The 65,727-nt window shown below is 45.8% G+C and overlaps 1 protein-coding gene across 1 annotated transcript; it reads left to right on the top strand.

Annotated features, from left to right (window-relative positions):
• The first annotated feature begins 15,679 nt into the window (after positions 1–15,679).
• Positions 15,680–59,603, top strand: DCLK3 (doublecortin like kinase 3). The gene is made up of 5 exons (XM_045089091.1): positions 15,680–16,004; positions 35,595–37,426; positions 52,991–53,123; positions 56,692–56,859; positions 58,997–59,603. Exons 1-5 carry the CDS (start codon positions 15,938–15,940, stop codon positions 59,188–59,190), a joined length of 2,394 nt encoding a protein of 797 aa, XP_044945026.1. The 5' UTR covers positions 15,680–15,937; the 3' UTR covers positions 59,191–59,603.
• The last annotated feature ends 6,124 nt before the right edge of the window (positions 59,604–65,727 follow it).

Raw genomic sequence — 65,727 nt, 5'->3', positions numbered from 1 at the left:
ATTTTTTTCCCAGTAAGTGGATTTCTTGTGAATTCCCACGACACACCGACATCTGTCTCTGTGCTCTTGCAGATGGACTTTTCATTGAGAAATGAGAATTTTATGATGAGTTCCCACACTTGCATGCTTGGGTTTCTCTCAGAACTTCCTTTCAATCCAGATGTTTTCCTCCAGCAATTTTCCAAATGTGAAAAGAACAAAATTTCATCTGACGACATTTATTTGGAATCTAATCAGTCTCCTCCAGCTGAGGGCTTCTGTTGTGTCTCTTGAAACCTCAAATTCCCACTCAGCTTGTCATAGCCATTGTGACTCTAGGTAAGAGGGAAGGAAGATAAGGTGGGATACCAAGAGGTCTGAGTAATGATGGTCCTTCTGAGTACCAGTGCTTGATCATCAAGAAATTTCAAAGATATAGAAGTATAGTCTTCAGAGTTAGATCAAGCTGGACAAGAATGTCTGTGTGATGTTAGGTAAGTTACTTAGACATTGTATAAATGGAATCAGTAGTATCTAAAACTCATGTTTTTTTCAGGATCCAAAACCCCAAGTAAAATGTCTAACAGAGTAGGCATGAGGTAAATACTAGTTTCTTTCATCTTTCTGTATCTAAGATTATTTCTCCAACACAGAGTCTTAGAAAGGAAACTTCTGTGGAAAAGAATGCAAGTATTTTTTTTTTTACAGTCTCAAAGCTAATTATATTTCGAAGGCTGTACCACTATCAAAGCAATGGTTGTGAGCATTCATCTCTCCACATTTGTCAGCATTGAGTACTATGGTCAAGCAGAGGTTCTGTCTGCTGTTACATTGTTTTTTTCCCCACACTGCATTATGTTGCTTTGAGAGCAATTGTAGTTGAGCATTTTTTCACAAATTTTTAATACTCCACAGGCATCCCTTCCATATACTAGGACACCTTGCCTTCTGCATCCTGGGACTTACAGAAAACCTTCTCTTCCACAAGCTCTCATTTCAAAATTTTGTGTTCTCAAAACAGTCTCTTCATTTAGCTTTACTTCATTGACATACTTATCATTTTTTACCATAAATAAGTTATAAATTTGACTATATAAAATGAATCTTTAACAAGACAATTTTGCTATCGTGGGTCTTATGTATTAAGATTTCAGTAGAAAAAGGTCTTCTGCTTTAAAAAAAAAGAAGGATTGAAAAATTGCTTTCCTATCTACTATTATGGCACAACATTCAAAATACAATTCTCAATAGTTAATAGGTTAACCAGTAAAAAATCTCTAAAGATAATGTAAAATTTGGAAATACAGTTAACGAAAATAATCTAGAAGACACGTATAGAGAGTTGTATTCAGGAGTGAATGAATGCTCATTCTTTTTAAGGACATGTTGAATATGTAAAAAGTTGACCACATTTAAGTTCGTAAAGCTATCCTCAGCAATTTTTAAAAGATTGGGATTATGTCCATATACAATTAAGTTAGAAAATGATAATAAAAATGATAACTAGAAAAATTATGTTTGGAAATTAAAAACAAAGATTCCTATTTTTTTTTTTTAATTTAAGTAGGCTCTCTGCCCAATGTGGGGCTCAAACTGATGACCTTGAGATTGAGAGTTGCACACTTTACTGACCAAGCCAGCCAGGCATCCTTAAAGACTCCCCTTTTTAAAACAACTCCGGGGTTGAAAAGAAATCATGATGGAAATTAGAAAATACTTAGAATGGAACAAAACTTGTGAGTAGTACTTAGAAGAAAATGTGGAGCCTTCAAATGCTTATTTTAGAGGGGAATAAGGCATCTAAATTAATGAACTAAGCATTTAACTCTAAAAGACAGGAAAAGATAGAGGCCTGGGTGGCTCAGTAGTTAAGCATCTGCCTTTGGCTCAGTTCGTGATCCTGGGGTTCTGGGATTTAGCCCTATGTCAGGTTCCCTGCTCAGTGGAGGGATCCTGTTTCTCTCTCTTCCTCCACCCCTCCTTGCCCCCATGCTTGCTCTCTCTCTCTCTCAAATAAATAAATGAAAAAAATAAAAAAATTAAAAAACAAAGACAGGAAAAGAAAGATAGGATAAACCCCAACAGTAGAAGGGAGTAGAGAAAAAGGTAAGTGCAAAAATTAATGAAATATTAAACAAGCATATGATTGATGTTAATCAAGCTCAAAGTATGTTTTTAATGAATATAATATGCAAAAGAGGGAGGGCTCAAATAAATAATAATCAAAAGAATAACATAATGACAGTGCCACAGAGATTACACAGAAATTGAGAGTGTGGGATGTCTGGTTGGTGCAGTCAGTTGAATGCCTGACTCTTGGTTTTAATCCAAGGTCATGGGATCCAGCTCTGTCTAAGGCTCCATGCTGAGTGTGGAGTCTTCTTAAGATTCTCTCTCCCTTTCCTGCTGCCCCTCCCCCCACTCGTGCACTCTCTCTCTCTCTAAAATATATAAGTCTTAAAAAAAATTGAGAGCATGTTATGAATTAATTTATACAAATAAATTTTAAAAGTTAGATTAATGGATGAATTTTTAGATAAACACAACTTATGAAAACCAAGTCTTGAAGCAGCAGAGAATATATGTAGTCCTATAGCTTCATGATGACTCGAATCAAGCATTCAAAATCTTTCTACAGGGGCGCCTGGGTGGCTCAGTGGGTTGAGCTGCTGCCTTCGGCTCAGGTCATGATCTCAGGGTTCTGGGATCGAGTCCCGCATCGGGCTCTCTGCTCAGCAGGGAGCCTGCTTCCTCCTCTCTCTCTCTCTCTGCCTGACTCTCTGCTACTTGTGATCTCTGTCAAATAAATAAATAAAATCTTTAAAAAAAAATCTTTCTACAAAGAAAATACTAGACCTGTCTGACTTTGCAGGCAAATTTTATGAAACACAGAAGTAACAGCTAACTCTAATTCTATGTTTACTGCGATAGACAAAATAAGAAAATGGAATATGTTTCATTTTAAGAAGCAGTCTGGCATTACTGCTAACAAACTCTTACAAGGAAAGAATAAAGTAAGGTCAATTATAGATCAATCTCATTGATAAGTATCAATGCAAACATCCTAAAGAAAATATTATCAAACCAAATTCTGCAATATATGAAAAAAATCAATACATTATTATTTAGTTGGGTTACTCTAAGAATACAAAATTGTCTTAAAAAAAGATTGTCTTAATTCTAGGAGATTATTTAAGTTAGCATGTGAAATAATAAAAACCATATGATTGTTCCAGTAGACACAGAAAAAAATTACAAAAATTCAGCATGCTTTTATTATGAAAAGTTCTTAGTAAACTAAAAAAAGACAGGAATTTCTTTAACCTGATCAATGCCATCAATTAAGACTACAGCAAATACCGTACTTAATGAGGTAATAGGGAAAACATTCCCTTCAAGGTCAAGAATGAGTAGAGTAATCTAAACAATACACTTTACTTTTTTTTTTTTTAAAGATTTTATTTATTTATTTAACAGAGAGATCACAGATAGGCAGAGAGGCAGGCAGAGAGATAGGGAAGCAGGCTCCCAGCTGAGCCGAGAGCCCAGTGTGGGGCTCGAGCCCAGGACCCTGAGATCATGACCTGAGTCAAAGATAGAGGCTTAATCTGTTGAGCCACCCAGGCACCCTACACTTTACTTTTTAATAAAACTGTAAATTTATTTGGATTTCACCAGTTTTCCACCAAAATCCTTTATCTGTTTCAGGATCCAATTTACAAACCCACGTGACTGTTAGTTTTCATGTCTCCTTGATTTGCTCTACCAGTCTGTAACGGTTCCTCAGTCTTTCCTTATCTTTCATGACCTGGACACTTCTGAAGAACACCAGTCAGGTATTTTGAAGATTATTCTTCAATTTGGGTTCCTCCGAGGCTTTCTCATGTTCAGAAAAATGCTGTGGGTTTCTGGGAACAAAATCACAGAGGTGGTGCACGTTGCGGCTTTGCAGCTCCTCTCTTCAAGAAGTGAAGTCTATGTTTCCTCTCTTGAATCTGAGCTGGCATTGTGACTTGCTGTGGAAAGTAGAATGTGATGGAATGAGGTGATGTGCCTAGGTCTCAAAAGGTCTCACACACTTCCACTTGTTTTTTGGGACACTGAGAAGCTCCTGTGTGTGCAGGCCTGAGCTAACCTGCTTTATGACTAGAGACAACAGGAGCAGAGATAAGCAATGCTAGCCAAGGCCACCCTGGACCACCAGATAGCCTCCAGCCAACTCATCAGCCGGCTGCAGGTGTATGAGTGAGGCCAGCCAAGGCAAGAGGAACTGCCCATCAGAACCCAGCCTAAACCATTAACTCACAAATCATGAGCTGAATAAGCAATTGTGATTTTAAGTCCCTAAGTTTTGGGGTTATTTGTTACACAACAAAACTAACCAATATACTCATTTCCCAGCTTGTGATGTAGTGTGATATAGTAAGACTTTGGTGTCAGACAGACCTGGGTTCAAATCCTGTTTTTGTTGCTTATTAGCTGGTTTTGGTGAGTCACTTCATCTGATTCAGTATTGAAGTGGAAATAATTTCTACAAATAAGTTGTTGTGAGGAGTAAATAGGACAATTCATATAAAGCTAGCAACACAGAACTTAGTACATGATAGATGTACTATAACTGAGGTTTTGTCCAAGAACCAAGGTGATACCTTCTTAAAGTTCAAGGTGTGGGAGGTGCCATCTTTCTGGGAACCAAGTCTTCTGTCTTTAATAGTGTGTCATTCACTTTTGTTTTTCAGGGAAAACATTCTTTAAATCATATCTTGACTGTTTTCATTACCACTAATTTCCATTCGCACTTTTCAACTTCTGTTTTCCTAAAGACTGAAATACAGTGGCTGTTCCTGCAAGACATTTCCTTGGTGATAACCTTGTTCTGCACCAGAGATCTCTGGATATCTGAGGCACAAAGTTCTGTAGACACGAAGGAATAAAGCGAATCCCACCCATTCCTTTAAACTAAACTTATCATGCTGCCAAGTGCTGTGGAATTTTATAATTATCAGTTTTGCTTTGTTAGATAATTATGCTTTTTAAATGCTTTCCTGAAAATAGCTTAAAAAACTACATTATTCTACTTTCACTGAAACTTAGGGATAATGTGAGAAGGTTTTATCCAATTTTCTTGGTGTTAAATGTTGCAAGAAACAGTATTATTGAAGGTGAACCAAAACAAAGTTAGGACATTTTTTTCATCCTTTGTCTTTTCAGTGACACAGAAAAGGCTGTTTCATTTCCCTGGGTCTCATGTTCTCCACCCACTCTCACTGCAAGTGGGATGGTCTGAAGATTCATGGAAGACTTGCAGCATTCTTGAAATTTCAAGTCAGGAAGGTTCTATGCAACTGGAAAGACAAATTCAAGGACTACATACAAAAAAGACAATGGATATGCAGATGCAGCCGTGAATGCCCAGATTTCATATTGCAAGTATAATGATGCTTCAGTGGTATTTTTATTTTTAACATGCTTATTTGGGAACTTAATCTGTTTTTTACTTTGGACCACTCATGGGGATTTGGATCAGGCAACTTACCAAATTTAGGTTCAAAATATCATCACAGTTTTCAAATATGACAAAGCACGACATTAAAAAGTCAAGATGAACAGCAATAGTTTCAGATCACCTAGAAGAAGCATTTTTTTTTTTTTTTTCCTCACAAGGGTATCTACATCTGCCAGCATGAACAGGAGGTCAGGCTCACTCTCTCTCTGTTTTCTTTCCTAACTCCTTATTTCTGCTAAATCACAATTGCAGGCATTCAGGAAACCAGCAGGTGTTTGATAGCTCTATTAGTTTGTTTGGATATTGGAATTGGACTATCACTCAGAAATCGCATCCTGAAGACTACACTCAAAGTCGGTTAAGTTGACAGTGACATTGCCCTTTGAGCCCTGGAGGGTAAATGTTTGAACTTGGAAGAGATTCCTTCCTGCATTCCAGTTCTGCTATTGCTTGACTTGGCCCAGGAAAGATTTTTCTTCATGGTCTGGTGCAGTGTTTGAAAGTGGCCTTTAACCATGCTCAATAATATGGCAATGACATTTCTCTGATGAATAAAGAAAAGAAAATGTAGGGTAAAGGTCCTAGTCAGTGATGCACTCATCTGTGCCACAGCTCAACCCCCCTCTGGAATTGTCTGCTATCTCATCTTTGATATTTCCAGCTGTGATATATTTATTAGCTTTGAGGTTGTAATTTCCTGCATACATCACTGACACTTGCCACTTGGAATCATAGAAGAAGTCTTCTATGTATGTTATTGATGGCACGAAAAAGGCACTTTTGCAATCCCGTCTTCATCTCTGTAATTCCCTGTAACACTTCTTGAGCAGTCCATCCTTGAGGGTGGGAAAGCAGAATTGTTCTTCGTGCTCATTCCTTCTCACAGCATGCTGGGAAAGCAAACACTGACTCCTTTGCTGTCCTTTGATCATGTTCATGATTTTCACTGGCTCCTTCGATGTGGTACCAGAACTAGCAGGCATGCTGTTGACCTCTGAATATCCTCTGTTGATAAGGCTGTGTGTGGAATGGCCCCGAATCTTCCTTTCTGGTTCCCAGGTGGCTGAGTCTCCATCGGTCCTGACCCCGACCTTTGTTTTCCAGTCTAGAGCACAGCTGCAAAAATAAACTCTTCTCCCAGAGTGTGAGAGTCATCGAGGACTTTCCCCTCATGTTTGGGTCAAGAGCTGACGACATTTTGCGGTGCTTTGTCCAAATCCAGGCTGAAGTGACTTCTACCACACACACACAGTGCAGACTGCCCTTTCCCCTTGTATTCCACTGATCTGATGAGACTCCCCATATTGTCATTTGATAAAGGACTTTTGCTAATATCTCTCTCTGCTTTCTCTACAGGCATAATTCTGTCTTGATGGTTGCAGCTGATTTTACAAGGTATTCACTCCTGTTTTCGCTTAAGGAGTACAACATGGAGCCCCACACCTGTAGTCTTGCTTTTTCTTTCAGCCCTTAGTGAACAATTTAACAGTGTCACACTGGGGGCATGGAACATTCTGGAGAGAGGGGGGAGAAACTGATTAACCTATAACTGTGAGTGTGTCACTCTACTTCATTTGAAAATGATGAAAAGTGGAGATGACTTCCTGTCATTTTTTTCAACATGGGTTTAAGAAAGATTATTTTCCAGCATTAGGGTTCAGCAGATTGCCTATCAAGTGAGGATCAGATTTTACATCTTCGCTGTTGAACCTCCAACTTGCTTTTCAACTAAATAGCAAAAAACCCCACCTGTGTGTGTGGAACCACACACCAGTCCCTAGCATCATTCACTTTTCACAGCACAGACATCACGTCTGAGGCTTCTACTGGAGTCTTCACTATTTACATTTAAAACATTACTTAAAAAAATTATTTAGAGTGGCAATGTTTACAATACTACTCTTCCTTTACCCTTTTAGGTTTCGATGAAACACTTCATATGGCTATCAAGAGTCAGTGGAAAGAAATAAATATAATTATCTTAAGTACCCAGAGCTGCCATTGGAAATTTAAGATGCTCTATCAAGATTGTGGAAGAGGGGCACGTGGGTGGCTCAGTTGTTAAGCGTCTGCCTTCAGCTCAGGTCATGGTCCCAGGGTCCTGGGATGGAGCCGTGCATCGGGTTCCCTGCTCAGCGGGGGCCTGCTTCCCCCTCTACCTTCCCCTTGCTTGTGTTCCTTTTCTTACTGCGTTTCTCTCTGTCAAATAAATAAATAAAATATTTTAAAAAAAGATTGTGGAAGAAACTTCCAATATTTTAAGCTCTAGACAAGAAAGATTGCCAAATACCATATTGAAAGAATAATGACACCCAGGTTAGAGAGCACAGCGCTTGTGTCTGACTTACCACAATCTGGTGCATTCCATGCCAACAAGACATTGGAATTATGTCTGCGGTGAAGGTTAATAGAAATTCAAAAGCAAACTAGATAAAAGAAAAGCTGAATTGTCTTGAGACATTGTTTCAGATGTCAGGAGCTTCTTCTCCGACATCGTGCCAACATTCAATACATAATGGATAGACTTCAGGGTTATGACCTAATTACTCAACACTACATCTTTTAGAAAAATAAAATCATGGAATTAGCACAAGGATGGTCTTACTCTTAATTTTTAAAAAAAATTTAGATTGTGGATTGAGGGGGATTCTGAGGTAGGGAGTCACAGCAATTTTATTTGGAAGGTATCTTATTGTGGGATCCGTCACTCTTCATTGTTTTTGAGGATCTTTGTGTCCTCAACACCCGGCATTATGGTGACATAATGATTGAACATAGTGCCTGGTAATTATTTACTGGATGAGTAAGTGGATAAATTCATCAGGCAGCAAGACATGGTGGAAGGAGCATGGGCCCTGTAGTCAGACAGACCTGGATTCCGATTTTAGCTGTGCAACTGCTGCTGTGTGACTCTGGCTGTGTTTCTTAAGCTTTTCAATTCTCAGCTTTGCTAGGTGTTTAAAAACTGAGGGCAGCCTCAGAAAAATGCTAAGATGACCTTATCTCACAGACTTACGGGCAGTTGTCTGTGTCCCTTCGTGGTGTCCCTTCGTGGAAACTCCTGATAGTTTAGAAATACTTGGGGGTGGGGGGTTGGGAGAACCAGGTGGTGGGTATTAGAGAGGGCACAGATTGCATGGAGCACTGGGTGTGGTGCAAAAACAATAAATACTGTTATGATAAAAAGAAATTAAAAAAAAAAAAGAAGCCTACTGAAAATCCTCTATAGATGGCCTGAAACAAATTTCAAATCTCATGTACACAAATATTTGTTGCTCCCTTCTCCTCCCAATGATTCTTGTTCAAGTTGTACCCTCCTCAGTGGATGTCACTTAAATCAACAGCACTGTGCATATAAAATGTTGTAAATCTGAAAAAAAAAAAAAAAGAAATGCTTTTTTCCCCTCTTGTATTGGACTTCCCTCCTTGGTCGGGGTTGTGAGAATGTTCAGAGAGAGGGTAAATCTACTGAATGGTCGACACTGAAAAGGTTAGATTAAATCAGAATGACTGCCTTAAACCTGAGAATGAAGGGCTTGAATTTTATTTTAAAGATTTTATTTATTTATTTGACAGGCAGAGATCACAAGTAGGCTGAGAGGCAGGCAGAGAGAGAGAGAGAGAGAGAGAGAGAGAGAAGCAGGCTCCCCACCTAACAGAGAGCCCAATGCAGGGCTCGATCCTAAGACCCTGAGACCATGACCTGAGCCAAAGGCAGAAGCTTAACGCACTGAGCCACCAAGGTCCCCAAGAGCTTGAATTTTTTTCCAGAAAAATATTCACCGTTATTAAACATACAACAAATCAATACACTGTGGTGGCTTGCTCTTCTCCATACCATCAAAAAAACAGACCACAGAAATGTGTTGACAGTACAGCAAGGCTCTGCAAACTTTTTCTGTAAAGAACGAGGTAATGGATATTTTTGGTGTTGTGGAATACACAGTTTCTGTCATAACTCTTCAAAAGCAGCATAGACAATATATAAAGGAACAGGTACGGCTGTATTCCAATAAAACTTCATTTACACATGCTGGCAATGGGCCAGATTTGGCAGTGAGTTCCATACAGTATATGCGGATCCTTGCCTTACAGCAGGAACCCTTCAGCTCAATATAAGAACTGGGAGGGGTGTTTGGGTGGCTCAGTTGGCTAAGTGTCTCCCTTCCACTCAGGTCTTGATTCTGGTGTCCTGGATTTGAGCTCCCTGTCAGGCTTCCTGCTCAGCAGGGAGTCTGAGTCTCCTTCTCCCTCTGCCCCTGCCCCCGCTACTGCTCTCTTGCTCTCTCTCTCTCTCTCAAATAAATAAATAAAATCTAAAAAAAAAAAAAAAAAAAAAAAAAAAAAAAGGAACCAGGAAAGATCTGTTCACTTTCTCTCTGTTTCTTTTTGAGGATAGCACCCATATCCTAAGTAACCTATTCTTTATATTTGATATCTAGATGAACAAGAAAAATTCATCTGAAGCCAACGTAGTCACTGATAAATTCATTTTAAAATTTTATATAAGGATCTGAGCCCCACTTCCTTTATAGGGTTTTCAGTTTCATTGTGTCCCATACATAGGCATGAACCCTACATATGTATACATTTTGCAAATGTGTGTATATGTGTGCCTACATGTCTTCTCCTGGAATCTTAGGACAGGATATCATTTACTTACTTTCCTTTCTTTGAGAGCAAGTGTAGTAATTCAGTAAGAGATTCCACATATTTTTTTTATTAAAGTCTAGCTTTCTCAGACTTAAGCCCAGTTGAGTTTTCTAGCTGTTGTATCTAATTATAGGCCCAGTGTTTTGAGAAATGTTGCTTATTTCAAAAGTCATGTAATACCCTCTGAGACTTGAAAACTTGCCCTGAAACTACTGCTCTACTCTAAGGACTTGAGAATGTTTTCAACTTTCCATTTGTTACTATTCCCCATTTGAACATTGATTAGTAGTTTTGAAAATGGGGTTGTTTTCATTGCTAGAATACAGAAACAATGATCTGCGTCTTACTTTTACAGCAGTGAGTGCCATATTCTTGGGCATCAGGAAGGCCCCAATGGCAATTTTAACAGGAGCTTGTATCCAGAAAAGGGGGTAACATTTTAGATGTATTCCTTCAGTCATGTCTACACACAGCTGACACAAAGTTATCTGAACTAGAGTGAGAAGAGAGATTACAGGCATGAAGGACATCCACCCGAAACACTGTATTTTATCTTAGGCAATAGTTTTGACTTCTTCTCTTTCAAAACCTGTCACTGGTGTGGACTCAGGCCAAGCCTGACAAGTCTTTCAAACCAGATGGAGCTGACTTTGGGCTGACTTCAGGTAGGTAAGAATCGCTGACTGAATGGAATGTGCCAGTGACTGGGTCAGTTGTCAGCACTGGGGAGAGACCAGATTGGCCATGCTGCAGTTACCTCAAACACCCTACTTTCTTATCTTTCTGCTGGTAGTGAGTACGGACTAGTTATGGCTTGAATCATGGCTTGGCAGTTTACTTACTGAGGGGAGGTGATGCTGGAGTAAGGGATTCTTAGGGGCAGCTGAAACAAAGCAAGAAATGTGCACTAGCTGAAGCCTACAGTAATCCATGGGGGAATGGCGGGAGATCATGGTTGATAAGTAGACAAGACTAGAGGTTGAAGAACCTTGAAGACCCTTCTAAGGGGTTTACAGTTAAACTCTCAGAACAGATTTTTATTATTTTCATTGGCAGATCTTTAGATCTTTAGTGGAGAAATTACATAACATATAGAACAATACTGAGAAAGATTTCCCTCAGTCCAATAAGGCTGGGTGTTAAGTATGGAAAGGATATAGCAGTGCAAGGAAGGAGATGCTCAGGGTGCTGGTTGAGATGTAATCAGAGTGTGAACAAGACGATGGCAGTTTGGCAGGGAGGAGGTGTTGGGGAGAGGACAGAGTTTGGTGACTGGAAATGGAGTTGACATTCATTCCTGGGTTTATGGCTTGGACAACTGAATTGAATGAGACCAAGAATCTAGGAGGAGGAACAGAATCTGGGGGAATGGATGATGAGTTCTGTTTTGGATAAGCTGTGACAGGTGCCTAAGAGAGGCCTCTGAGGAGCTGTCTAGTAAGCCACTGAGTTCGTTTTGGGAGAGGGGCGATGGAACTGGTCTGAAGTTAGCACCAAGGCATTGAATAAGGTCAGCCAGGTCAGTGAGTCTATCAAAGCCAAGAGCAAAGCTGTAAGACAGAACAATTTGAGGTCTGAGCAGAGGAAGAGAGACCCACAAAGCAGTAAAAATGTTTGCTTTGAGAAGGTGGGGTAGAATGAAGAGCACTGAAGCCAGGAGAGGAGAGAGTTTCAAGACAGATCACATGCTGCAGTGTGATGAAATAAAACAAGGACTGTGTCATGCAGTGCTCACCGAATCGGACAGTAAGATCGTTAACGGTGCAGTTAAAGCAGCAAGGCAGAAAGATAGGAAGCAATTTCCATCCCAGCAGGTCTGAGGAGCTGGGCAGAAGGGAAGGAGTGGAGATGAGGAAGGTATAGTAATCTCTCTAGGGTTCTAGAGAGGAAAGGAGAGATGCTGTGACAGCTGGGGGTGGGGAGGTGTCTAAAATGCCCTATCCACATGGTGAGGAGACATGTAAGGTGTCACTGGAGAAAGCACATTGCAGATTTGTTGGAATAGTCGTTTGTGTTAAGATGCTGAATTTTTCTCCTTTTCCTCGATCTCAATCTGGAATCATCCTGAGTAATGCTGGGAAGTAGAGCAATTTCTTTTTAGAAGCTTCATTATCCCTTTATCTAGGTCTTTCCTGCAAGTTTCTCTGGGCAGTGGTATCCTACCTGGGATTGACCTCCTGGAAATTTTCTAGTTCTTTCCTCAACAAAGCCTACCTGGTGTCCTGGATATGTCCGTCAATTTCCCTGCCATCAGCAATTTCCCCTCTAGGCTTAGGATATCTTTGGCACTGCTTCTTCTGAAAGGCCCCCATCCCTATACCGTGTCCACCCCACCCCCAGGCTTTATTTCCATTCCATTCCCTCTAGCTGCTTTTCCACAGAGCCATGGCTATTTGGGCCAGGGATGGACACCTACCCTCAAAACAGATGATCCAGTATAAGTGCCCTTGTCAGAATAAATAAGCTGGACTTAGTATATTCCTTCGTAGAGAAACTGGAGTCTCAGATGTATCATATGCAGGAGACATTTGAGAGTCAGGTCACGAGGTGGTAGCCAATCTGCTTTTGGATGTTCATGAGATTTCTTCAGATAGCCTTCAACTATCCTGTGCTCCCTGTCATTTTGAGCTAATGGGTGAATTTGGATCACCTGCAAATGGAATAGCTTTGATAGCCTGACTAGACCAATAGGGGTATGTCTTCAGCTATGCTCAATGAGTTGCTAGTTAAGTGGTTCACTGTAAGCATGATGGATCTTTCTGTCTTCTATTTGACATAAATGATTGCAAATGTATGTGATCAATGTTTCTCTTAATATGAAAATAAAGTGATTTCATCTTTGAGTGAATTGATACAAATCATCACTTAGGAGCTAGTAACAATGGACTCTGACTATGGTGACTTAAACATACAAGGGTTCACTCTCTCTTAGAAGGAAAGTCCAGAGTCAGTACTTGAAGCATGGTATGATAGATCCATGATGTTGTAAGGGACTCAGGGTTCTATTTTTTTCTACTCTATAATTCTTAGGGCTTGGCTTCCATCTTCAAGGTGACTGACCACATGACCCAATATGGCTGCTGAAGCTCCAGCCATCATCAACCATCATGTGTGCTAGCTTTCGCCATAATGCTGAGAAACAAAACTGCCCTTTGTCTCACTCTTAGGTCTGCAAGTCTGGTGGGGGTAGCTCTGCTTTAGTCTGCAGGTTGGCTGAATTCAGCAGCAGGTCCAAGTTTAGGTCTACTACATGTTTCTTGACATTTGCTTGGACCAGCCGCTATTTGGGCTGTGGGCAGAAGCATACAATTGTTAAAGCAAATCACAGGAATACATTCCAAGCCTCTGTTCCCATTATGTCTGATAACATCTCATGGGCCAAAGTCAGAAAAATGGTCAAGTCTAAAAATCTATTTAACTACCCTCCATTTTGCTAAGAAACCAAACTACACTAAAAGAATAAAGCCTTTTCTAAAAAGTAAAAAAAAAAAAAATCAAGGTTTGGGAAGTACATTCTATGTACCTTAAAGGGTGGGTTGTCTGATTCTATTAAGGGGTGGGGTGAAGAATTGAAAATAATAATTAAACCAACCACGGACATTATGTGTGAAATCCTGGACAAAAGAAGGAGGTTGAGAGGGACAAAGGAACATATGTACCTATTAACCATATCTGTCTTTAAGGAGCCTATTTGAAACTCCCATGCAACCCAACCTATTCTATTTAATTGGCCAGAAGCTTTCCATATGACCATTCCTGATTGCCAGGGAGCCCAGGAAATGTATTCTTTATTCCAGGCTGCAGGGTGCTCAGCTAAACACTAGGTCTATTTCTAGATTAGAAAGAGGGAAGAAGTATTCAGGCAACCAGTGATGTCTTCCACAGTGTTCAACAAGATGGATCATATTTGCCCCTCACTGTTGCAAGGTAATCTGATAACTTCAGTTAAGGTGTTCATTTGTATCTAATTAAAATATAAATGATTACCTAACTAGTAATTAAACACTAATGGACTGTTGCTTTGGCAAAAAGGAAAACATAAGTCATCCAAGGTCTCTCCCACAAGTTAGTTTTTCACAAACTCAGTTTCAGTTTTATTTACTCCTAAAATATAAATGATGGGGCCAGGAGGAATGGCTGTTAAAGGCTTCTAAAAAGAAAATTATTTAAGTAGCTGAAAGGCCCTTACCTCCAAGAGAAATTTCCAAAGTGGCTCTTCCTTTAAGCTTTTGCTGAACTGTCACCTTGACAGTGAGGTCTTTCCTGACTACCCGACTTAACATAACCACTTTCCCCCTTTCCTTACTTCCTTTTTCTCCATACCAGGAATAACCATACTCAATTATTTCATTACTGCCTCCTCTTACTAGACGGTGAGTGACTTGGAGGCAGGTTGCTTGTCATTTTGGTCACTATTGGTGGAGTGGATTGCTGACTATGGTCCACTATGATCGCTTTGGGTTGTCTGGTCATTGCGCCAGCCAGAAGCAGAGGTTTCTTTTTCACACAATAATAATAATGTACCTATTAACCATAGTAGTATGGAGCTGTTGCAGCCATTCTCTGACCCTGAGGCAACAACCTGAGTCTGAGGAAAAAAGGCGATCTGTTGAAGGTGGGCATTTAGAAGCCTGGAATGATATCTGGTCCTGAGGTCATCCCTGAGAGGCAAGAACAGCCTTCTTTTAGACTTGTTCTATGTGAGAAAGACAGACAGATGCTGACATCTGGGACCTGGTACTCAGCTCAGCCTCAGTGTTCTGTTGAACCCCAAAGATTTCACAGAACATCAACATTGGACAAGGACAAGGTCGCTCTGTGACCTGACGGATCAGGGCAAAAACAAGATCACTTCTGTAATCTTGTCAGTGTCCACGTGGGGAGGTGTGTGTGGTGTGTGTGCGTGGTGGTCCCTTGCATTCACCATCTCACCGAGGAGGGGCCTGGGAACCGGTGCGAGGATATAGGTCGCCTGGGCCTGGGACCATGATTGCAAGGATATCTGCAAATAGGTGGATTGGGCAGGTGGTACTTGGAAGGGGTACAACAATGCAAGGGGTACTGAGCAGTCCTTAGAGGGTACCAGAAAGACATGAGGCTGAGGGCTGTTTTGAAGCCTGTGCCTTAGAAGCCACTGGTGTGGTCAGAGTGTGAGCATGTCTCTGAATCTCGTGGGCAACAGCATGTACGTGGCTGCGGGACCTGGGGTCAGCGTGCTAGAGTAGTGGGAATGGGGTGGGATGGAGCGACTGGTGCGGGAAGTCTGGACTCCGAACTGCCAGGAGGCGCAAGGGCTGTGGGGTTCCTGAGGCTGTCTTTGCTTTGCTACCTACAGATAACGTGGGCGAGGCTCACGTTCAAAGCAGGATCCCGCCTGGCTCCAGGGCGCGCAGGGCGGGGAAAGAGTGCGGGAAGGCTGGGCCGCCCAGGGGTCCCCGAGGGCCACCTCCCGGCACTAGCCCGCGGAGTAGGGGTGTGGGCGCCAGTTCCCCGCCCTCCCCGCCCCGCCCCGCCCCGCCTCCAGGGCCCAGTGCGGCGCGCACGCTGGGCCAGCGCGGGGAGCGAGGCTGCGGCGCCGCGCGGTTGCTAAGCCCTGCGCCCCCGGAGACGTTCCCCGTGGCTGTCGCCGCGAGCGGCGCGGGGCGGGCGGCGGGAGGGAGAGAAGTGAGGGCGGGCGCCGGTGGGCGCTGTCGGGCGGCTACTCGGTCGCGCCCCGCCTCCCCGCTCCAGCTTGGCCGTCGAGCCGCGGCACCTCGCTGCCATCGCCGCGCCCCGGGCGCCCGAGCCAGCCGCCTGGCCATGCCAGCCGCCGCGCCCACTCCACGCCCGCCGCCGCCCCCGGCCCGGCCCGCGCCGCCCCCTCCGGGTAAGTGTCCCGCGCCCGGGCCCCAGCGGGTCTGGGACAAAGAGACCCGGCTCCAGGAGGGGTGGGGCCGCCGTGCCGGACCCGCTGGGGTTCCCCAAGCGCTGTGTGCGCGCGTGTGTGTGTCCGCGCGCACACCTACACCCGCTGGAACTCGCTTTCTCGGGGCGGGGCGGGGGGTGGGGGTTAGGGACATAACACCGTCCGCAGCTGATTTCCTCTCAGTTGCCAGCCAGAGGGGCCTTCCCGGGAAACGCGTGGGCATCGTTCAAGGTGCCGTGGAGCTGTGGAAGAGTGCATGCACCCGGCAGGCAGCTGACATTTATTGAACATCTCAATGTGCCAAGCGCCTTGCCCGGACTTGACCACCTTCCATCCTTTTCACAGCCTGTAAGGAAGGTGGAACGACAGCCTGTCCAGAACTCTTGACTTGCCCGAGGTCATAGGGCTTGGGAGCGGTAGAGCTGGGATTCGAACCGAGGTCTCCCGAGCTATCCGGCTGAGCTGAAAGAAAGGGAACACCTTAGAACTAGGTTAAGAAACACACAGAAGAACTAAAGACCATCAAGATAAAGGCTATGGGCAAAGCATTTGGAATTAACAGGAAAAAAAAATGAGTTTGTGAAATCTCCCATCACTTAATTTCAAATCTAAGATCACATTTACACTGCCTTCTACGTCTGGCTCTGGGGGCGAGGTGCTGGGGGGTGGAGAGAAGACTGTGCCAGGGCTGCGCAGAGGCACCTGGGGACACCTTCTCAGCGGATGCACCTGCTGGGGAGTGGGGTGGTGGCGGTGAGGAGAAGTTGTGGAGGGAACTCAGTTGTTATTCATCACCAATGTTTGTCATTCCATCACCTCACCTCTCCTTGTGGATTCCATCTCTTTCCTTTACTCCGTGTTTTGTCCAAGAGGACAGTGGTCAAATTGAAGCTGGCCCAGCTGCCATCACTGTGTTTCACCCAGCGTCTTGGCATTAGGTGGTCCTGTGCTTTGGTGACTGTTAGGAACTGCAAGGGCAGTCTGGGTTACTGCTTGGAGAGGTGAGTTCTGGTGGGCTGGTGTTGAGTTGACAATTGCCATCACAACCAAGAAGGCATCTAGAGTGGTAGCCAAGCACCGGGCTTTTCCTTAAGGGGCAAGGTAGCAAGAAGCAGGGGCCTTGGGAAGTAAAAAAGGAAAGGCATTTTGGGGTTGTCCAGCAGCCCAACTTTGGAAAAGCATTTCAGCTTAGTATTTGGATGCTTTGGGTGGTGCCATAGAAGACTTCACTAGAGAAAGTACAGAGAGGCAGAAAACGATGGAAAGATGCTCTGTAACTCATTTCATTTAGGTTTGAAAGCTCTTTGAGCCATGTTCTTTGATGGTGAGCTAAAAAAGTGTGAGAAGGGAGAGTCTCCGCACGAGAACCCCATGAAGCCCTCGGAAAAACAGAGATGAAGTCTTAGTTTATCATGGCCAGGCTGTGGGCAAAGCTTGGAGAGGGAAATGCTGGACAGTGGAGCTTCAGTACTAGTCTCATTGTCTGTGCTAGCCACGCTTTCCCACCTTTTCCTTTGGTGACTTGTTCACGTTGAAATTGGGCCCTTTACCACCCTTTAAAGGTGGTAAAGCAGAGCCCCTTTTGAAGATGCATATGTGGGGGCGTTCTTTGGAAAGGATGTTTTGTTAACTGGCTGGTAATGTAGGTCAGGAGAGGGAAATGCAGGGAGAGTGGAGAAGCGGGGAAGAAGGCAGTTGTACTGAGAATCAGGGAGCGGAGTTCCATCCCCAGAGGTCTGCAGCTTCTTGGTGACCTGGGGACAAGTTGCTATACTTCCCTGGGAATGTCAGTATCTTCAACTTTCTTTATTTAATAATATTTGTCTAACCAACCTCAGAGGGCTCTTGATGATCAAAGGGGAAGTGTTTTCATGGACTCATCAGACACTTCTTGAGCAAGTCCATAACATCAGTACCCAGGGAGAACTGGCATTCTCAGGGATGCTGGTGTGTGTGGAGGCCTTGTGGTGTAGGCAGGAAGTAATGGCATAGAGAGAAGCAGTTTAGTGATTGTAAGAGGGGACAAGGAGGTCTCCCTGGGAGGGGGCTGGGGAAGGATACAGGGTGACGTGTGTGAATGGAAAGTTCAGAGGACATCACTGTCTCTCCCACAAAGGCCTTGTTACGGACCTTAAGCCGTGTTACCAAGGCCAGAGTTTCTCAAATGGGAGTAATATGTGAATTCCTTTAAAGGAAACAAAATGTTGCAGATTCCCAGTGGAAACTTGATTTATTTTTATTATAATGCAGTTCAAAGATGTAGTGGCATGAAATAGGTCTGTACTTGCTTGGAGCTTGCATAGGACTATAAAAACCAAACAAGTATATATGCAAAAATATCAACACAGCCACAAACCGAGAAAATCAAATGAACTGGATGAAATTAGTGTGATGGACGAAGTTATTTTTGCTACAATGAAATCACTGTTTCTGATTTTAAAAACAACTGATCAGGTCCTGAGAATTTAGTGTGCTATGTGTTGTGCTACATGGGTTGCCTGATGGCTCGGTTCTTATTAGGTCTCTTTGTTAAGTCTGATTTGGGATGTTCTTATTAACCTGTGACATATTTCCGGTCGCTAACTATATTATAACCGCACAAAAACAGTCTGTGAAACTACGGGCAGTACTTAGTGTAACATGTTTGTTCACATGATCCAGGCTATGTTTCTGTTGATTTTTCTATGGATAATCTTAAAAAAGATTTTCACAGAAATGAAAGCACAAAGTTAAAAAACATAATTGGAGAGAACTGGCAAACCCCTGGAATGTGTCAGAGGATCCTCGAGTATTTGAGAAGCAGGTGGGAAAAAACCCTGGAGTGTTTAATGAAGGAGGCCGATGACCAGCTTTGTGGCTCAGAGATACTGCTTGGCCAGGCGTGGGTAGTTTAGTGGAGGGCCAGAGACAGGGGTTGGGTAGAGGTAGGGGTGGGGTGAGGAAGGGGGGTGGGGGTTCAGGTCCCACGTGCTAAGGGGAGGCACGGAGGCAGTACGTAGTTATGGAAGAGGAGAGATGGTGCCAGATTTGAGAGAGTTTGGGAGGTGGAATCCACAGGACTCCGAGACTGGCTGGGGGAGGTGTGGGGGGGGGAAGAGGAGTCAGAGATACCTCATCACCATGGGGTCAGGGTGGCTGATGGTGCCACTGACCAGATTGAGGGCTGTGTCCACAGGAAGCACAGAAGAGCTCCAGGCTGGAGCTGGGCTACCTACCATCTTTCCTGATTGGCTTGAGCTTTCCTGAACTGAGTTCTGAGAACGGCAGTGTCTTGTAGTGTCTGTTTTTTCCTCTCCAGGACTTTTCGTTAAGTGCTTGTTTGGATGATAGGATTGGCTTTGTTAGCCTTTCTGATGTGCTGGCTACTCCTGACCTGTTGGAGCAGGTTCTCTGTGGCCTGATTAGGCACATCCTCTGTTTCTTCTCTGTGTTTCGAGAAAGTGAAAAATATTTGAGAAAATCGTGGATGGTTCTGAGAGAGAAGCTGTCAGACCATATAAAATGAGATTGGCTATCTGCTTTTGGTTTTTAAGAGCACCAAGTCTGTTTTTCTTTTCTTCTTTTCTTTTTTTTTTTTTGGACAGAGATACTCAAAATTCTCCAAAGAGAGAACAGGTGTGGTGCAGGTTAAAATGATCTCTGGGTAATTATGTAACAAGGAATCTGGAAACTCTGCCCTCAGGGGAAGCCGTGGGCAGAGAACGAGAGGGCACCCAAACAGACACACCAATGGAAAGGTCACAAACTGAAGACAAATCACTGGGGTGGCCAGAGTGAGATCTTATGTGAATTAAAGTTATGGGCAGGAAATAATTTAAAATGTAACCTGGTGTTTCCTCTTTGTGTGAGTTATTAACCTAATCTACCTGATGGAAGCCCCAGGAGCAAGCTGCCAGAAGTGGTTTCTGTTTGTGTGTTCTCACTCAAAACCAACTGCTACTTATCTCTTGGCCTCCGCACAGCCATGACCTTCATGGCAGAGCTTCTGATGTCCTCCAGGGGACCCAGGCTTTGCTACATCTCTTTGGAACTGGTGACAAATGGTCTGTAAGGAAGTGCTGACCTGTCATCTCCAGAGACCACATGCTACCGGAGCACAGGCACTGTGCCTTTTCATCTTGGACTCCCCCCAAGACTAGTGGAGCATTTTTCCTAAGAGCTAGCTCCGTACCCGTGAGCTAGTCTAGGGCACCTTTGGGAACCATTGCTAGGCATCAGGGCTGGTCAGAGGAGCAGATGTCCCTGGCCACAGTGGCCTGGTTTTTGGAACGTCTCTTCTGGGAATAGGTTGGGTGAAGCTGGTGTTCTATGTAGTTCAGACGCTGTGTTAACTTTTGATGGGCTGTAACCAGATTCCTCGAGTCCCTCCATCTGTTGCAGACAGCCTGTGCTCCCCAGATATTAGTGTGCTCCTCTTCTTTAGCAGATGCTATCAGCCCTGGCCTTAGTTCCTGTTCTTATGGTTCCCCTATAAGCCGCTGCAACTGCGTTTGAGGGCTTTCTCCGGCTATAGGAGACTGGCTTGCCCTTTCTTGGAGAAAGCTAGAAGTGCTGGAGAGTTAATGCCCCTGGAGCCGCCCCCAACCCCTCATGGAGGAGAATGGGTGGATGAATATCACAGTTACCTTGCCTCTATGGTAGGACAACCCTCGGGCCTGTTCTACCCGTTCCCCCAGAAGGTTCCTCTCCGAGCCGAGCCCAGGTTGTCCACAAGCAGCCAGCTTGCCTGCGCTGCTGTAGAGCCTCATTGCTTCATCCTCCTGCAGCACGTGCTGGGGTCACCTCCCAACTCAACTCAAATCCTGACCCAGGCTCTGCTTTTGGGAGAGTCCAACCCAAGACCCTTTTGGGTTGAATGGGGCCACTGGACTCTGGGTGGAAGTGCTGTGGGCTGCTTCTCTCTCTCTCTTTTTTAAGATTTTGTTTATTTATTTAACAGAGATCACAAGTACACAGAGAGGCAGGCAGAGAGAGAGAGGAGGAAGCAGGCTCCCTGCTGAGCAGAGAGCCCAATGGGAGGCTCGATCCCAGGACCCTGAGATCATGACCTGAGCCGAAGGCAGTGGCTCAACACACTGAGCCACCCAGGTGCCCCTGGGCTGCTTCTCTTGCAGAACAGATAAGACCGGGGACACTGCCATTGCATCCATCCTGCTTGGAAGGTTGGAGATGGATGAAGGCTGCTTAGTCCACATGGAATTCTTAGGGCTAAGAATTCTTCTTATGTAGCTGCTGAGCTTGGCCTTTGAGGCCCTTACCTACTTGCCACGTGGCGCCAGCTCTGTCCATGTGGGGTACCAACACTGAAGTCAGTCCATCCTCCATTTCCCCATCCTGTGCTGATGCCTGAGAGCTCAGGATCTTCCACTTGTGACCTCCTTTAATGCTTCCAGTGTCCAAACTTGTTCTCCCTTCAGTGGTTTGATTAATATCAAAATACAATTTATTTATGTGTTTCTGTTGTTTTTAGGTAATCTGGAATCCAAATTCATTTCACTTCCAATTATTAACCAATTATTTCAGTACTGAGTAAAAATGATTCTTTCTGATTAGTTCGTAATGATCTTGTATTATACATCAAATTCTCATGCAAGGTGGTATCTATTTTGAGGCCACAGTTTTTCTTTTTTCCTCAAACCCAGCTATTCTTGTGTAAATACCAAGATCTTGCAACTGGAGTTCCATAATATATTTTACTATCTTCATTACTCATTCTCATCTCTCTCCTGTCCTCCCTCAAAAATTGCATCAGTACTTAAATGGCCTCAAATATACAAATTACAATGGGAAAGAACTGATTTTTTTTTTTTTGAGAGAGAGAGAAAGAGAACATGCAAGTGAGTTGGAGAGAATAGGGAGAGGGAGAATCCCAACCAGGATTCATGCCCAGCACGGAGCTTGACCTCACGACCCTGAGATCATGACTAGGAAGAATGGATACATTTAACTGATGAAGCCTTCATATTCTGGAATGGAAAGTCATGTAAATTTGCTCATCAGTGTCTCTGACTGGCACTAGACATCACTAGCCCCAACATCATAGTCTTCCCTTAGATGATTGACACTTGTTAGTAATAACATGTTTATATTGTGAGTCTGGATAAAAAGATGATGTCAGTAATCTTCAGTGAGGCTCTATGTACACTGTTGATGTAGAACAAAATAAAAGGACACCACAGCCCTGGGCAGGTCTTACCTTGTGTTTGAGTTAAGAAAACCAAAATCATTAGCCATATTAATTCAAGAAGGAAAAGGAGACAGAAAGCAATTGCGTATATTAGATTGAAGCTCCATTTTCTTTTTGGAACTTGAAGTCAACTGATGACCAAGGATTGCAGACCCTGCCCCGTAATGTAATTTTGAAGAAGCTCCTTTGTAAAGTTTTAAGTCTACTGTGTGTTGGCTATTTGAACCTTGGAGTGCTTTCCCTCTAATGTCATTAGTATTAATTTAGAATTAAAAGAAGTTGATCATTTTCTACAAGAATGGCATAGCTGAAGATGTCTTGCTGATTTTGAAGATGGTATTTTTCCAGAGTTGTCCCATACTGTGAAAGGGAAACAGGAGTCCACACTCACATTAAGGAGAAATAAAGAATAAATGAAAAAAAATCCGAGAACCAGTTGAAAGACCCCTGTGGTTCCCATGCTCCCTGGAACATTTGTTAGTTATTGGCTTTTTTCCCCAGTTGCTTTGTCTACATTACAGAGCAAAGACAGCAGAGGCTGCCTGGTTCTCTTTTTTAGCTTGCTCTCTTCATCATGAGTACAAAGTAGGTGTCTTTGTGAAGCTGTTGGTGGAGAAGTGTTGGTGGAGAGGTGGAGAGGAGATGGGTAGGGAAACAGTGATAGCTCTCTTTATCTTGCCCCTCCCCCCACTGTTAGCTTGGCCATAAACAGGACTTGAGGGCTTTTAAGTAGTCTTAAGTGAAGATTTTAACAAAGAAAAAACATACATGATGGGTTTTTATTCTGTGGGGAGGAGGGAGTGGAATTTTAAATATCTGCCCATCCCACGGAGGGAAAACGAGGAAAGTTTTATATTCTCCATGCTGCCTTGAATAACTGTCAAAAATTCTCTGCAGTTTTTGGCTAGCTGGCTGCCTCGATCTGGAGGCTGGCATTGTGTTTTCTTAACCTACAATTAACTACCATCCACTCAAAATTCAACCAGTAACAGTCATATTCTTTGGTGCTTTTTAAGGAACTCTTTCTTAAAGGTTCTTACAGTTCTTTTCCTATCCTTGAAAATACCAGTTTTTAGTATAAAAGTTACAAAATTAGATATTGGGAAATTTACTTACCAAGGGTCTCCTAGGCCACCCAGCCTAGGCACAGTAATTTTAATTAGTTTAAATTGAAATTGCAAATAGCCCCATGTAGTCAGTGCCCTTTATATTAGTCGGTACAGAGCTGGAGGGCTGGGAGACAGGGGTTAGAGCATCAGGTAAATGTTGTAACACCAGTAGTGGTAAGCTGGGAGAGAAGCAGCCGCAGTTTGGTGAGTGAGGGGGATGGAGCGGTTGAGGATCTTCATGGAAGACATCTTGGGGAAATGATATTAGATGATCGATTGCAGACCAGACCAAAGGTAGGAAAGATGGTGTGTGTGAGGGAAATAGTTTGAACACACTTTAGGCATTTCTGGATAATTAATTGCCCCCTACTTTTTAAAAAAAGATTTTATTTATTTATTTGACAGAGATATCACAAATGGGCAGAGAGGCAGACAGAGGGAGAGGGGGAAGCAGGCTCTGCTGAGGAGAGAGCCCGATGCACGGCTCAATCCTAGGACCCTGGGATCATGACCTGAGCCAAAGGCAGAGGCTTAACCCACTGAGCCACCCAGATGCCCCAATTGCCCTTTGTTTTTAATGAAACATGAAAGAGGGAATGCTTCTGAGAATGAATTTGAAAAAACATGTCACAGAACACTCAGTGTTCCTTCTTATTTTGAGATTTAAAGACTTTTCATAATTTTAGGCAATGGTTAAAGTTCATGTTCCCTGGAAACAGAACCTGAGCTCAGGATCCTTGTGTATATGATTTTGAGGGAGAGTTGTCAGGAGAAGGGAGGTAGGGGGAAGGGGGAGCAGGGGACACAGCTAAGCAAGGATGTGCTCTCAGCCGGAGACAACCTCAGCCCGAGCCCACAGGAGTTCTGGAGCTTGCACTGCGCACAAAGCTGGGCCCTCCTGGGTGAGGGACGGGTCTTTGGTATCCTTCCCTGTCCCCATCGGTCACTGATTGTGGGCCACACTGGTGAAAGTGGCGGTTGGCTGTGTAACCTCCTGGGTGGGTGTCTCCAGTCAGCAGAGGGTAATTCTGGAAACGAGAGTAGTGGTAACCGTCTAATATCCAATGTTGGTAAGAACTGGTGGGTGGGGGCCGCCGCCTGGTAGGGGGATCGAGCTGGGCACCTCCATCCAGGACTGTGCTGACCCTCGAGAACGTAGATAACTGAGGAACGTGGATAACTGAGTAGCTTTGGATAGACTTGGGGGCAGAAACAGATAGAAGGTGTAGGATTTCTTTGGTCATCCTGGAACTTCCTGGCGATTGTGGACTCAGCCGATAGGTTGTTGTCATTAACACAATTACGGAACTATTGGGTTCTTCATGCAACACCTGTTTATCGCCAGCCTACCGCCTGCCTGGCATTGGGTCTGTGGGCTTGGAATCTTGCCAAGTGAGGGCCATTTATTTAGTAGACACCGTCCCTGCCAATGACATATTTAATGTCAAAGAGATCATTGCAAGGGATCCTGGAGAAGCTTAACCACAGAAGCTGCCAAGGTTTACTCTTATCAAGGTTCTGAAGACACCAATCTTGGCTAAAACATTTATAAATGATGCTCTCAAAGACCTACGTAAAGCAGTTGGGCTCTTTGAAGGAAAGTTCTACATTTTCTGCCCACTGAGGTTGGCTGCTGCTGCTGCTTTCTTTCTTTCTTTCTTTCTTTTTTTTGCTTTTTAAAGATTTATTTATTTATTTTAGAGAGAGAGTGACAGAGTGCATGTGCATGTGCGCCCACGAGAACACGACAGGAGCAGGGGAGGAGAATCTCAAGCAGATTCGCTACCAGGCATGGAGCCCCACAATCCCAAGAGCATAACCTGAGTCAAACAAACGCCCAGCTGACTGAGCCACCCAGGCGCCCCAGAGGTTGGCTTCTTAGCAGAGGAGCTGGCTGGCCATGGTGCCACCGTCGTCAGTGTGATTTAACCCTGATGGACTGAGTGCTTACAGGCGCAGATGACCTTATGCCTGTCACCTTGTTACGGTCTTCACGGCCATCCCCCTGGGAGGTGATGGTGATCATGCAGGCCCCCATGGCAGTGAGGACCGGAATGTACTCCACCAGCAGAGATGAGGGCCAGGTCCCTCTGGGCTCTGGCACTCAGGGTGGGTACTGGGCCCACTGCTAGAGCTTTCTGGGACCTGGTCTTGGCACGGTGACTTCCCTACTTTTAGATTAGAGGAAAACCAAATCCTGTTTGGATTCCCTAAAGGAAGAAAAGTTTGTACCTCAAGCTTTACCCCAACATCACTCTGTTTGGAATCTTAATACACTTTAGGGAGTTGTGTTTTTAGATCATCCTGTCTATGGGGATAGCAGGAAAAAGCTCACTTTTTTGCCAGCGACATGAATACTCTGTGACTTTATTTTGCCCAGTTGGGATGCTGGCTGCTTTAACAATTAGGGCAGAGCTAAACTGAGGCTGCTTTGCTTAGGTCCTGTTGATGAGTTGGCGTCCTGCTCTGTTTCCTTTTGTTGGTCCCAAGAGTTTTGCTTTATTCCACGGTTACAACTGACATCTCTAAATTTGTCTGAGGCCATTGACACTTCATGTTCTTACTAATTGGCTGTGTGGCCTTGGGCCCATTGTGTACCCCTTTGTCTACATTTGTTTCTGAAAACCGAGGGTATTGGGTTATTGGCCTTTTGGTTCTAACATACAAAGAGTTTCACCCACACAGTCTCTGCTCCCACATATCCTCCTTAGGACTCCCTTTGCATCCTTCTTAGAGTGGGTCCAAGGCATTACTTCTGTTTACAAAGGATGCATATTTCAACATAAGCAATTCCTGAGAATTTTTACCAGTAAACACGATCAATTGTGTAATGACTGCATCTTCAATATTTATGGAAAGTTATTCCTCCATCTGATGTTCCCAGTCCTCAGATAAAGAATGCAGTGGAGCTAATCATGTTATTTCTTCCTGAGGGAACTTTGGTAATATGTATCTTTCATGGACTCCATCCATTTTATTAACTTGTCTTCTTTATTGGCATATAATAAATCATAGTATTCCCGTATCATTATTTTATGTAAGAGGCCTCAGTACTTTCCCAAATATGTTGTCGCTCCTGAATATAAGGGAAACATCAATTGTTTCCAAAACATGTGTTTTTTGGAAACATCTCCTTTTAAGTTGCTTTACTTGCTTGCTATTTAATTATATGGTGTACATGGTGGTTGTCTGATCAAGAGGTCAAAATCATTTAAAAAGGGCTTTTAAGGAATCCACGGGCTCCTTGATCCTGTATAATAATGCTTAGTGGAGGTGTCTAACGGCCCCGGAGGTGAACAGCTGATAAACAAGGGGTCAGAGTCTGCAGGACCAGCATTTTCAGATGGTTCAAATATTCCCAGTGTCTCTGCATCAGTCTGAGGTCCATCCAAACCGAAACAGGAAGATGAGAAAGGGGATACATGTGCTCGGTCTATCTAGAAGAAAGAAGATGGGTTTTGCTTGTAGAATTATTTCTGCCGCCTCCCCTAGAGAAATGGATTGTGGTGTAACTCTATCTAGCCCAGTGTGTTTAGATATTGTTAAGACACAGGTCAGTGGAGACTGGTGATCTGTGGAAGGCCTTTGGGTGACCAGTCAGGAAAAGGAAAATATGAGGTCTTAGAGGCATCGAGTCAGCTGGAGATTGTCCTTTGTCCTTCCAAAGAGCCTCCCTGAGCAGCACAGAGAAAAGCAAAATTCAACCCACATCAAGTTTCTTGGGCCACAGCAGACAATTGGGATTAAAAATCCAGGTCATAGAAAACAACAGCCTGGTCTGAGAGCCATGCCCTGTTGGAATTTTACTGAGTGAGAGGTGACACCTCAGGGATGAGATCGTGGGTGAGTTGGGGTGTGTTGGGAGGAAACAGTAAACCCAGGGGTGAGACAGAAGAATAAGCTGTCCCCAGGGGAAGCTTCCTTTTGGAAGCTTTGGATGTCGCAATGAGGGACAGCCTGAGTGACAGGGTAGCATCTGGTGAGCCTCAGCAAACCCAGAGCTGAAGGGAAAAGCGAAGCATAAAAGCTTCATGTGATGAAATCATCAGAAAGTGGGAGAAGGGTTCATCTGGAGGAAAAGCTGTTGGAGAGAAATGGCATTCTTGTGGTCCCTGGATTGTCTGAGGCCTCACCGGCCCAGGGAGCAAATGAGGCCACGTTAATATTAATGCCCAGTTTGGAGTTATGTGGCCCCCCTGCTTACACGGGACCTCAGCCAGCATCCTCCGAGTCCCCAGGACAGCGTGTCACCTGTGCTCAGGTACATGGCAGCTCCTACTCTTTCTCCAACAGTTAAAAGTCACTCCTCACTCCCCACCCCTGCTGTCCGTGTGCCCCCAGGACCCCACATTGCCCTCTTCTGCTGTGCTGGGGAAGGTGGGGTGGCTGCCTCTGTTTACTCTTGTATCTTGTCATCTGGGTCACAGAGCCTCACACAGGCTTTCAAAACCCAGCTCCTTCCGTGTCCCTCATTAACCCTGTGCTCCGAGGATCGGAAGGGCGGGTACAGAAGCCATTCCACGGCCTCTTTGCCACCGCCTCTCATCTTCTTTCTTCCTCCCAGGTGTCTGGTGCGGGTGCACAAAACACCTCCTCTTCCCTCTTCCCTCGCTCCCTCGAGCAACCGGTGCACATACATTCCAGAGAAGTAATCCCGCCCCTAGGTGACAGCCATCCCTGGATCCCACCTTGTAAGGGGTTGCGTCACGCCACCATGCTTTCAGTAATAATCAAGGGGATGTGCACCAGTCCGAGGACTTCATAACCTCCCCCGTCATGGTCTGCCAGCCACTTCGGTGATGCAAAAGGTAGTCTGCAGTGGGGCTTCTTTAACTTCCAGATGCATCAGACCACCTGGGGATTGTGTTCAAATGCGGAATCTGATGCTGTAGGTCTGGGCTGGGGCCTGGGATTCTGCATTTCCAACAATCTCCCAGGTGAGTGCCTGCTGGGGGGCCGCTCTGGGTCGTTGAAGTGGTCCTTCCCTCCTTCGCTTCTGTTGGCTGCACTTCAGTGAGAACTCAGGCAAGGGAGCTTTGACTGGACTTTCAGTTTCACAGCACTGGTCGCATCGTGTTTTAGTTACATATCATACGTTCCTTACTCCCATTGGGAGAATAAAGGTACTGTAGGTTGTAATACTACTTTCAGGAATTGGTTTGTGGGCCACTTTGAAATTGCTGATAGCTGACTGGCATTCCCAGAAGGATACTCTGGAACTTGTCTCTATATCTATGTTTCTCAAGGTGCAGTCCTTGAACAAGCAATGTAGGCATCACTTGGGACCTTGTTAGAGACACAGACTTTCAGGACCTACCCTAGACCTTGACTGGTTGAATTAGTTCCTGTACGTGAACACGGTTTGCAGGCAGTGTGTGTGCTCTAACACATGAGAAGTCTTGCTCCATGAAACACGGTACATAGGGAATGGGAGGTGCTGGCTTAGCCAGTTTAGCCGGACGCTAAAGGAGGCACATCAATGACGGTAGGAAAGTTCCTACTTTCCTACTTTCTAATGACAGGAAGTTCCTCCCTTGGTCATCGGTCCTCTTTGTCGTGGAGTGTCCTGCGGTGTTTGGGGAGAGAGGAATATGCTTTCTGGCTTGCATGGAACATGGAGGTTTTCCAGACACAAAAAAACCAACAGAAGAGGAAGTGAGAAGTGTGGTGTGGTAATGAGGTGTGTAGTGTGTGCAGGGTGAGATCCGGGGAGCAGGGAGCGGGGAAACCAAGGGTGGGAGGAGTTCTTACCCAGAGGGTTGGGATGAGCTTTGAAAGTGAGGAGACACGTAAGCTTGTTCACTTGAAAATCCTCTCCTAACTAACTCCTTGCAACTCCAAAGTAGCTGAGACAGTAGAGTTCTTCTTTTTTTGGAGGGGGTGGGGGGTGGTATAAACAACAGTGTCTCCTAGTAACGGAGGCTAGAGGTCTGAAAGCCAACTAGCAGTGTTGGTTCCTTCTGAGGGCCATGGGGGTAGGAGCTGGGGTAGGACTCTCTGCTTGGCTTGTGGGTGACCACCTTCATGTTCACATGGCATTCTCCCTGGACAATTGTGTCCAAGGCAATGAGCAGTTTTGCCTGGCCAGTATCCATTGTGCTTTCTTCTTTTTCTTCACTGGTTTCTTTGTTGTTGTTGTTGTTAATTAAGTACAGTTGACACACAATGTTAGATTAGTTTTGGGTGTACAACATAGTGATTCGACAAATCTAGATGTTATGCTGTGCTCAGTCCAAGTGTAGCTACCATCTGTCACTGTACATCGCTATGACAATATCATTGACTCTATTCCCTGGGCTGTGTCTTTCATTCCATGACTGAGAGCGTGTATCTCCCCCATACTCTCCCCCATTTTGCCCATCCCCCAAACCCTCCCTTCTGGCAACCACCAGTTTGTTCTCTGGATTAACGGATCTGATTCTGCTTCTTGTTTGTTTGTTTAGCAAATTCCATCTTTAAATCGGTGAGTAGCTTAGGAGAGAAATATTGGGCATCTGTTAGGCAGGCTATAACAAAGACTGGCAAATATCCTTCACTCAGAGACCATACAAGTTTCTTGTGCCAGTAAGCTGGGAGGCACATAGGAGAGTCGGCGTGAGTAGGTCAGCAGATTAAAAGACGACCCAGACCAGGGGCACCTCTGAGATGAGAGTTGGAAAGGGTCTTTTTAATTACTGTTTTTGATGTCTTGGTTCGATGTGTTGGTTCGCATTGATTAGAGACTGAAGTGTCATCAGTAATGACGGCCAATAAATAGCACGGCAAGTTCATCTTATTACCTTATCTTTATTAATTTCTCTGGCTTTGATCAATATGGATGTTGGCCAGGCTTGCAAGTTACAAAAACAGTAGCATTTTTGAGGTTTAGTGACTGGAGGCTGCATTCCAATTTTTTATTCGTTTAGAAAACCCTCCTTGGGATGTTTGCATAATCAAATGTAAGTTCACAAATGTTTCTCCTGCCTCATAATCTGCATATGAACAAAATGAGTTTGTTCCCAAACAGCCCCTGGAAAAAGCCCAGGACAAATGATTACTCAGTGAAAGGGGAAAAGATTCCAGCTCCTCCTTCTTCATCTTCTACAAAAGAATGGAAGTGAAGGTTTCTCAGTGCGGCGTCCTGGAGCCAAACGTGATCATTTGGGGGGAACCACTCAGAAATATGAGGTCAAGAAAAGGGGAAGTATTTTAGGAGGAACTTCCCTACTAGGAGAGGAGGTTCTATCCCACTAGATGCATTGACTTTCTTTCAGTCACTTTTTGTTTTTGTACTGCCTATTACCAGATGTTTTGAAACACCAATTTCCATTTCTTTTAGTACCCATAATTTGTAAAGGCTTAAAAAGTGATGATGTATTACTTACGCCCGATAGTAATTTGGTGTGATTCTCCCATTTCTTTTTCTCGTGTGTCATTATAGCTCTCTAGGAACCAAGGTGAGAATTCCAAAGTTAGTGGTGACCTCAGACATAGTTTTTCTTTGTTAGACATATGGGTTAGGATTTAAAAATGACTAGGAAGAGGTACACTCTTTTTGTTCTGACTAAAAAAGATAAGTAAAAGATTAATTTTGCAGGATGGTTCCTTCCTTCTTTCCTTCCTTCCTTTCTTTTTATCTTTATCCTAAACTCCATGAATAGCCTCGTAAATGAAGTGTTATTAAGTGATCATGCAGGAAACTGGGTTAAGGTGACTTCCCATCACTGTGGTAGTCTGGTCAGCATGACAAGATGTAGGTCTGACCACTGTAGAATCAGGTTATGCTAGGTCATCTGAATCGTGGCGGCAGAGAGGAGACAGGATTGCTGGGGACCAAAGCCATTACAAGCAATAAGAGCGAAATGCCCATGCAGTTACTGGCTCACACCAGGCAGAGGATCCTAGGATCAGGGAGCAGGAAGTTCGTTTAGCCTCCCAGAACTGCTGTATGCTTCAGTTTGCTGGAGCGTTCCTCCTATTATCCCGTCCTTACTGGTTTCCTATTTCAATCACTACATGGATGGCAAATTCACCAGCTGAGTCACATTTAGCATCGTTTTCTCTTTGCTCTTGATATGTACAGTAGATTTGGGGGAATCCAAGGTTACAAGACCTGTTTCTTCTGAAGATGGAAGAAAACAAGCACACGCTGAGCACTTTCAGCACGAGTGAGGCTGGCAGGGTAGAGACAGAGGCTCAGAGAGAGTCCAAAACTTCCCCAAGGTCCCATGGCTAGGAAGAGCCTGGTAGAGCCAGGGTTTAAGTGAGGTCTCTGACGCTGTGTTTAATGTTCTTCGAATGCCTCTAAAATAAAGCTATCACATGCTCTCCCTTGCCTGTATTAGTCCTTTATAAACACTGCTTTGGCCGATTTCCTTGTGGTAAATGGATGTCTGTGGTCATGCTTTCTTCCACCTCTCTTATTTAATCTCTTTGGAGGGTCTGGGGTGTGATGTCCACTGAAGCTGAAAGGAGTAACCCTTGGTTGTCTCCAAGGAGAGCTGGCAGACTGAGACTTGGTATTCATGTTGAATGTTAGTGCTGGGAACTGGTTCCCCAAACCTGCAGTGCCTAGTATTGTTAATGGATGTGCTGAAGGGTAGACTAGATAGCCAGCAGCCAAGCGTCAGTATCTGTCTCAAGTATTCATGTGAAGTGTTGACTTAAGGAACAAACAGAGCTTCCGAGGAGGGAGCTGACTGTGAAAGTGAGGTCAGGGAAGGTCTGGAGGCGGATGTGGGTCCCAGGTCTTACCAGTTGGTGAGGCTTGGGTGGATGTAAGGAGTGAGGGGGCTGTGGGGTTGGGATGGGTAGAGGTGCTGGATTATGGAGGGCCTTACATGTCAAGCTGAGGAGTTTCAGTTTGGCCCCCAAGAAGGTAATAAGGAGCCACCGTAGGTTCTTGAGCAGAGGAGTGGCTCAGCAAAAGCAGTGTTTGTTCTGCTATGTGTATATGTGGGGGGTTAGATTGATTCTGGGGAGAAACCCTATAAACATTTGTATTTAGGGTGTATGAGGCAAAAGCAGCAGTACTATCAAGTCAAGGTCAATTTATGTTGCTGTAGAAACTTAGAAAAACAGAGTGCTACAACAGCATCTTTTTCTGCGTCACTTTGTGGGAAGCGGCAGGTGACTGAGGACTGGGAATTAGGGTGTTTAATTTTCACTATCTGTACCTTCTTTAACTATTTGTGGTTAATGCGGGGACACAGTAATGGTTATTGTCCTAGATAATTTTAGATTGAGCCACATGGAATTTCCATTCTTTTGCCCATCAAAATGGAAGTACTGGCAGTATCATGTGGTTCCATTTAATCAGTTTTATAAATTGCTGGCGATAAGCAGACACAGGCTGGTCTTTGTCTTTCTGGTTGGCTTGATGGGGGTAGATACCAGGACACTGCTGCTTTTAGTTGGTCTGAGTGTTCCACTGTGCTGCTGTTCTTGGGAGGTGAGGCTATTGCTGGAGACTGAGACCCAAAGTTGTGCTATATCCTTCCTCTCCCTAATGCTTTAATCTCCCCGCATACAGACCAGGCATTCAGAGACTCCTGATTGGATTCTCTCACCTTTAAAGAAGAAAATTTTGCTCTGGACTAAGGATTTTTAAGGGGGGGATGAAGGCTTGCACCTTGAGGTTATGTTTTCCTAGCACTTCCCAGTAGCTTGATGCAGTCAGAACCCAGTTATGTTGGAGAGGTGAGGGACTGAGTTTTCACTCTTGCCCCCAGACACCGGAGGTTTTGAGTGAGTCAGTGATTGCCTGGGCAGTGGACTAAGTGTGCCTGATGGTGGTGGAGCAGAGCTGCTCTGTCTTCATGTTCTTCGTGTCTGTGCCCTGGGATGGGGGCCACTCTTATGGAGCTTTTCTTGGGTTCAGGGATAGGGTGTTCCCAGTTTACTTCCCTCATCAACAGGAATCAGGGCCAGATCTGAAGTAATTTGGCTTGGTACCATCGCCCCCAGAGAGCATGCCCCCTCCTCCACCCCAACTCTGGGTACCACAGGACCAAGTCATCGATCACCATATCCAAACTCCCTAGTTTCACTGGGATCTTGAGGCCATGGGTCCCATCATGATTCACCTTACTGTCATCCTCAGTCATCATTCAGTGTGAGAACGCTACCAGTGTCTGTTTTGTTCCATGAGGACTCTTATATGGTTCCCTGACCTCTCATTGCTGGACCCTTCTCTGGGACCCTCTTGAATGCCCTTCCATGCTTAAACTCCTCCTGCATCCCTAATGTATTTGTCAAATGCTCCCTTGTCTTTTGGGTTCTTCCCTAAAAATCCTTCTCCTTCCCACTCCTTGGAACAGAGAATTCTTTTCCATTGACTTAGCCTGACAAATGTGTGTAGCAGGTCCGACTCCGTGAGAAGCACCACAAGGAAAACGAATGACAACACTAGTCCCCTTGTGCACACACGTGTGAAGGTCGTCTTCCTGGGTATCCTTCCTTAATTCTCCTGTGCGTAAACACAGACATGTGTTACTGCTGTAGATCTTTCTTTCTCTCAACTGTCTCTCCAGCAGAAATGGAGGCAGGTCTCAGAGATTATGAGAAGAAAAGGAAGAACAGATGTCCATAAATAGTGGAACTGTAAACGTGAGTGTTAGGCTCATACATTCATGGCACGTGAGATCAGTCCTAGCCACTACTTGTCATGTAATCTGACACCTGCGTCTAGATGGAAGTCATCTCAGAACAGATTGTACGTGATAATTAAGAAACAAAAACCATTCTGTGTAAATATGCTGGGCCACATTGCGCATCCTGGCACAACCGGGGTTCTTGCTACGATTCAAATGCACGTAAAAATAATTATCTTTAATCTCTTTTTAAAGGAAGCATAAACGGCAGATTCCTACATGTAGGGTAGGACAGATGGGTCCTGTGGGGTAACGTAAGTAATCCGCAGCCCATCCTCACGGGGTAACTCAGTGACACATTCTGTCGTTTTCCTCTTTCCTGAACCAAAATGGAAATTGAACCACTTTTACCTCAACTGTTTCATTCTGGCTGGGCACAGCTGATCAGGAAATACGTCTTGTTTTGTTCAGTCATACAATTTATCAGGAAATACATTGAGAATGAGCACATTTTCATTCACTATTAAAGTTCTGAACATTAATATGGCTTTGGTTTCTTTCTTTCCCCTTTTTCCCCCCTTAATATTGGGAAGAAAAACCATTCAGAGAAGAAAGTTTCTGTACCTACACGGAAACTCCTTTCCACTTCATTTCTCTTTCTTTCTCTTTCCCTTTCCCTCCCTCCCTCCTTTCTTCCTCTCCTCCCTCCCTCCCTCTCTCTCCTTCTTTCTTTTCCTTCCTTCTTTCTTTTTTCGGAACCCTAAGAAATACCTACTATGTCATGCTGGTCCATGAATTCTTGTGAGGTCAAGTGAATTCTGCCTTACCAATATATTACTACCAAAATGATAGTTATCATACAAAAGATATTGAGACTGTAAAGACAGTATTAATAATTGGTCATTACTGTGTCCTTACTGTGTGCCAAACACTCCTTTAAGTGAACTGTAATTAGTTTCCCATTTGCTCTTCACAAAAATGCTGCAAGGAAGGTGTTCTCATTCCTACTTCCTAGATGAAAAAACAGAAACTTGAGTAATTTGCCCACATTCACATCAGTAGCCAATGGCCATGCCAGGATTCAAATCCAGATCTGCCTTAAAGTCTGTGGTCATCACCTCTTCACAGCCTCACCTCACCTCGAGTGAATTCAAAGTCAAGCTGAGAAAACTCTTCTTGGCAGAGAGGTGGGTGAGGTTTGGGTTCTTTAAGGTTCCAGAAGGTTCTGACCTCTTGTTGGTATTTCCTGGGCAGTGAAGCTTAGACCTTTTTATCCCAGTTGTATATCCCTGAAAGACAGCTCACTTCAGGGTAGCAGAAGTCGTGTTTCCAGGGTCAGGCCTCACCTAGTGAGGACTCCCATGGTGTGGCGCATACTGGGGGCCCCTGGGAGGCTCAGAGGAGCCATCACGCCCAACAAAGCCTTGTTCTGCATTCCTTATCTCTTATAGGGGAGACTGGGGATTAGACCCAAAGTGCACAGGCTCCAAGATTTCAAGCAGATCCTCAAAGACCACACTTATATAAAACCATGATAGGATCAGTGACCTTCAGTAAAGCTTTGGCGAAGGCCAAAGGGCTCTTTGAACCCATCATGACTGACGCTGTGTTGTATTTTCTTTTTTTGTTTTGTTTTGTTTATTTAAATTTTTTATTTTTTTTGTGTTGTATTTTCCTCTTGCAGGACATCGAGGCCTGTGTGACCATTCTCTAAAATCTTTAAGCTCAAGAATCACGGAGCAGAAGCTGCAGGGCACATGGCTGCCTGCTGGCCGAGGGAATCTGGAGAAACCTTTGCTGGGGCCACGCGGCTCCATAGTGCCTGTGTTCAGCCCTCAGAGTGGCCTCCACTCCGTCCGCACTGAGACTAGTACCCTGAAGCCCAGGGTGGTGACTGTGGTGAAGCTGGGTGGGCACCCCCTCCGGAAAATCACTCTGCTCCTCAACAGACGGTCCGTGCAGGGCTTTGAGCAGCTCTTGGCTGACATCTCGGAGGCCCTGGGCTTTCCCAGATGGAAGAACGATCGCGTGAGAAAACTCTTTAACCTCAAGGGCAGGGAGATCAGGAGTGTCTCGGATTTCTTCCGGGAAGGGGATGCTTTCATAGCCATGGGCAAAGAGCCGTTGACACTGAAGAACATTCAGGTAGCTATAGAAGAACTGTACCCCAGCAAAGCCCGGGCGCTGACACTGACCCAGCACAGCCGAGCCCCTTCTCCCAGGCTAAGAAGCAGGCTTTACAGCAGGGTCCTGCGAGGGGGGCACCACTGTGGGGAGACTGAGACTGCCAAGAGCTGTGGGGAGGCTGCCCGGTCCAAGGCAGCCAGCAGACATCAGGGAAAGGACCCTGCGGAGCCAGCGCTGGGGGACAGGGCCAGGCTGCAGAAGAAGTGGGTTGGGGGAAAGTGGGACCCCGAGCCCGGCAGCAGACCGCCTAGGGAAGCTACTCTGGAGAGACCTGAGAGTGGAGAGAAGCACCTGGGCGTGGAGATAGAAAGGACCTCCGGTGAGATCATCCGATGTGAGAAGTGCAAGAGAGAGAGGGAGCTCCAGCAGGGCCTGCAGAGGGAGCGGCTGTCCCTGGGGACCAGCGAGCTGGACCTGGGGAAGTGCCAGAGGTATGACGCCTCGGAGAAGCTGGTGAGGACCAGGAGTTGCAGGCGGTCCCCGGAGGCCCACCCTGCAGCCGGGGAGGAAGGGTGGAAGGGCGAGAGCCACAGGAGCAGCCCCAGGAACCCCACTCAGGAGCTGAGGAGGCCCGGGAAAAACCCGGACAAGAAGGAGGACAGAGACCTCGAATGTCAGGAAGGTCATGCTCAGGCAGCCACCAAAGCCAAGCGGGAGCTTGGGGAAGCCCAGCCGGTCAGAGAAGATGGGCTGCGGGACGTGAAGAGGGAGGCCAGGAGCGCCTGCAGGAACAGGCCAGGTGGCTGGCAGCCCAGGGAGCAGCAGGCAGAGCCCGAGGCGCTCCCCGGGCCGCGCGGGGGCGAGCAGGACGCAGACCAGGAGAAGCAGCCCTGTACGCAGGCATCAGGGGTCAGGAAGCCTGCCACTCGCGGGGAGAGGGAGCCCAGGAGCGGCCGGAAGCGGCGACCGGCGGGCCTGCTGGCCACAGACGTGCACAAGCATTACGAGGCAGGCCGCGTGCTCGGGGACGGCAACTTCGCGGTGGTCAAGGAGTGCCGGCACCGCGAGACCCGGCAGGCCTACGCCATGAAGATCATCGACAAGTCCAAGCTCAAGGGCAAGGAGGACATGGTGGACAGCGAGATCCTGATCATCCAGAGCCTCTCCCACCCCAACATCGTGAAGCTGCACGAGGTGTACGAGACAGATGCGGAAATCTACCTGATCATGGAGTACGTGCAGGGCGGGGACCTCTTTGACGCCATCATCGAGAGCGTCAAGTTCGCCGAGCGCGACGCCGCCCTCATGCTCATGGATCTGTGCCGGGCGCTGGTGCACCTGCACGACAAAAGCATCGTGCACCGGGACCTCAAGCCGGAAAACCTGCTGGTAAGCCCCGGCTGCCGGGTGGTGGGGAAGCGTGCCTCCTACACGGTTACCCCTACATTCTGGAACAGGGCCTTCATGTCATTTTAACAGTCTTGAGCCAGGATTTAAAACTTTGGTTTTAGGTCATAAGTAGCTGAGGCCTGTGGGTGTCGATGAAATTATTGAAAAAGCAACCTTTTAATTAATTAATTAATTTATTTATTTTTGGGCAACCTTTCGATTTAAATAAAATGGGAAATGCCTCCTCATTCTTGGGGGAATGATGCTTCTGCCTTGACCGTTCCCGGGTACACTTAATTTCCTGCACATTTGCCTCTGGCCTAGGTACCAGCAGGAGCTGTCCCTGTGGGCTTTGAATCACCCTCCCATGGAAGCACCCCCTGGCTATTGAAGAGAACCTCTTGTCAGGGGGTGAGAGGCTGCCTCTGGAGTCAGATAACCTGGCTTTCTTAGTTACTTGCTGTAGGATAAGTTTTTCACATCTCTGGGCCTTGGTGTCCTTATTTATAAAACAGAAATATTAACAGTTCTTGTCTGACTCTGTTGAAGGAGGACGTCTGGGAGCTGGCCTGGCATTCACACTTCAGCTGTGGGGTTTTCCTGTTGAAGATAGACGGTCTCACGGAGTGCCAACATCAGATGAGGACACTCTGTGACCTTGATGGTCAAGACAAAAACAAGACCCCTTTATAATCATGTCCAAATGCAGATAAACCAAGATTTTCCAAATCACGTAGGACCACACATCCCCTTTTGGCTACTGTGAGTGACTGCCTCACTTCATTCCTCCTACCTTCTTGGTAAGAATTACTGAAACACCCCATTGTAGAATTATCCTCATTTCCGACAGTAGCCAATTTGGAGCAAAACCCTGCTTTCTTGAGCCCTCCCCCAAATCACCTAACAACCCCAATCTTAAAGTCCTTTGACAAAATCTTATTTGAATTCCTGGGCCCCAGTGGTGTACCTTCTCTTTTGTTGCAGTGAGTGAGTAAACCCAGCGCTCCTGAGCTGCAGGTGGGTTCTTGGTGGTCTCTGTTCACGTGGTCACTCTCTGGCACCTTTATTTGCACGATATTCAAATAAATAAATAAATAAGATCTTGGGAAAAAAGATCTTATTTATTTATTTGAGAGTGAGTGAGACAGAGACAGAGAGGGAGAGTACAAGTGGAGGGAAGGGCAGAGAAGGGGAGAAGCAGACTCTCCAATGAGCAGGGAGCCCAATGCGGGGCTTGATCCCAGGACCCTGGATCATGACCCAAGTTAAAGGCAGAAGCTTCAGTGACTGAGCCACCCAGACGCCCCATCCCACTTTCTTCTTAGCCCTGATCACCTCCTGATACATTCCCTATTTATTCTTCCTTTTCTTTTGTCCTCTTACAGGAAAGACAGTTCCATGACAGCAGGCACTTGGTTTTGTTCAGACTTTACCCCAAAACCCAAACAGTTCTGTCACATGGCAGACCATCTTTAAATAGTAGTTAGATGAAGGAATGGATTCAGACCAGAGTGTGTTGGCTGCCAAACAGCCAGCATTCCACCCGTGGCGCTGGCCATCATTGTTACCACTTTAGAAATGACTCTGATGTTAAGGTCACTATCGCAAGCAGGAATCCCAAGCCAGATGGCCGTAGATAGAGCACCAGTGAACGGGGAAAATGATCTCATGAGCCACATTTTTTTTTTTTTTTCTTTTTGGCAGGGCTTTAGCCTGTTTTCCTAAATTTCATGCCTGTAGACCCAGCCTAGGAACATCATTCCACAGTATATTCATCCGTCTGTAACCTGCTCCCACAGACAAACAGAAACACCAAGAGAATGAAACGAATTATCTAGTGAAATGAAGTCTGTGTTGATCCCTCAGTCCAGCAACCTTGTTTTTGCCCAAATTGGTAGACCTGAAGAAGCCATTTGATCGGTTTCCTGAGAGGTCTGAAAGATGACCGCATGTCTCCCTTTGAAAAAATTTCATTTCTGCGTTAGCTGAGTGTTCTCATCCTTTCTTCAGCAGCCTTTTGATTGTTCCTGTCTTCTGGGTCTGAGCCCGGGCGTTCTCCACGTGTGGTGCACTGTGTGCTGTTGATAACGGACATGCTGGAATGAGCCTCGGATATTTTCAGCGAATTGTCTCAGCAGAAGAGGTTCTGGTTAGAGGCCTGGGTGTTCTCTCTGAGCTGCACAGTTTGCGCGTGTGCCTCGTCAAGCATTATAAGGGTCGTACAAGCTTTGGGTGTGTGCAGTGAGATAATGTATCCTCTAGGATTGTCTTCCTTTGGGACAGGCATCTCAGCTGGCATTTTCTCAGCCAGGTCCCTGGACCAGTGCGTGGAGCCAGCTTATCTCCTGGGCCATGGAGGCTCTCACTTATGTAATGGGATTCACTTGTCAGTGGTTTTTAAAATGGAGAAGGCACGGGTTTGGATCTCATGGCGAAGTTTACTTGAGGAATTAGAGAAACTGCAGGGACTATGTTTAGTATGGACAAGCTGACTGCCTTTGAGAGGTCATTTGACAACTCTGCGTGGATTTAAATGTCAGGACGTGTGTGTCTTTAGTGTCCTTAAGGGCAGTGAAGTGGGTATGTGCCTGTACCTGAATGCGGGCTCGTGTGTGTGTGTGTGTGTGTGTGTGTGTGTGTGTTTTCTGAGAGAGAGGCACAACAGCGGAGGAAGTATAATTTTCAATCTTAATACATGAGTTATTTATTGGTGTTGATTGTAACTTGTATTTAGACCTTTTTCTCTGATTTCAAAGGAAGCCCACTTTTTTCTTTTTTACCTTTTTCTTCATCCTCCCCCCCCTTTGTGGTGGTATGGCTCCTTCAGAAATTGCAAAAAAGCTCCACATCTGAGTCATCTTCGGTGAAATAAGCGAATCTCTTTTCTGTGCCGTGGATCATTTGTCTGCTTGCATTGATCAAAATGAAAAGGTCTGTCACATTTATAAGTCACATTAGTCCTTTTTCTGGGTAAGTAAAGTCCAACATATTGTTGTGTCAAGTCTAAATGCTAATGTCAGTGTTTTACGGCTTTTCAGACAGTTCTGATAGCACTGGATTTGGCAGTTATTTATTGGTGTTGATTGTAACTTAGGAGCAGTGGGCTCATGGTCTGGGCTTAGAAGGGTGTCATCTCTCAGCTTGCTGGTCTGATAAACACTTCACAAACTTGCTTGATCTGCTAAGACTTACTATTAGCAAATACCACCATGATGACCACTGTCCCTCAATGAATGAATGAATTTCCTTCAGTTGCCTTTAATTTAGTGTTTACTGCTTGTGCTGAGCTTTGTATTATCAAAGTGATTGTTTGGTCACTCTCTGTATTAAGACCTGACTTTGCTAAACTTAGAAAGGTGATTTCATGTTAGAGCTAGTATCTGACTACATGGGTGACTTTAACTGTTGCTGCTTTTAGAGACTTTCTGAATGTGCAAAGAGGTCCTTATGAATACAGCAAGCTTATCACGTTATTTTAATCAACAGAAATATCTGTGTCTAATAATTGGGCCCCGGGGTACAATTTTAGGTCTATATTGCTGAGTTTATCTATTTCTACTGATCACATTTCCTGATAAGATGCTAGCACTCCTCTTCCCTTTGGATTACTTCGACTCCTGAGATCTTGCAAAAGAAGTTTTAATTATGAGAATTTCCAGCTTGCAGAAATGTTAATTGCTTCTTCTGCCAGTGTGTGCTCCCTTGCTGGGGCTGGAAGGCTCTGTGTGGTGTTGACGGGGCCCTGGTAGGAGAGGAGGGGGCGGACAGGAGCCCGAGAGGTGAGGATGATGACAGCAGCCCACACAGGGTGGGAGATAAGCAGGCCAAGCTCCTGATGGCCAGACGCTGAGATGCTGTGTATGGCAAAGAAGGCTGAGCAAGTGGGTGGGGGAAGACCCTGAAGAGAGGTCAGACAGGAGCAAGGTCATTTGAGACCCTCTGTCCCAGAGGAAGGGCAAAAGAAGGGACTGGTGCCCACTCTAGAAACAGGCTGAAAGGAAGGGGTTGGACAGGGAACTGTGGCTGCCAAGTTCTTGCAGCAGAGACCCTTGGAATCCAGGGCAAACGGTGGTGGGCAGCTGGGGGGACAGGTCACAGCTCATCAAGGATAAAGGTGGTACTTTTTCTGGCCTCTCGTGGGCTCTGGGAAGGAACAGACTATTCTAGGTTTTTAACTGCTGAATGCAACTAGGACAGGGCAGTGACCGACATCCCCAAGGCTGGTAAGGAAAATCTGGCAGGATAATAAATGGCCCAACACACTCCTGGCCATTCTCCCTCAAAAAGAAACCTGTTCAGTCATTTTGTTCATTTAAATTCTCTAGCTTCTTTTCTCCATGTCTACTTGGATGCACAAGAAAGACTCATTGCTTAGTGCCATGAGCAGTGCTGTGGTACACAGTTCTCCCTGGCCTGCACGACTTATCTTTTTCTAGCTCCAGTTTCAATTTTCTTTCCCCTTAGCATCTAAGACAGAGGCATCTGGGGCCTCTCCTTAGCAGTCCAAGTACTCATGAATGCACTTACATGCCAATTGCATTCACTAAACATTTGGCGCCTATGAAGCATATCTTGTTAAGGTATTCTTAACAAAATCAAGAAATGGGGATTTTACCCATAACATGAAATCACTAAAGAAAAAGTGCAGTGAGGCAAGCCTTTTGGTCATTGGCCAATATCGATCAAGTTTGTGGGAAGACAGGTTTATGAGAGATTGTCTCAAGAATCCCAGGTGAATTCCAGCAGGACCCACCAGAGTTAAGACTTTAGGTTTATGTCAGGGAGAGTGGCTCGCCGTCTGCGTTTTAACAGTTTCCAGGAAAATAAAAAGTATCCATATGGTCATTGAACCCACACATTGTCTAAGGCTTGACCACACAGCCAGAAGCTTCAGGAAATTTCTTAAAGTCTTCAAAATTCTAGATACTAGGTCATTTTGAAAACTGAGGTTTTCTTCTGTTTGTTCCTTTTGAAAGAGCCACCTCTGCGACGGTGGGTGTCTGGTAATTTACTGTCCATCAGGAATTATCAGCAACAGAGACAACTTTAAAAGACGATGGAAAATGTTGTGAAATCACTTCTAAAATTGTGACTCCATTCGGGTCCTTTAGTAAAGGTAAAGAAGAGTGATCTGCTAATGTCCTCCTAATGCCTCGGTTCATGGGTGTTGCTGTTGCTCTGAGAGTGATTTCTTGTGATCCATTTGAGGATCTAGGATTCAGTTTCTTAAAAATAAAAAAAAACAACAACCCTGTATTTTCAAAATGCCCTTAATCCGAGGAAGCAAATTGGTAAATCCCTTCAACGAGTGTCCAGGGTCTAAGATCTGGTTGTCTAATTATAGTAATCTGAAACCCTGGTTCTGTTTCAGCTTCTTCTGGATGTCCTACATGTTAGGGGTCATGTGAGGATATGGAGAGGAAGGAGGAAAGGAAAGGAGAGAGGGAGGGGGGGAGGGAAGGACGAAAGGGAGGGAGAGGGAAGGGAGGGGAAGAAAGAGGGAAGGGGGAAGGAAGGAGAGGGAGAGACTAAGACAGATGAAGCACAGAGGTGGAGGTGGGGAGGGGAGCTCAGCTGCGGGTCTCCCTTCTCCCACTGCCTCCTGCGTTAAACCCTGCCAATGTGATTGTGCTGTTCCTGCCGAGCCTTCTGGCTACGGACTCCATAGAACTGGGCATTCTGTGTGGATGCGGATCCACCGTTGATCCCTCCCCCGCCTTTAATTTTTAACTGCCATTTTGGGCAAGGAGACTCCACTTTTCCGTATCAAGACAAAACTCTTAAAATCGCTTTCAGTTAGTCGGCTAGAATATATAGAATCAGGTTGAAAGACTATTGTCGAAGAATCTCCTGTGGGCAGCGCGCTCAGACATTTGACCCCAGGCGCCTTTTCAAGATGGTAAATTTTCCGTGTGGGAACCACCTCTGACGTTTTGACCTTGTCAGATCCCAGGACACCCCTAGAGGCCCGTGAATAAGTGATGGTGACCGTGACAATAGTAATTCTGTTGGTCGTAACTTTGGCTTCACTGGGTAGGACCTTGACCTTGGGAATTTGGATAAATTATGTGCACGGCCATACTGGGGTGGGCTTGGTGACTTATGTCGGGACATTACCTTTCTGGGAAGGAGTTGGAAGCAGAGGTATAAAGCCATGTGCCCGGGGCCTGCGTGTTGGGACCCAGAGGAGCAAGGAATTATAAGGGCTGAGCAGAGGACAAGGACAGGGAGAAGACACCCTTACGGGCTCTCCCGGTTACTGCTGAACTACCTACCAGCTGCGGGGGCACCACGTGACTGACAGTGGGGTAAATCAGCACTTCTTAAACTGCCTTGTGCATGAGAATCTTGATAAGGTGTAGGTGCTGATTTAGTGGGTTTGGGAAGGGCCTGAGATGCTGCATTTATAATAAGCTCCCGGGGGATGTTGATGGTCTGCCGAGCACACCTTGTGGAGCAAAAATGAAGACATCTCGTTGTCTCAGTGACCGGAAGCTGGAGACAGGTGGTTACAGGGGTGGTTAACGGAGCAGGTCAAAGATCTCAAGGCAGTTGCTGCCGTCTCCCTCAGGGACCCCAAATGTCTACACCAGATGCCCACTCCAAGGATCACATTGTCGCACTCACATAAATGGCAGGGAAAGTGGGGGGTGGACTGCTGTGGGTGTTCTCCCTTCCTATCGTGGCAGGAACGCTGGCTCTGGGGCTCCTCACACACACCTTCTTCTATCTCATTGGTCAGGATGAGTCCCTCAGCGTGGGGCTGGCTCAGAGTCATTTCGGGGGTAGGTCATTGCTGCCACGTCCTCCTCACTCTTCTCCCCGTGTCCACTGTGGGGTCACAGGGTTGCTTATGAGTCCTCTTTCAAGAGATCTGGGGGGACTGCTGGATGTAGGACAAATACGGGAGACTACAGCTTTCAGGAATCCATAGATAAGAAGTGCCTGACGCTCCCCTACTGTCCTACTACTCTTCCTGTGCTGTCTTATCTATCTCTCTGTCAAGTAAATAAATAAAATCTTAAAAAAAAGAAAATAAACCTTGTTTCCTCCACGTCCCCCTTCAGCTACCACCCTACTTTTATGAACTACACACACACCCTCCCCAAGGTGTCTGTTCGCCCTGTTTGTAGTTTTCCACGTTCGATTCCATCCTGAACTCCAGGTGAGTTCTCATCCCCATACAGTGCCACCCCCACACCCCTTCTCTGTCACAAAGATGGGGCCGCCGCTGGCCCAGCTGCTGGTGGCAGGAATCTCAGTTGCTCTGGAGCCCCTTTCTTTACTTTCTCCATTCACAACTTCTCTTTGCCTTAGGATGACACTTCTCACCTCCATTCCTCCACTCGAGACCAAGCCACAACCATCTCCTGCTGAGACTATGGCAGTGGCCTCCTCACTGGTCCTCCCTCTTCCTCTAAAGGTCATCTTCCTCCCAGGAGCCTGAGTGATCTCCGAATATAAATCAGACCCTGTAACTCCTGTGTTCAGAGTCATCACTGGCTTTCTGTCACACTCAGGATAAAAGCCAGGTTCATTTCTCCAAGGTCCTGCATGATGTGGCCTCTGGCTTCTTCTCAGAGCTCTACTTTGTCTGCTTACCCCTTTATCCACTCCATTCCTGCCCCTACTTGCATGCCCCTGGACCTTTGCACTTGCGATTTCCTCTACCTGAAAAGCTTTTCCCTAGGATTTGAATATGGCTCACCCTTGATTTTTTTAAATTTTATTTTTTTAATACATTTATAATGTATTATTAACCCCAGGGGTACAGGTCTGTGAATCACCAGGTTTATACACTTCACAGCCATCGCACATACCCTCCCCAATGTCCATAACCCCACCCTCACCCTTGATTTTTTTCAGATATTACTTTCTCAGCGAGTCCTGCCTTAACCACTCCATTTAAAATAGCAACTCCTGCTGCTGTCAGTTTTAGCACTGTCCAGTCGAACTTTCTGTGATCATGGAAATATCCTGTCTCTGCACTGCCCAGTACAATGGCCACTACTATGCGGACACCTAAAATGTACCTTGGGTGTCTGAGGAACTGAACTTTAAATTTTGTTTAAAATAACCACATGTGGTTATGGGAAACTATACCAGACAACACAGCCTTTATTTCACTTTTTCTTTTCTTACCACACTTATCACTGCAGGACTTTACATATTCGTTTGAATATTATTTATTAAGAGAAAGAAGGTTTTATAAGAGCAAGGACTTTACCTGCCTGTTTTATTCACTATTCCTAGTACTTAGAACGATACCTGCCAAACCATAGGCATCTAAATATTTGCTGGGTAAACATCAGATGTTAATTAGCTAGAAAAGTACTGGGGTGAAGGCTTGTCATTGGCCTGTCACGACAGGTCCCAGGGAAGACTTTGTTTCAGCTGGTGCTTTCAATCATTGTTTTGTCTTAGGGTGTCTTTTGCTGTCGAAACGTAAGTTGATTCTAGGCATTGGTATTTCAGTGTGAGTTGGTTTCTAAGATCATAAAGCCCTCATAGCCAGTTGCAAATGGAACCGTGGAGGGAAAAGGCCAGAAGGACCATGATGGATCAAGTAAGGTGTAGGCTTAACCACATCTGAATTTGGAGGGGGGGGGGAGGGCGGGATGGGGGGGTTGCCTACTGTTTGGTGTATACTCTGCTGCCATCTTCTGTTCAGAGATGAACATTGCAAGATCAGATTTAAATTGAGGTACCATTGAAGGACAGGAAGTTGTTAATTGTTCAGAAAAATAAAGACTCCTCTTGAAGTTTTGGGGCCCTCCAGGTGTTGTATGGGTGCTTATGTGAATAACAGAGACCACCGGATTCAAATCGGGAACTGGTGTGCCTGGAAAAGGGGGTGATGGATGCAGACGGCTCAGCAGTCTTAACAGTGCCGTGTGAATGCATCTCTAACACCCTTGCAGTTGGCGGGCAGCTGAAAACAGAGCCCCAGAAGGAACATGACCCAGAGCAGTGAGTAACAATGGGCCAGAAAATAGAGAAATAGAAATGTGGGTGAGAAAGTTCAGATGTGCGCATGGGGGCTGTGGGTGGGCCCTAGCCAAACCTGGCCCATGAAGGTGTAGGGGAGGAAAACAACCCTTTTGTCTCCACCATCCTGGATTCTTGGGCAGGACCCTGGAAATTAAGTCGACAAAAGACAGACTAATAAGAGAAACACAGACGGAGGGCATGAACACAGCACACACACATGGGAGGAACTCTGGGATGGAAACTCAAACAGTAGTTTGAATTTGGGGCTTAAAAAAACAATAAATTTTTAGAGAAGTGACAAGATAAAGGGAAAAGGGTTTCTAGACTTTTAGGGGCAGCAAATTGTGGCAAGTAAAATAATGGGAAAACGAGTGGAAAATTGGAGTTGTTTAATAATCAGTATTTCAAAGTGGCCTAATTTGGGGTGGCATGTTCTGATCCCCTACAAAGACTTTTTGAGGAAGGGGCACCAGAATGGTACCCTGGGTGTAGTCCCACTGGCTGTCTTTATGGCAACCCAGTGTTCCATCCACTGAAAGGCCTGAGGTCCACTGTCCTGATCAAATCACACGTGGCATGTAGTGTTCATTTCTGGGCACTCTTTGTTAAAAGAGGCATCGATGAAACGGAGATCATCCAGAACCTGGCCATGCATCAACCTGGGGTCTTGTCGACATGTAGGTTCTGGTTCAGTGGGTCTGGGCAGCCTAGATCTCTAACCGGCTCCCAGGCAATGTTGGTGCTTTTGGATCAGGCAGCGAACTTAGTGTAGGAAGGAGCAAGAAAGGAGCGGTGATCAGAAGATTAGGTCTTATCAGGATCAATTGGTGGATCCTCAGATGTGAAGTTAGAGACACCAGAGATGACCTGGGGATCATGAGTGTGTCTTTCTTCAGTACCCTCCCAGAGGGTGGACTTGGACAACCGTGTAGGGGGTGGGATTTGGAATCAACATAGGGGTGAAACTCCTCACACGTTAAACTGGCCACAAATGGGATGAGCTGCTGGATGAAGTTGTGGGATCTCTCCCATGTTGGGATTTCAATCAGAGGTGAACAGTCTTTGGTGGGAGGGTGTTTTACACAAATTCCTGTCTGGGAGGAAAAGCTGATGGTTTCAGAAGTCCCATAGATGGTAGGAGGAAGAGTTATCCTGGGAGGATGTCACTGATTTGATTTCACGATTAAGAGAGAAATTACTCTGTTGCCATGAATGGAAAGTGTCTGTTGAAACAAAATGAAACAAAACTGACACAGTCAGTGCAGGACCTTAAATGCAACTAAGCTGCTCATGTAGATGAAGTAGATGAGAGACCTTGAGTCGTGCTGATGGCCCCGAAGGATGTGACGTCCCTACTGTGAGCAGAAGCTGGAGACAGCAGAAATGAAAACACCGGTGGTCTCCAGCCACTTTCTGGAAGGGAAAAACAACTCCCCAGAGCTCAGCCAGCCCCGGGGCTGAGTGTCTGCTGTGTGGGGTGATGTGGGGATGATCCTGATACACAGGAGCAAGATGAAACCCTGAAGAGAACAAAAGGCAGGATAATAGGGAATAATGTAAACACGGCTTTGGTGTTTGGAAATGCATGCATTAGCATCTGGACAGTAAACCTAAAAAAAAGTGCAAAACAAGAGACCGAGTACCCCCCAGGTTGAATCTGCTGGTCTATCAGTGGAGCCAGGGTTTGGAGTTAGGGGGTTTCTCTGAGGAAAGGACTAGCTTGTTCCTTCTCATGGGAGCATATTTTATTTTGGTGTATCAAGGCTGCCAGATGCTTTTCCCGCTGATCATTTGGTTGGGAGAATGCAAATATTGGTGGGGGACACATTTTTTCAGCAATTACCTAGCAAATGTGGTTAACATAGATGGTCTAGCTGGAAACTCGAGGCACCACACCACTATTTTCTGTACTTCCCTTCCAAACCCAATTTTCTAGTCTAAGTTATTCTCATCATTACCTCTCTGTCTCGTTCTGGGCTCTGTCTGTCTTGCTGTGCAGACCACAGCCAGATCGCACTTTTGTCTGCATCTGTGACTTTCCCTCCAGTTAGGTTAATTAGGGAGACATCAATTGGGTTGCCCTGTAACTCAAGACTCTGTAATTAAGACACATTCTGCTTCCAGAGATGTAAGCTGACTGGCAGGATCCAAAGCAAGTGCAGAGAACTTTCTCTTGTATGGAGAGACCGGGGAGTTCGTGCACTGCAATTTTGGGTGTCGCTGTACCCATGGCTCTATTGGGGTCTTCCTATTGCCCTCGGCCCCCTTAAAGGCACTGCTAGGAACATTGGGAACCTTTTCCCGTTCCACTAGAGATGTGAGAGCATCTACCTGCAGACAAGTTGATAATTTCTCCTATACGTGGTCCCAAGGAGCCTCTCTCCTGGGTGCTGTCAGCTTGCGTTGTCCCTGTTTAATTGTAGCTCAGTAATTAATGGCTCTGCTCACTTTTGCCGGGAGCATTCAGCTTCTGTGATGAGATGCAGGGCAGGCAAGAGTTGGGAGGGGAGTGGGACTTTCACAGCAGAGGATGGACCAGTGCCCTGCCCATATGGGGGCCTTCAGTTTGGGTAAGGAAGATTATCAAGAGCAACCTGCCATACTTCTCATTTTATCTAAAGTCAGTTATGATCTTTCCGATCCTCCTTTTCGGAGGCTAAAATAATAGGGTTGGGCACCTGGGTGGCTCAGTGGGTTAAGCCGCTGCCTTTGGCTCAGGTCATGATCTCGGGGTCCTGGGATCGAGTCCCGCATTGGGCTCTCTGCTCAGCAGGGAGCCTGTCCCTCCTCTCTCTCTCTCTCTCTCTCTGCTTACTTGTGATCTCCCTCTGTCAAATGAATAAGTAAAATCTTTAAAAAAAATAATAATAGGGTTTACTTAACATTTCTGTCTTGCTTCATAGGTGCTGGGTGCTGTTTATCTCACCTTACAAATATTAATTCATTAAATTCTTACCACACATCTCATCTGCATCTCACTTTACAGATGAGGAAGTAGAGGCATAGAGAGGACTTCTTAGCCAGTTACACCAGCAAATGTAACTACTCAGCCAGTTACACCAGTAAATGGTGAGCTGGAGTCTGCTGGTGGTGGGTCTTTAAAGTCTGTGCTTGTAACTGGTACGTGTTACCGAATCTTCCCGCAAAAGATTATTTCAGTGCGGGACATGAGGAAGCCACCCAGAGTCCCCCTCCAGCAGAGCCAGTGGCAGGTGGGTCTGGGGCAGACCTGTGCCGGGAAGGGGCAGAGCCAGTCACCTCAACCTTGATTTTACGGATTTGTTACCCAAAGGGCTTTTGCCATCAATCCCGCAGGTGGTGCTGGGTTTGGGAGGGGTCCCTCCAGGGGGGAGCTTGGCTCTCTGTTCCTGGGAGCAATTCTGCTGCATGGCCAGGATGCCCAGGGCACTGGCTGGCTGTCTGGGTTTCAAGACAGTCATAGGAGCTGTAATTACTTTTTTGTAAGCGGAAAATAAAAGTTTTGTTGAGAACATGCCTTGGGAAAAAACCCCAAGTATAAATTTACTTAATCTCATATTTAACAAAATTTATGTTTTAATTAAAACCTTGCATTAATTTCTCCCCCCTCCCAGCTTTACTGGGGTGTGATTGACAAATAAAGTTGTGATATATTTCAAATGTACACCAAGATGATCCAATACGTGTGTCCATTGTGGAAGGATTTCCACACTCTGGTCAACTTCCACGTCCTTCACCTCATAGAGCTGCCTTGTTTTTTGTGACTTTTTTCTCATAAGGATGTTTAAGATCTCTCTTGGCAGATTTCAAGTACACAATGTAGAATGATTAACTACAGTCACCATGTTGTACCTTGGATTCCCAGAACGTATTCGTCTTAGAACTAAATGTTGATCCCCTTGGATCACCAGCTTTCCCCAGTCCCTGGCGACCACCGTTCTACTCTCTGTTTCTTGGATTTGGACTTTTCTCTGTTTGTTTTTTTTAAGATTCCACTCTTCTCTCTGCCCTCTATGGATAAATTCCGCTCTGGGCCTGAGACCTTGACAGCCCCCAGCTTTGTCCTTTCTGTTGGGAGGAAAGGTGCCAGGCAGGGTGTGACAACAGGTTTCGTGTGGGCTGCACCTTTCCCAAGAGGCAGATGACAGGGGGGAGGAAAAGATGCCACACTTGCAGAATCCACCATTCAAAGCTCCCTGCTGGATATCTCGTGGGCTGCTTTCTGTGAACATGAGATCAGAATGATGGGTGGCAAGACTGCTAAAGGGGCTTGCAACGCCTTCCCCGTAGGGAACCAGCATCTTCCTGGCTTGCACAGACCAGGTACCAGGAGTGGCTGTCTGGCACTGGTGGAGAGCAGGGGTCCGCCGCTGGGGCCCAGAACTGCTTCAGCCAGAGAGCTGGAAGCAGGCAGGTATCGCTGGGCTGTGCTTTGCTTCCTGCCTCCCAGGAATGAGGGGCATTGGAACCCTTTGGCTTGTGCCTTTATTTCTTGCTGTCCTGAGACTTGGCCAAGGTGAGACTCCTAGGGGGATGGCTGCTGCTCTGAGTCTTAACTCTCTCTGAGGTTGGGAGGTCAGACCGCCCATGGGTCACCCTTCTACCTTACTTGTTTGGGTACCAACTAGCGCTGAAGAAGGTTGGAATTTTTTGCGGCCGATGATTTAACCTTTCCCTGGAGTGGAAAACCGCCTGCGTAGCATGGAAGAAACCAATATATCCTTCACTAACTGCAAAATATGCTAGGTTTGCTCCCTTGCTGTTCGTTTTTATGTGAAATATAACGTTTCTTTACTTTTATCATGTCTTGCATGGTGGTGTAAGTACCTGCTAGGCTCACCTCTTGAGATTTCCTTCCTTTAGGGAAGACCCACCACATCCTAACACATCATCCAGCAGGTAGATACCTTGAGGGTGATGGGGACAGGGCACACTAACTGGGCCGTGGGAACTGGTTTACCAACAAGCAGAAAGCCAGTCACTGGGATTTGTTTGAAAGAATGAGATTTGGGTGGGATCCATTCTTTTTTTTTTTTTTAATTTTAAGATTATTTATTTATTTATTTGACAGAGATCACAAGTGGGCAGAGAGGCAGGCAGAGGGGGATGGGCAGGAAGCAGGCTCCCTGCTGAGCAGAGAGCCCAATGCGGGGCTCAATCCCAGGACCCCTGAGATCATGACCTGAGCCGAAGGCAGAGGCTTTAACCCACTGAGCCACCCAGGTGCCCCTGGTGGGATCCATTTTGACGGTGACCAAGGAGGACAGGGGTTCTCCGTCTTCATTTCAGAGTGAGGGTAGCTGTCTTTTTGGTGCTCTAAAAATGGCTGATTTTCCCTTTCTCTAAAACTTGGGGGAAATGGGGTCTAAAGAATCAGAGCTAATGTCTTTCACCTTCATGCAAAAACATCGGCAGAACCCTGTCTGTCAGTTCTCATGTACAGCGGTCAATCTTGGTTCGGTAGCACTGGTTCCACTGTAGGTGCAAACAAGGACAACTACCTCATCCTGGCTCGCCTGAGGCTATCCTAGTTGTTTGTTTTTATTTTTGTGTGTGGTTTTTTTTTTTTTTTTGCCTCTTTTAAGGTTTTATTTATTTGAGAGTGGGGGAGAGGCAGAGGGAGAAGAGAATGTCAAGCAGACTCCCCGATGAGCTCAGAGCCTGACACTGGACCTGATCCCATGACCCTGAGATCATGATCTGAGCTGAAATCAAGAGGGAGATGCTTAATGGACTGAGCAACCCAGGCCCCCAGAGATTGTCCTAGTTTTAAAAATGATAATCTCACATTCTGGGAGCCCTCCAGTCCCTGGTGGCCTGGGACTGTTGGTTACCTTAGATAAGGACTTTGCAGGGTAGATTATGGACCTTGATTGAAACTCCTGACAGAAGCCTTATTGCTGAATATTATCACCTCCCTCCTTTTTAAAAGGAGGCTTAGATGAATAAAGACATCTGTCCAAGACCATCCAGAGGCAACTCTTAGATTTGGAAATAAAGACCCCTTGTCTGTTTGGTCCTTAATGCCTCCCCCAGCCCCCAAATTAGGGTCTATACCTAGTGTTTCTCCACTGATTGTTTACTTTGTCCTTTTAATTCCTAGTTCTTTCCCCTTCTTTTTTTTCTTCTGCCCAATTTCGTATCCCCCAGAGGCATTCTTGAGACCTCACTAATGTTAGTCAGTTCTCAAAATATCATCGATCCTTGTTCTAATTCAGTGGTGCCCGATAGAAGTTTCTGTGATGGTGGAAATGTTCTGCTCAATAAGGTACCCATTAACCATCAATGGCTCCTGAGCACCTGAAATGTGGCTAGTGCCTCTGAGAACCTAAATGTTTAATTTGATACAAATTTTAATACCCATCTGTGGCCATAGGGCACTTCTGCAGTGGACAACACAGCAAGTCTAACTCATTGGTGTTTTACTTGAAAATGTGAGAATCCATCACTGAAATCAGGTTGGGTTTATCAACTACAAGCTCGAGGAGGTTTATCTCTTTGCTTATCCTGACCTTGCATGCTCGTTGTCTCATTAGTTTTTCTTCTTTGTTCTCATCACAATTTTGGTGATTTGGAGATTTTGTTTTTTTACAGGTTCAGCGAAACGAGGACAAATCTACCACCTTGAAACTGGCTGATTTTGGCCTCGCAAAGCATGTGGTGAGACCTATATTTACTGTGTGTGGGACTCCGACTTACGTAGCTCCTGAAATTCTTTCTGAGAAAGGTAGGCGTTATACCTTGCTCCATCGGATCTGGCTCACTTACTAGCAAATGTCTTATTTTTACAATTTGGTATTTTGTATTTCTCAATATGGAGCAGTCAAAGATCTCAGAGTTGGCACCAGGCTTCCACTTGAATTTTAATGGGACTATTTGAAGAAGATCTTGACCAAAGCATGTGGACATTTTTCTCATCTGGGCTGCCCTTACAGAGGAGGGAGTGTGTGTGTGTGTGTGTGTGTGTGTGTGTGTGTTGGCAGAAGATTGAGATAAAAGACGGTGGAGAACTACCCCGGGAACTCAAGAAAGCAAGGCCATTTGTGCCACTGACCCATGGCTACCTCTAATGGGAAAAATTTGTAGCAGTTCTTATAGTAATTGGCTTGAAAACTCCTCCACCAACTTTGCATTTAAAGGAACAGGGTGTCCTATTTCAAACCCCATGATTAATATTTATTACCATTTTGTATATTATATGAAGAGCCAATGAACAGTTTTAGTGACATAGTCTATAAAGTACATAAAAAGGAAACTGTTATTATTATTGTATGGCTCCAAATACTGTTCAGCCTAGGGCCTGAATGACTGTTAAGCCACCGTGGCACTTTGGGAGAAATCAGTGTAGGTGCCATATGTAAGATGGGAAAGCTCTTGGATGGGTTGTGGTGTTGGTGGAGAGAAGGGAGAGAGTATCCCAGCAGCAGAACCATCAGGGAAGGGAAGACAGGGAGACTGGACTATGCATGGAGGTTGGCTGGTAGAGCTGTTGAGAAGACTGATCTCAGTGTGGTAGAGGGAAATTCAGTTGGCTGACTAGGTCGGGTCTGGATTCTCTGCAACTGGGGAGGCTGAACAGAAGAATTTGGACTCAATGTGGCCAGCAGAGTGGCCATGGCAGACAGGAGCATGTTGAGCCATCATAGATATTTTAGTGGAGGCATTGATGCCCTGGGTAGGAGAAGAAGGAAAGCAATAGTCTCCCTGAATGCTGAGGGAAACCACAGCCTTGGGGCTGATACTGACTAAGACAGGCTGCTGGAAAGCTCTTTTGGGGGATGGGGTGGGTGGGTTGAAATGTTAAACACATTGATTTGGTAGAGGTGTGACGATGGACACAGGGAGTTGTCCTCTTGGCAGGGAGGTCGGGCCCTGGGCTGAGCGGGTGCTTTTGAGATTCCTCGACTTGGAAATGGCAACCCAGGTGGGCGAGAGAGGGAGCGCCTCTTGAAGGGCCACCAGAGACAGACTCTGGAGGGGGGCCCAGAGCTGGGGATGGAGATGGAAGGACAGTTTAGCAGGGGACGAGGCAGCAGAGAGGCAGGAAGAGGACGAGGAAAGTATGGTGCCACAGAGGTCGAGGGGCGAATTTCAAGATGGGAGGGCGAGCCAAGCTGAGAATGCTTCTGAGTGTGAAAGGCAGGGCAGAGCTGAGGAAAGGCCAGTGACATTGGCCATAAAGAGGTCAGCAGTGATTTATTTCTATTTTTTTTTTTTTTTTTTTTTTTTTTTTTTTTGCCGATTTATCTTGTCACCATTGCTCTGGGGCTTAATAATGAATACCCAACTTCTCAATTATAGCTGCTGAATGGCTTCCTTCCCCAAAGGTAAAAAGTTAGAGCGTGTTTGAAAATGTCCATGTGGCTGTTGCTGGGTTTTGTGAGGATGATTGGGGAGTATCAAAAACCTTGACAGTATATTATGTTCCGCATTCTATTTCTGGAAAGCTCTTTCAAGAATACAGTCAGAGATGTGCTCAAATATTTAATAGATTAGGATGTTCATCACAGAACTATGGTGTAAGAAAGTTAGTAAACACTTAGACTACAACATAAAGGATTCATTATATAAAGGAGATACTGACAGTTATTAGAAATCATAATTTTGAAGAATTTTTAAAATATTCTTTATAGGAAATTCCTGTATAGGAAATGCCATGACGTATTAAGTGGATGAAATAGAGTATAAAATATGTCCAATGTGATCCTAATTTTGTTACAGGAAGTATCAGTGTGTGTGCGTGTGTGTTTGTGTGTGTGTGTGCACTCGTGGGGATATAGCTAGTAATGTCAGGCTTTTTATAATCATAGGAGAGCGCCAGTGAAAATATTTTTTCAGTGCGAGAAGACAACGAATGATTAGGACAGAGAAGCTGCTGGGGTAGACCAGGGCTTCTCGAACTATCTCTGGTGAAGGTTTTAAAATTTCTAATATAGTGTGGACCCACATGAAGTTCTGCCACACGGGATGAGGTCACCGCTCATGCCACGTGTGACTCATCATGTGTGTTTGACAACCCCTGAACTCTGCCCCATACTCTGTTCAGTGAGACCTGTTCTTGACCATGCAGCTGGATGTCATGGCCATGCCCAGTTGCTATGAGTTTCCAAATATTTACTTATGCTTTTTCTATCCCAGACCAGAAATAAAGGATTACAAACTGGCAGTTGTCTGAGGACCAAGCTTTGGGTAACACTGGTGTCGATCCCCCACTTGTAGGTGTTGGCAGCCAAATGCCCCCATGTGTTTATTATTTTTTTTATTGTGTTACGTTAGTCATCATACAGTATATCATTAGTTTTTGATGCAGTGTTCCATGATTCATTGTTTGTGTATAAAATCCAGTGCTCATTGTAATATGAGCCCTACTTAATACCCATCATGGGCCACCCATCCTCCCACCCCCCTCAGTTTATTTCCCAGAGTCTACAGTCTCTCATGGTTCGTCTCCCCCTCTGATTTCCCCCCTTCACTTTTCCTTTGCTTCTCCCAATGTCCTCTGTGTTATTCCTTATGCTCCACAAGTAAGTGAAACTGTATGATCATTGACTCTGCTTGACTTACTTCACTCAGCATAATCTCCTCCAGTCCCATCCATGTTGATGCAAAAGTTGGGTAATCATCCTTTCTGATGGCTGAGTAATATTCCTTTGTACATATGGACCACATCTTCTTTATCCATTCATCTGTTGAAGGGCATCTCGGCTCCAGATAATCAAGTCAAAAAATTGGCAGAAGACATGAACAGACACTTCTCCAATGAAGACATACAAATGGCTATCAGACACATGAAAAAATGTTCATCATCATTAACCATCAGGGAAATTCAAATCAAAACCACATTGAGATACCACCTTACACCAGTTAGAATGGTCAAAATTGACAAGGCAGGAAATAACAAATGCTGGAGAGGATGTGGAGAAAGGGGAACCCTCTTACACTGTTGGTGGGAAGGCAAGCTGGTGCAGCCACTTTGGAAAACAGTATGGTGATTCCTTAAGAAATGAAAAATAGAGCTACCAAATGACCCAGCAATTGCACTATTGGGTATTTACCCCAAAGGTACGGATGTAGTGAAAAGAAGGGTCACCTGTATCCCAATGTTCATAGTGGCAATGTCCACAATTGCCAAGCAGTGGAAAGAGCCGAGATGCCCCCCAATGTGTTTACAAGTGGCTCGCGCTTACTCAAAGCTGTGGTCCTCTGTTATGTAGAACTACAGTTCCCCATGTTTCTCTCCTCCTGTCTGATCCAGCCTGGTCTCAGTTTCCCTTGTGTCTCTGCCTGTCTCACAGGTTATGGACTGGAAGTGGATATGTGGGCCGCCGGCGTGATCCTGTATATCCTACTGTGTGGCTTCCCCCCATTCCGCAGCCCGGAGAGGGACCAGGATGAGCTCTTTAACATCATCCAGCTGGGCCACTTTGAGTTTCTGGCCCCTTACTGGGACAATATTTCTGACGGTGAGATTGGCTTCCCCAAGCAGGAGACGAGGCGACGTTAGAGCTGGAGCCTGTCTTGGGTTCTGACTGCAGAGCTGGTTTTAGGTCAGCTACAGAGGGCCCATCTCTGAACTGGGCATGGCGGGGGCTGTCGACCTGTACTTCATCCTTTGTTAACCGTGAGCTTCGTGTAGATTTATTTGTGTAGCACTCTGGGAAACAGGACTTGCTTTGGATTCAGTGAAGTCTGACCCCTGGTTGCAGTCACTGAATATTTTTCTTTAAGGCAATAAAGGGAACTCAGAACTGAGGAATATCAGAAATGGAAACCCTCATTTGGAGAGATCGCAGTCATCTTGTATATAGAAGTGCTGGGAATTGAGCAGATTGGGAATGCATATCTTCCTCTGTGAGCAGCTGGGGGTTGTGGCATGGTATAGTTGGAGCTCAGAGGCTCTGGAAAGGGGGAGTAAAGGTCTTGGTTATCTTCAGTGGAGCAGGGGCTTGCGGGATCTTCCTCCTTTTGGGCCCTTCCAGATGCAGTCTTTCCCCTTTTTTGCTACTGATTTTTTGGTACCACTTTGCTACCCTTGTGAAATCAGGAACTAAATATTCAGGGGTTTTGAGTCTTGGAGTTTTGGGCTTAAAGGTGAATAGGAGTGGTCACTTTATTTTCCCTCAATTTCTCCAACCTTGTAATCTAAGATTAGTTATTGAACTGCGCTTCCCAGCCTCAGTCTCCTTATTTGGGGCTGGGGGAATGAGGCAAGGAAAAAGCTTAACCCCCCCACCCCTTAAATAAGGTAGGGAGAGGGCTGGTATGCTGCAGGGAGAGAGAGGGTCTTGAGCTGAGCAAGCCAGTGGTGACTTGGGAATCGAAGGTCTAAAAATCATTCTAGAAAGTTATGGTGGCCCATGCCCTGTGCACTATGGCGTAGAGGGCCCTGCTTCTGTCACACCCACCCCACAGAGGGAGGGAACTCTGGAGCCAAGAACCCAGGGCCTCCCTTCTAGGTCACTTCATCAGAACCCCAGAATTCCCTGCTTGAATGGTGCAGGCCCACTTCTGAGACTGAGGAGACCTCTTTACCCAGACACTTCCCGTAGTGCCTCCGGGGAGCCAAGGAGCCTCTGTTCAGAGGGGTAGAGAGAGCTTGGACCTGTTGGAGGGGTGTCCAGTTGTCCACACCAGTACACGTGAGTCTGAGAATTCCCCGTTTAAACCTGACCCGCTCCCCACTGAGTCTTTTGAGGATCTGGACGGAGTGGTGCTGGTCGGGGTGGGTGCTGGGGTGCTTTGTTTGCACAACTCACCCAGCTGGAAGTGGGTGATGTAGGAGAGATCCAGGGGCTTCCGTGCTTAAGAGGCAGCTGGGCAGTGGTGTAGAGGGAGGGGCTGATGGCTGGGTAAGCTGCCGATCTTGAGCAGGAGTCATCCCCCAAGAGAGGTGTATGTTTTCGCTTTCACCTGATTAAAAAGGAGGCTCAGGGAGCTGGCCAAGGGGAGTCAGCAAGTCACAGAGACGTCGTTCCTCCCCCTTGCCTGCCACCTGGCCCAGCAGTTGCCAGAATCAGTCATGATCTTGGGCAGAAAATGGAATCCACTTTGAATTTGTGCTATTTTTTTACTTAGGTTTCCTTCACATGTTTCTCAATTTTGTTAGTGTGAAGGCATATTTACCAACTTAGGAAGGGGATTGAACAGATTTTATTTAACAGCCCGATGATTGATTTCAGAATGCAAGATATGTAGACATATGGTTTGTGGCCTCCATTTGTTCTCTTGTGAGGGGCGCCATGGATGTCTGGGGTGGGCCTGGACCCCTGACTCTAGAAATGAATGGACACCCTCTAGAGCTGTGCTGTCCCAACACAGTAGCACACCCAGCGCCCCTCCCCCACTACTTACGGCTATTGTGATTTAAATAAGGTCAATACAATAAAAATTCCGTTCCTCAGCCTGGACAGCCATATTTCAGATGCTCAGTGGGTCTTTCAGACATGGAAGGTTCCCAGCATCACAGAAAGTTCTGCGGGACAGCGCCCTCTAGGGCGGGGCGCCCATATGGGTATTTGTGATTCCGTTTGCGGAGGGGACAGGCAAAGTCAGAGCCCTGTGCATTTGTTTCATTTTCCCCTCCTTCTTTTCCTCCCACAGCTGCCAAAGATCTGGTGAGCCGGTTGCTGGTGGTAGACCCCAAAAAACGCTACACCGCCCACCAGGTCCTTCAGCACCCCTGGATTGAAACGGTGGGAAAGACTAGCACAGGGAGCCTCCAGAAGGAGGTGCCCCCCAGCAGCGAGGGCCACGTCCGGAGCCAGCACAAGCGGTCAGCTGAGCAAGCCTCCTAGTCTCCGCCTTGGGTGCTATGCAGTCCCCCTCCTCCAGGGACAGAGACCGAGACAGAAATCCAGGACGCAGACGCCAGGAGGGCTTCTGCCGGTGGTTGGAGAATCAGGGGAAGGAGAGATGCTTAGTATATTTTAAAGCGTATTTTAAAAAATAAACTTGAGTCTTTATGTTAAATGTTGTACTGTATTTTTAGATTTGTATATTTGAAGACTTTAATACATTTTTCCGGGGGTGGGGGGCGATAAGACGTCAGCAAGGACTTTTTGGTAACGATGCTGTGTTTTGCTTTCTCCTTGTAATCAAGTTCATGGCAAACAATATGAGTGGTGCTTACCAGGATCTAAACTCCCCCTGGGAGGATGAACAAGGTGAATTATGGTCTCTCTGTATTAATAAAATGTGCTCTAACTGACAGAAGCGGGTTGTATTCTGATGACTTCTTACTGCTGGTGAGGGGAAGGCGAGGTGAGTTTCGACATGCTTCCTAAAACCAATACGACTATATCTAAATGTTGTGACGGACACTTGATTAAGAGGCAGGACCTGTTTATTTGGGATGTGCTGATCTTGCTGTCCAGCATTTACTGAAAATCTCCTCTGGTGCTCGCAGAAAAATGGAAAGGAGAATTCATTGATTTATTCTTGCCCTACAACATTCCTTTATACTGTTTTTCAGCCGATTATCCCCGAGCCGGAGTCATTTCCACCTGAAGTTAGGCACTCAGGCTGTGGCTGTGTTAACGTTTTCCGACCACCAGGGAGTCATTTAGCGCATTAATATGTCAGCAGTGCCGTAAATGGATTATACTCAGGCTCCACGTTGCTCAGAGAGTTCAGGCACATTCTTACCTGCAGGGCAGACACACGGAGGATGCATGTTCTCTGATTCATTCCAGATTTCTGTATGGAAATGTTGCTCTTTTCAGATGACTCGGGGGTATGCATGAGCTGGAAGCAAAACGTAATCCCGCTATTTCCCAAATTGACCTTTCTGGGTTATATATGTAACCCAGCCAGTGGGACACAGAACCAGCCCACCAGCGTGGGCTTCTCACTCCACCACCTCCTCCCTAATGGTTTTGGAGTCATCTGGGCAGAGGAACGCATCAGGAAACTGGGAAGAGTGAGAGGAGAGTGTTTAGCCTAAGGAATTCTTTAAGCGGGCTTTGGAACATTGCAAAAGTGCACCAGGGGCTCCGAAGTGATCTGCCAACTCTAACGGCAGGAAATGGCTTCCAATCTGAGCTGGGGAGCCACAGGAAGAGGCTGGGTGATTAGAACCTGGAAACTTGGAGGAGAAACCAATTGTAGTGGATGCCGAGTGTGCCACCCTGACCGCTTTTGAACATGAAAGGAAGAGGATCCCGGGGTAGCAGCCCTCAGCAGTAACTATCTACAAGCATCAATTTCAGCTGAAAGAGTCGCCTCCCCTGGGGTCACACCCCCTTCCTGCGGCAGGCTGTGTCCAGTGACTTGTCCGTGCAGGGAAGGAAGGCTTGACCTCCTTGCCCCCAGTGGAAGACAACACCGAAGATCCAACCCAGCCTCAACATCCCAGTATCCGCCTCGCCCAGTCTTGCTTCTTTCTGTTGTCAGAGATGACCAGCCAGAGACCACTTCCTAAGAAAACTTCTGCATGCTAATCTCCATGTCACAGTGGGCCTCCCAGGAGACAGATCCTGTGACCCCCTCTGGAAATGTGGGACTGCTGCAAAGTGGCAACAGCTGGTGTTTTTGCCTCAGGAGCTCTGAGAAGGGAGCTGAAGCCCACACACCAGAGGAGAGGGTGCTTGCCCAGTGGACTCCTATTCTGCAAATGTGGAGAAAGGCTGGAAGCTGGAACCAGTTGCTACTAGAATGTCACCAAAGGCACTAAATCCAAATGAGAATTTTCAGTCCATGTTAGCATCATTTGATTCTCTTGACCACTCTCTCTGAGCCATTTCTCCTGTTGGCCTCTGTGATGCCATGTTTTTCTGGCTTTCTTCCTGCATCTCTGTCTTCTCCTTCGGGTCTCTTGTATAGATAGGTTCAGTCTTCTTCCAGTTGCTAAAGGTTGTTTTGTCATTAGTCACTAGGGAAATGCAAATTAAAACCATGGTGAAATGATACCAGACACATATTAGAATGGCTACAATGAAAAGACTGACCATACCAAGTGTTGGTGAGGAGCTGGAGCAACTGGAACTCTTGATTATTGCCGGTGGGGATGTTCAATAATCTCCCCCCTCTGGAGAACAATTTGGCAGTTCCTTTAAAAGTTAACCGAATGCTGAGTGTATGATCCAGCCATTCCACCCCTAAGCATTTACAAGAGAAATTATAGTGTATGTCCACACCAAGACTTATACACAGATATTCATAGGTGCTATGTTTGTAGTAGCTCAAAAGTGGAAGCAGTCTGAATGTCCTTACATTGACGATGTACAAACAAATTGTGGTGCGTCCGTACAATGAATACAATTCAGCAATAACAAGGAATAAACTCTTGATACAAGAGACAACATGGACAATATGAAAGGAGAAAAAACAAAAAGAAAAGTAATTAGAGGTAAGGAAAGAAGTCAGACCAAAGCAGATTACATTCTGTGTGATGTCATCTACCTACAATTCTAGAAAGTGAGAACTAATCCTAGCAACAGAGCAGATCAGGGATTGCCTGGGGACAGGAGGGAGGGAGGGGTTACGAAGGAACACCAGGCAACTTTGGAGGCAAGGGGTATGCTCATTATCTTGAATGTAGTAATAGATCTGTGGGTGTATACATGTCAAAACTTATCAAATTATACACTTTCAATATGTGCTGTGTACTGTGTGTCACTTATACTTCAATAAAGCTGTTAAAAAAATATAGTTGTAGTTCCTTCAAGACCAGTCCTAAACCCTATTCCTTCCTCCCACACTCTCCCTTTACCTGTACCTGCTATCGATTTGCAGATGGTCCTCACCTTCCCTCCTCCCAGTATGTCTCTAGCCAAGGCTCCTCCTCTTGGCTCAGACCATCCATCCAGCTGGCCACATGACGCATCCACATGTGGGCATACATTCCTCCAGACCAGATCATCACCTCCCATCTGGCCCTTCTCCTTTGCTCCCTATGGCACGGAATGTGTCTGCTGAGCAAGTTCAAAACACAGGCACCCTTTTATAGTTTGCTTTCCTGGGAAATTGTGAGTTTCTCATATACAGTTAGTATGAGCAGGAGGCCACTGCTTCCAGAGACCTTCCCCGGTCCTTCCAGACTCTCTTGATGGCGTCCCTGCATACCTGGAATGGACCTCCTAATTCCTGGCTGCCCAGACTGAGGCGAACTCCAGGGGACCAGGGTACAGAATGGCTTTGGGTCCAGGGCTTCCTCAGTGGGTGGACCCTGGTAACTTTGGTGGTGTGATATAATCCAGGGATCAGTAGCTCAGAGAGGGGTTATAGACTCAACTGTGGTTTCCTTTTTTCCAAGGAGGAGATTAGAACTAGTTCCAGCATACGAGCAAGGCTCTTAGGGCCTGTGTGAACATCAGGTCTCCAGCCCTGTAGCTGGGCTGTGGGGTGGAGGAAAGTTCCAGCAGGTGGCACTGGAGGTTTCTGGCCAGGAGATGAGGAAGCTAAACCCATCTGGGAAAAGTTCTGGGGTCATGGTGTTCTCTAAAGCAGAGGCCGAGATGGGGACCTCTCTCCTGAGAAATGTGGTGAGAGTAGGGCAGGGAGTCTGGGAAGGAGAGAAAAGCCAAGCAAGCAGGAGTTCATGCCTGAGGACTGCTGTGGACAATTGAGGCTTGCTCCCAATAAGGGCAGCGGGGGGTGGGGGTGGGGGCTCTGAGACACCGTGTGTAGGATACACCTTAGAATCCTCCCACTCCTGGCCAGAGGAGCTGAAGTTTTAACCACCAATGCCCATCCTTCCTTGGGGTTGGGCTCAGTGGGGCAGCCCCGATCTAGGCAGTGCTTTGTTGTTCTTGGTTAGAGGAGATGGGATGGCTGGGACAGACGGCTTCAGTATGGCCATCGATCCAGCAGGCCGGCCTGGGCTTGATGACATGTTGGAGGAAGGGATCCAGGCATGGGGTTGGTAGCTGTGAGTTCTCTCTGGCTTAGCCTTGGAGCTTGCATGAAGTCGCTTCTGCCACTGGCTTCCAGTTATTGGCTGATGCAATTCACATAGCTGGCTCAGATTTAAGGGGCAAAGAAACAGGCTTCACCACTTGATGGAAGGATCTTGAGGAGATTAGAATCTGTAGCCATTTTGGCATCCTAGCACCTCTAAGGTGCCTGCTAAGGAGAATCAGCCATCCTTACTAAGCCACTCATTTTTGCAAACCTGAATTTCCATCTCTTAACACTCACGTGGAAGAACAGAAACTATTTGGGTTCCTTCCATCAAGAAGAAGTCATTCGTGGATTCAGTTCTGAACTCAGCAATTATGATAGAGTTCTTGTCACGAGTCAGGCCCTATACCAGATCTCGAGCATACAGTGATGGATATAGCCTAGGATCCGCTGTCAAGGAGCTCTGTCTTGTCAGGGAGACTGGCCCCGAAGCTGGTCATTTAATGCAATGTATTAAATGGAATGAAGGGGATATTCAAAGGGCTCCATAGATATTATAATTAGTAGTAGTCATTTAGGAGCACAGATGTGGAGCCCGGAACTCTGCCCGGACCTCGATATTTTCTCAGCGAATCCCAAATAATCCCATGGTAGAGGCTTTAGTGTCCCACCCCACACCTCTTGCATGGATGATCAGAGCCAGAGTGGAATTTTTAAAAAATCTTATCACCGCCATTTAAAATGACTTCCAGTTCCATTTGGAATGCAACCCAAATCCTCACTGTGGCCTGTAGAAGCTGAGCGGACCTCCCTCCCTCACTGATCACATCTCTCACTCCTCTCCCATCCCTAGCCCTGCTGTCCTCACACAAACCCTGCGGCATTTTCTCAAGCCCAGTCAGCGTCCTGTGGAGCCATCATCCTGGCTCTTTCCTTTCTCTGGAATGATTTTCCTTCAGCCCTCTGAGGTTTCAAATCAAAGGCTGTCTCCTCGAGAAGCTGCCTCCCTGAGATGCTATCTCATCCCCCAGTTTCATTTCCTTCAGTGACCCCAGGGTCCAGAACCTACTCTTCAGGAGGGAGGGAGGGGACCTTCTCCGTTTTGTTCCCCTGGATATCATCTAGAACAGTGCCTGGAAAATTTTAGGCTCATAATACATATCTGTTGCATGAAAAAAGAAATCTTGGATTTACTGATGAAGAAACTGAGGACCCATGACTCACAGGTGGAAGGTGGCAGAGTTGGGATCCAAACCCATAACTGTGGAAGGCATGGCTCTTCTCTCCATGTCATCTTGCCTAGAGAACCTGGAAAACCATACCTTTCCCCTTTGCTGGATCTCAATCCCACGTTGTATGACCTTGCTGTTGGTGTCAGTGTGGGATCGCTGTGGCCATCCCTCTCATGGCAAATACTAACAGCTGAGTTGCTGTGAGACAGAATCTCCACAACTGTTTTCCCCCATTCAAAGACGCTTTCCCTTATCGTAGCATTTCTTCAGCTCAAGTGCATTTTACAACTGATGCGTACTGAATATCATTTCCTTTTCCCCTTGAAAGCTCTTCTTAAACCTAGCGTGTGTCCTACAGTGATGGTGTCCTAGAAGCTGGAAACCCAGAGCAGTGAAAACTCTAATTGTTTTCAAGAAAGCAGCCCTACTGGAATAAATAGTGGAGATTTTTCTTTTTCCCCGTAGGTTATATTCTTTCTGTTTCACACAGATACCATACTGAGTAGCATCAGATATTTCCTTTGTTGTTAATGGTATATTTTTTTTCCTCCTTGTCTATCTCCCTGATAGGATCTGGGAAGTGAATAATACAAGAACATAAAGATATATCTAGATTTGTTCTGACAAGTTTCATATTGCCGAATATACTTGGAGAAGAATATTTGACCTTAAGAAAAATTGCATTGAGAAATCCAGCTGCTGTTATAAAAACCACGCAGCACGGAGAAAATGATGCTTCATCTATTGTGGTACCCGTGTAATTTATGTCAACAGAAAGCCAATAGCTTCATCACGATCTGAAAGTATATCTCACTTGAGAGATCTTGGGCCCTGCCCTGATCTGATAGGAAGTGTGCACAGAAATTCTTGGGTCCAACTTCCCAAAAGAATTTCGGGAGGGAGGTGGGGGAAGGCAGGTTGCACTTAGATCGCTCTCCTGTCTCATCAGCCTTTACCAAGGCTCCCAGGCCTTTGATATTGAGTTTTATGCAGGAGCATCATGGAGGTAACCCTGGAAACAGGAAATATTTTGATAAGTATTCTTTCTAAAACTAAGGCTGACCTTTTTTTTTTTTTTTAAAGATTTTATTTATTTATTTGACAGACAGAGACCACAAGTAGGCAGAGAGGCAGGCAGAGAGAGAGAGGAGGAAGCAGGCTCCCTGCAGAGCAGAGAGCCCGATGTGGGGCTCGATCCCAGGACCCTGGGATCATGACCTGAGCCGAAGGCAGAGGCTTTAACCCACTGAACCATCCAGG

Source organism: Mustela putorius, unplaced genomic scaffold (genome assembly GCF_011764305.1).
Source record: "Mustela putorius furo isolate JIRA1106 unplaced genomic scaffold, ASM1176430v1.1 tig00003834_pilon_pilon_pilon, whole genome shotgun sequence".
Lineage (NCBI taxonomy): Eukaryota > Metazoa > Chordata > Mammalia > Carnivora > Mustelidae > Mustela > Mustela putorius.
The sequence above is the reverse complement of the archived record's forward strand: the minus strand, read 5'-3'. Positions and strand labels throughout refer to the sequence as shown.

Excerpts from the sequence above, each read along its gene's own strand:
- DCLK3 (XM_045089091.1), top strand. The coding sequence starts at position 15,938 with ATGCCAGCCGCCGCGCCCACTCCACGCCCGCCGCCGCCCCCGGCCCGG. Across the intron at positions 37,427-52,990 it reads TCAAGCCGGAAAACCTGCTG|GTTCAGCGAAACGAGGACAA; the intron begins GTAAGCCCCGGC and ends GTTTTTTTACAG. Across the intron at positions 56,860-58,996 it reads CTGGGACAATATTTCTGACG|CTGCCAAAGATCTGGTGAGC; the intron begins GTGAGATTGGCT and ends TTCCTCCCACAG.